General features: G+C 39.3%; 1 protein-coding gene across 1 annotated transcript; it reads left to right on the forward strand.

Moving 5' to 3' along the window:
- The first annotated feature begins 15,962 nt into the window (after window positions 1–15,962).
- On the forward strand, window positions 15,963–51,472 carry ABCB5 (ATP binding cassette subfamily B member 5). Its single transcript, XM_065628615.1, has 28 exons — window positions 15,963–16,020; window positions 17,080–17,167; window positions 17,273–17,321; window positions 18,396–18,549; window positions 18,977–19,043; window positions 19,278–19,469; window positions 21,064–21,235; window positions 22,234–22,358; window positions 24,723–24,900; window positions 25,862–25,975; window positions 26,838–26,948; window positions 29,302–29,427; window positions 30,671–30,874; window positions 32,112–32,282; window positions 35,452–35,613; window positions 36,072–36,311; window positions 38,292–38,438; window positions 38,868–38,972; window positions 39,750–39,827; window positions 40,949–41,032; window positions 42,990–43,193; window positions 44,045–44,145; window positions 45,551–45,691; window positions 46,192–46,348; window positions 48,015–48,212; window positions 49,392–49,598; window positions 50,610–50,756; window positions 51,275–51,472. Exons 1-28 carry the CDS (start codon window positions 15,972–15,974, stop codon window positions 51,470–51,472), a joined length of 3,969 nt encoding a protein of 1,322 aa, XP_065484687.1. The 5' UTR covers window positions 15,963–15,971.
- The last annotated feature ends 20,617 nt before the right edge of the window (window positions 51,473–72,089 follow it).

Raw genomic sequence — 72,089 nt, forward strand, 5'->3', positions numbered from 1 at the left:
GGAAACACAAAACCATTCCAACTTTCCTGGGCATGCTTTTCCCAGGTGCTGGACAAAATGATTGAAAATTCATCTTTATTGTGTTTTTCAGACTCACATTTCTTAAGAACACGCATGTCAGAATATGCAGAAGATTTGATCTTGAAGAAGTAAACAATAATCCTTATCCTTATATATATTAAATTATGCGACAAAGATTCAACTTTTGTGGCAGGTCATTTTATCATGGGTGGCAACTTACCAATACTATATATGACCTCTCTGAAAACAATATGATTTTGGTAAGAAGAAAACCATCATTTTTCACTGGTAGCTCTGAAGTTTTTTTTATTAGTATTTTTGAGAAATTATACTAATTTCTAAAATTTATAACAGAAATGTTCATCTCCCCACCTCCCAAAGCACATCCCGGTGCTTGTCCTTGGAAAAGAGCGTGCCTGTGTCAACTAAAACTGTGGCCTACGAGGGACAAAAATTTAGAAAAATGTCTAAAATTTCTTTTTAGAAAGAAAATAACTGAATCAATAGATAAGCTTGTGCTGCTAATTTTTTTACATCCTTTGGTCACCTTTTACATCCTTACATCACTTTGTTGTGATGTTATAGACCCTGGTCTGCTTACAAGGCTGTAAGTATACTTCCCCTGTGCTGACTTACAATACAGCAAAATCCAATGCAATGTGAAGCTTGTTCATTGAGTTCTATGCCTGCTGGTATAGAGCAAACTGCTAAAATACAAGATCTACTGAGCTGTACCTAGTAATGGTCAGCTTCCAAATATTGGTCTTGTGCAACAGAACAACTCTGATCTTCTGCACAGCTAAGCAGCTGTGCATCTTGCCCAGCCCCTCTGCTGGTGATGTTTGTTTGGATTCATTAGTTAACATTACAAAGGGATGTGTCCTACCCATCACAATATCTTGCTATGACTGTTCATTACGCTATGATGTACACAGCAAAAGGTAGCTTTTCTATATTGAAAGGTAAACTGAAATTAACCCCACTCCCTGTTTCTGTCACCTTGTATGAATGTCAGGGGCAGGTTCCTGGTTCATAAACTTTTATCTCTTGAAAATATTAAACATAAACTAACCTCTGATAAGTAGTGATATTGCATTTTACAAGGGAGTTGTAAAACACATAAGGCTGTTAAGAAACCTGACTTAAAGTTTTCTCTCTGGCTCAAGAGAAGTTCCTACTCTGTGCATACAAAACCAGGCTACAGGTGAGAGAATAAAAGTAACCAAATGAAGGCGTGAGGGTACTATGCCTCTTGCATAATAGTTGAAATTTTTAAATCATAAGAAGAAACAGGTGGGTTTTTTTTTATTTTAGCATTTTCTGACTCCTCCAACAAATCAGTAGTGTCCCCCCTGACAATTTATGGCCTGTTTGGTGGAGGAAGGCATTTTATCTCTCCGTTAGTGGCTACATACAGTTATCTACCTACCACTCTATAAACTTCCAGTCTATTTGCTAGTGATTTTTTACCAAAAGTTTTAAGTGTCATTTGATTCTGATAACTGTCACCTTAAATGGAGATCAGATTTAGTAGGAAAGTTCAGACTAAACATTGGTCAAACCAGTCACCAACGGTATCCCATCTGCATATCCCACAGCAGCCTATAACCCTCAAGGTGGTAAAAGGGATGCTTCATATCCCAACATTTCACTTGTCTCTTTCAAATTATATTTTTGCCATCACTTTCCAGGTTTTAATGCTTGATTTTGTAGCTGGAGCTCAACGCTAGGGTTCAGCATGTCTTGGCTAGGTTTACGCTACTGTGATTGACTTAACTGATTGTCTACTCAAATGCTGTTCCCCAGTTTCTTGATATAAAATATGGGAGATAAAAGGTTTTGCTGCTTCACTAGGAAGTTGAACCCCAGTCAATAATGTAATGTTTACAAAACATCTTTAGTCTCATATGACAGTCATTATCAAAATTCAAGATATTACTAATTTAGCAGTGTTTAGTAATAACAAATCAAAGAATAAAATTGTTCCCACTATGAGGGGTTAATGGGTGAATACAAGGTGTGATCAGAGAGAGAAGGAAAACATCTGGATTTTCCTTTGATGCCCAGGGATCTTTTGTTTTGTTCTGCAAGTTCTTACAGGGCCAAAATTTTGGCTCTGACTGCCTTTTCTGGTTGGTGGCACACAGAGCAACAGCAAGGGCACCTGTCCTTGGTGACCCTTGAGAGGCACAAGGTAGGGACAAGCACAGATGAGCCCTGCCAGTAGCTGCCCGAGAAGGCTGGTAAGGCCAGTGGTGGCAGAAAGGAGGAATCATTTGAGGTTGAGGACAAAGGGGAGAAAGAATAGCCCCCGGAGTTAGAGCAGGTGTGATCCTGGTTGCTACAGTGCTGTTTTATAGGGTTGTTTATATAGCATGCAACAGAGGGCACGTCTTTTACAGTGGGAGGTAAACAGGAATGACCTCAGCACAGTATTTCAGTTTTTTAATTAGATTGCCCTTAACATTTTTATCACGTTTCAGCTACAGCGCAGACTGCAAATGCTGACTGCCGCAAAGTCAGGCTGAACGTGCTCATACATGCACGTGTCCCTGCATACTGATAATTCACCAACCTGCTCAGCTTTTCCTTACAGCGTTTCCACTGGTGTATCCTTGCTGTTTTACTGTCATGACAGGGTTGTTACTGAGCTAAAAAACAGCACTGGCTTCGCTACTGAGGTCTTTTCCTCTCTTTTAAATAAATCATTCAACATACGGGAGAGCAAATGAAGGATAGAAGGTGACCTTTTAATAAAATGCAATAGTAACTCTCGCACAGTCCACAGTATAGACAATGCATTACAAAATGTCCAAGCTTTAAACAGAAGGTTTAAAACTGTTGCGTTCCAGATTTGTCAAGGTTTTCCTGACCTGTGCTTTCTTGGGAAAGGTCAGCAGCTTCTTTCACACACCATAATATTCAGCAAAATATGAACAAGTATGATTCATAATAATAAGTTTTCTGCTAAATGGGAAAGTAAACCTTGGTTTTAACATGCCTGCTGACACCATGGAAATGCTAGATTATCTCTTATGGGAACGATTATTCCCAATTAAAAATTTGTATTTCAGAGCTTTAGCCCACACACTTTTCCCTCTCAGAAAAAAATAAAATTTCATCAGACTGGGTTTTTTGCATTTACTGACTGATTTTTACTATCAGGTACACATCCGCCTTTCTATCTGTAGAACCCGGGCATTTCGTCCTTTCTATTGTCACAGCACTTCTGTGGATCTGGAAAGGTGTATTTAATAAATTCTATTTCATAAATAGATAAATATTTAATAACTTTGATTAAATCCTCTTTTTTTCAATAAATAGGAGGGGAAAATTATCTGCCCAAGATCACACAAGTCAGTGGTAGGAGAGCTAAAAAAGCAAACAAATCATAACTTTCCTTGTCTCTCCACTCAACTTGTAACTCTTTCTTGCCAGTTACAGTGCCAGCATTGGTGTAGATAAATTTAATTATTTTATTTTCTTTTATTAAATCTACCCTAATGTGTAGAATAAGTCTTGCCTGTGATGCTGAAGTCTTTCTTCTTCAATGAAAACATTTTGATGAAGACATCAATAACAGGAAATTTTATCCAACACTGTAACATTCCTGGCTTTATATGAAATAGACAGTCAAAGCAGGAGAAAGTACTACATATGGTTTAAAAGCTGTGGATTTTAGCTAGTTTCTTTTCATGTCTATGACCATTGACACAACAAGCCACACAACTTTTCTGCATGAAAATACTCAAATCACTAAATGCAATCCATAATATTTACTAAAGTCACCACTGTTCTTCAGTGTTGTTGGTTACTTTAAACTCATAATATTTTCAAAACACATGTTGGCATGGGAAACAAAAATCATCAGAAGGAAAAAACCACAAGAACATATTTTTATAATGTAAGGTTTAACCGAGTCAGATGTTCTTTGTTTGAAAGAGTGAGCCTTATGTACTGAGTCTCAGACAGCAAGAAACATGACCTTCTTAAACTCAACCTAAATTTTTGGTTTCCATGAGAATGTCAACTACGACTACTGTGATTCATCCAGCGCAACCTTTCAAGAGGATTTTAGAGGTGTATGGATAGTGGATTTGGTTTATTTAAACAAATAGCATGCCTACTGAAAGTTTTGACTGTCCTGAACCATCTTCTTTATAAGCTTTCACCTGGGAAAAAATGGGTTGACATTTGCGAAAATTATGTGCCCCTTACATTCAAGGTGGGATACAATTCGTATGTTCAGACACATCATTTTAGATGTCTGCTTGTAAAGAAGGTGTCCAGCTCCCATTACTGTCAATGAAGAACTAGTCTATAGTGTGAGATATCCAGACTGCAGAAAACTGACCCGCTCATCTTAAAGGAGATATCTGCTTTATTGACTAGACTCCTGTTGACTATAATGGGAATTTGGACATACAGTTCATATGCAGGTATCAACATGTAGTCACATAAATGTAGATATCTGAGTCTGTCAGCTGAATCCCATTCCCAGTGCAGGCTGCAGAAGAGCCAAGTGCAGACGCATAATTTTCTGAAGAGAATTTTAATCTTCTCTCGATAGCAAGCAGAATTTGCTGATGGCCAGGTGTTTAATCTCGCCTGTAAAACTGCTTCATGCTGTGTACATAACTCAGCATTAATTGGACCAAAAGTAGGATTTGAAGTGCCCTGCCAGCTATCATGCATCCCACCAGCATGACTACATCTCCTCCCTCCTGCTGCAGTGGGACCTGTGTCCTGGCACTGGGACACTCTTTTCCTCTGGGACACTCAGAGTAAGACCCACGACCCACATCCAGCAAAGCAGGCATTTCAATGCTGTGTGTCCCACAGTGTTCTGAGCTGCAGGTCGAGAAGGGCTTCTCGCCCTCCCTCTTGTTCATGTTTAGCACTTCAGTAAATCTTGGCTTTGTCCTGTTCCACGGTTGGCCTTTGATGTGCTTTTGGCAAGTGAGGGATTGTTCTCTGTTGGACTCTGGTTAAAGCTATCATAAACTCACGCTGGGGTCTGGGACTGGAAAAGAGACAATAATAACTTTCTTGATTAAAATATAAATAAATCTCCAAGCTCTCAGGAGAAATAACTGGGTTCTGAGCCTAGATTCATTTTTACCAGGTTTACAGGTAGGTGAACATTGCAGAATGCTGCTGTTCCACAGCATTACAATACAAATGGCTTGGAGGTGTAAAAGTGACTTATAGATATTCAGGTTGTGTCTTCTTATTGGTCATAGGATAGTGTCCAACATAAGAGAGTAAAAAAAAAATCAAATGCATTAACAGTGATACAGTTTGAAAGCTCCTCCTGGTTGCTGTCTTCGACATATGGTATGAATTTACTTGTAATTCATTAAAAGCTTTTTTGAATGACATCAAAAAGGGAAACAGTGCATATTGACTTCAAGGGTATTTAGCAATGAGTCGTGCAGCTGGGATCTTCTAATTATTTCCATAAGTATCTGTTCATCAGAATAGTACAACTGAGTTCTAGTGAATGACATAGACTGTTATAAGGAGGAGTAAGAGGAAGAAACCTTTTTTTGCTTTTTCATTGGCCTAAAAATATTGTATCCATTAATACATCTAAGTCATATTTGCATAACAGCCATTTAAAACCTAAATTTCTCCTTTTTCTTTGAGTTTACTTTTTGTGAAACTGATCTCAAACAGCTACTTTTTAGAATGTTTATTTTACTATAATTCTGCAATGAAATTAAAGATCCTCTAAAATGAAGTATTGCTTCTCTGAACATAAGCTATTATATGGGCCCGTGCTACCTGAATTTATTCCTGTACTAAGTCATTCATTAGACAATTAAGAGACCATTCAGAAGCTTGGAAGACATTTTGGTAGCATAGAAGAGATAATTTGACATCCTTTTGAAAAGAATAAAGAAGAATTTAAAAATACATGGCAGCAGTTACAGTTATTTTTTAATGTTCCTACCCTTCCTCTCATAATCACAGACACATAAAGGGAGATCAATATATTTCAAAAGCTATTCTCTGATCGTTTAATGTTTTTGGCAAGCTGTTGCAAACTAGAAAAGCCTAATCATTTCCTGAATCTTTAAGAGCTATTCAGGTATGTTCTTGTGTGTACCTTGGAAGCACCAACTCCTCCTTAAAAGGAAATATCCTTCACCAGACCTTTCTGGTGCCCTTGTTAATTTAGGTCTAACCAGAAGTTCATTAGAATTATTGTAATCTATTTAGAAAGTAGTACAACAGAAGGAAAGTTTAGTGAAAGCCTGAGCATGACTGGGCAGTGATGCATACAGAAATGTAAACTTACATAACTAGTTTAATATTGCAAACAGAGAAATAAGTGTCCAGCACTGCATGAAAACAGTACAGAATGTCCTGATCTAGAGTTTACATCAACAGGAAAAAAACAGGTTCTGTATTTCACTAGTCCCCTTAGTTGCCTGAGCACTCCCCAGTTTGTGTGAAGGGTTTCCTTCAGTCTTGCGAGTGTACATTGTTAAAGGCTAGACAAAATTGTTAAAGATAGGAGAAAACATGCTCCTAAAGTCTGTGTACCTGTCAGATGAAGGAGTGGGTCAGGAAGTTATGGGAAACGGAGGCAGTTTTAGATTCCAATCTACAGAGTATGCAGATACAAATGTCAGTGAATACTGTTAATTCTCAAGTGGAAGGAGGAAGAAGTAGAAAAGAGAGATTGTAGTGATAACTGAGAGTCTACCACATGGTACTGAAAAGGGGAGGATATTTAGAAGATGTCAGCATCTTCCTTTTAAACACCGGGGTTTGACTAAGTCAGCTTTGGGACATGGAGTTCCTACTCTGCATCTGCACATGAGCTATCTGTGTGACAGACAGGTGTATTACTTTGTTCCTCCTCTCAGCCCTGTCAGTCAGTCTTGTTTCCTCCCAGCCAGAAGTCAGTGCCATGGAATCCAACATCAGGACTGGCCACCATAGACACAGCAGTCTGAGGTGCAGGAACCACCAGTTGGCAGAAATCCTACTGCTGTTTTCTGAAGTGCCAAAATATTTTTCCTCAGAAGGGAATATGGACAAGTGTGTGTGAATAGCCTGTCATGGAGAAAAACGAAACAAAACCAACAAACAAACAAAAAAGGCAAAAAAACCCCCAGCTACCCCAAGGGAAAACAGTGTTGTGATGACATAATGCAATTTTATGAGCAGAAATAACACCTTGTCTAACCCAAGAGATTTAAGCCATGTTTACAATTAGGGTGATTTATTTTGCTGATCAGTTTTAGTCTGTGCACAAGTAGTATGAGACAGCTGCCTTCAGAAGTTTGCCCCTTCCCCCCTGTTCCAAAATAATTCCTCATTAATCCTGGGATGCTTTTTCCCATTCATGCCCTCAGTGACCATATAACTTGGAGGCAACCATGAGGTGTAATGTTAGGGGATAGCTAGGATTTTTGACACTCAAAGCATGGGAAAAAAATTGAGAACTTCTAAACAAAGGAAAAATGTGGTTTTGAGGTGAGGGAAATGGTGATACCAGCTGCACAGGCAGGTGCTGCAGCTCTCAGAAGAGAGGACAACCATGGTGTACAGCATTGGGAGAGTGTTGTAGCAGGTGATTTAGGAACAACTGTGCTCCTGAACCACATAGCATCACTTCCAGCCCAGTCCTAGTACAGCTGCCCTCTCCATCAGTCAGGGGATATACATATATGTTATTTAAATATGGAGCCCATTTCTGTTTGTCTTAAGAGTTTTATTTTAGTTAGGGTTAAATGCTTTATACGTCTCTTCAAACACTTGTGTTCTGCCTCTGCTTTTTAAACTATCCTTTTCCTAGATTAAATAGTATCACTGGAAGGTCACTGTCCATGAAAATCTTGGGGGGGTGGGAGGGCAAACAAAACAAACAAACAAACAAAAAGAACAAACAAACAAACAAAAAGGACAACAAACAAACAAACAAAACACACCACTCCATTTTAACCATAGTCTGTCCTGGTAAGGAAAACACTCAGTGGTGTGCTCATAAGAGTCATGCAGTACATGTTTGATGAGCAGGGATGTTTACACTGATTCTTTTAGATGAAAAGGACCACATTCGCTGACCCTTGGGAGTGTATAAACATTTAACCAGAACATCATTCAGTACTAAACACATGATACCTGTGTGAACAACACCTGTTGGATTCTGTCATGTTATTTAAATTATATATATGTACAAAATGCTAGATTATTGGAGGGGGAGAGGCTAGAGCAAAAGAGAGGTCTTTGCCCTCAAGATTTGGCATTGTGTTGAAAAATACAAATACTTAAAGGAAAGTAATTGTCACTTGGTAATCCCCTCTGAGAGTCTGAGACTAAAGAATAAATGAACTGAAATTATCTCTGCTGCCAACACCTCGTCCGGCACTGTGCAGCACATTCAAAATGCTGTTCAGGTCAAAGAAAACAGCTTGGCTGCTGCTACCCTTGTAGTAAAGTCTTCTGATATTTTCTTCACATTTCCTTATATGACCTGTTGATAATTCACCATCACTTAACTTTTTGATGTGAGATGGGACTGAATCCTTGAATAAGATCTTTCAGAAACACAATGTGAAGTCTCTACCCGTACAACATCATTCATCTACACAACTTTCATTCATATGAAATCCTACCAGTGAACAAATCATATCAGTAGTTATGTCTACACTGCTAAAAATGTCTAACTCCTTAAGAGATCTGTGACCTGCCTCTTCATCTGATCTTCCTTTTCATCTCATGTTGTGCACCCAAAACCCGAAGACATACTGATTATTTCTTGTCTTTTAGCCAACCATAGTGCTGTGTATGAGTGCTGAGCAGTGATGTCACACAGAAAGCAAAAACACAGAGAGAGAATTTTTATAATCCAAAATGAAGGATATGCACTGCATGCTCCAGGATATATCGTGACAGTGTGTAGAAATGAGGGCACAAGGACCATGTTCTAGGATTGCAGAAGATGGAAAGGACCAAAACTGCCCTATAAAAATTGGTTCTTGGGAGAAAACTCAGGAATCAACTTTCTCAAAACCAACTCCCCTTTCATCCGAAAGTGAATGAATTGGTTCACTCCAAAAAGAAGCCTGAAATTTAATATATACCCCATGTCAACAACCCATCAGAGGATATGAACTAGGTAGTGAAGTCAGTTTGCCCTTTGTCCAATTTCCCATCTCTCACCATTGACTCAGTTTATACATTACTTCATGTTTTGAACCAAAATACAAGATGTACCACCTTTGTTTACTTTTGCTCTTCATTATGTTTACCAGCACCAGAGAAAATAGAGCCAATGAGGATCTCAGAAAAAAATTTCATCTTTCTACAATCCTCAAGGCAGAATCATCTATATCAAGTCTTTCCTTGTAGGCAATTGCTTGACTTGACCAGTGGGAGGGATTAAAAAAAAAAAAAAAAAAAAAAAAAATCAACAATATAGACACCAATAGCTCCATCGGTAATCTGGCCTAGTGCTTGACTATCCATAGAGTTAATGCCATTTTTCTAATATCTATTTTTTGTCTTACTTACTACTTACTGTAATCCAGTGCTGCAGTAGATATGGAAGACACTGGATTACATTGTTTTTGCAACAGTCTCTCATCTTTTTCTAAAATGAATTGCATGTTTTCTGCTACACCAAGCTCAATTCCATCTCTCTTTCCTCAGAGGTCATGTCTTTTATAGCACTTCAATTTCACTTTCTTCCATAACTCCTATCACCCACATCTTTCCTGAAATAACCAAAATTAGACACAGCACTCCAGCCGAGGACTTAACAGCACTACACATAGAAAACACTGCTCCATGTAGTTCATATATGACTCTTCTGTGCTATTGTGAATTCTGCTTTTTTCCACAGCAGTTTGACATTGTTCATTTCTGTTCAGTTTTCCATCCAGTATATCTCCTAGAAGCTATTCTGCAGAAAAGCTGCCTGCAAAGACATTCCCAATGTCTACTTATTGATGGATTATTCCAACACAAGGATCTTGTGCTTCTGCATGAAAGAATAACCTCTTATTTGTTTTTCCAGTCCATAACAAGTTTGTATTAATTGCCAACTCCTTTTATTCCCTTTGCCTTTAGACTGCCTTTCCATGAATAACAATAATCCTAGAATCAAACATATTTTCTTTATATTGTTCTAATTTTTCACTGTTTCCTAAAAAATCATGAACTTCATAATTTTGCCATCACATTCATGCAAATCTTCTTCCCTGATCGCATTCTTCTTCAGAGGATGAAATGCAGAAGTCCCATCTCCATTTACTTTTCTCACCTCCTGAATGAAAATTTTGTTGCTGGCACTTTCCAAGAACTTAAGAGGCTTTTTTTTTTCCTCTTGCCTGTGTTGTCCAACAGATATGCAAGCATGTAGTAGTCTCTTTAGTCCTTTCCTTTAGCTAGACTAATGAAACATCGTCTTCCTAATACTCCTGATCTGATGGACTAAAACCACTTGGTTTGTCTTTCTGCTGGTGTAGGGAAGGCCCTAGAATAAGTAACTTGTTTACATTAGGCAGTTCCTCCTTCCTTTCCCTTTCTTGCTTCCCTGCCATTCTGAAATATGTGTATATCTTGACATTCAGTCCTATGAATTATCTCTATAGATCCTTATCAGCCGAAGTCACCATTTTGATAATGTATGAAGTTTTCCTGTTTAAGGTATATACAGAATTCAGCAGAATTACTACCTTCTCTTCTTCCCATGATCTTACTACTTATACCACTCTGTTATCCAGAACGAAAACAAATCGTCTTCTTTTATATAAAGCAATGAACCACACTGACCTTTTTTTTTAAAGGCAAAAAGAATTATAGTAACTACTTGAGAAACTGCAAATTCTTCTTCCTTATCAGCTAAGTCTCTATTAAAACAGACGTGGAAATTTCATAGGAGAGAAAAAACGCATTTCCTTTTTTTTGTTCTTTTGCACATGTGTATTACAGAGAACCTGTAAAACAATTTCAGACTCAATAATTCTTCCAAGTTGTTCCAGTTACAAAAACTTACAATTAACTAGCTATCTTTGATGTAAATCTATTTAGTTAAATAATTAGATATGTTCCTGCTCCCCAGTTTCAGGAAAACCACAAATAAATGTTTTGCTTGGTTATAGCACTAGGACTTTTGGACAACATAGTCTTTCTCAGAAAATTCAAGAAGTGTTGTAACCTATTTCTTTACTCAATTTTTAGTTCTTCCAACACTTACCTCCACCCGGGCTTTCTCCATCCATTGCACCAAATCCCTGATGGTTTTACAGTTGCCAATGCTATAGCAGTATACTGATAACTTGGTTTTGGTTTGGAGAATTACATTTAGTTGTCTGCTCCCTTTAAAGAAACTAGAAAAAACTTCTTAACTTCTAGTTTGCAAATGTGATTAATAGCCCCAAATTTTTTACTAGTTTAACCGATGGTGTAATTTAGCTTACCTTAGTCAACAGAATTTACCCTGCTCTTATCACCCAAGCTGGAATTCTGAAATCACGGGCTTTCTAGTTTGTGCTAACTCAGCTAGGTTTAGTGTGGACTGGTGTGACAGAGAATGATGAAAAAACTGTAACCTCTGAAAGACACAGAAGCCCACAGCCACTCAACAAAAGAGTCATCTTCATTCCCTGCAGGTACCCAGTACTGTCGGTTTATATGGCCCAACCTGGATCAGTCAGGAGTGATGGAGAAAATCCTACACTTTCCCTTCCCCCCTCAATGTTAATTAAGCTTGGGCAGGATCTTTCTATTCATTTTTATATTGACAAAAGTTAACTATGTAGGATATATTCATAAGTCCCATATTTGTAACCCAAATGGCCAACATCCATAACCTGTTAGTCAGTAAATTCAGTGAAGAAGTTTGGAGGATAATGAGCCCCTCCTTTTATACTCACTAAAATATGAGCCTATCTCAGATTAAGGCTGCAAGTACTGTGCCATAACTACAGCTACTACCAGTGGTTATTACTAATACCACCACTGAGCTTGAGTACAGTGCCTATGTCCCTGTGCTGCTATAGAAATGTGGGAGTTGATTACAACTAATGGTGACTAGCCCACAAAACTTACATGACCTATAGTATAAATGTTCCATTTTGGTCTGATTTCTAAAAAATAAATAAGAAAAGAGGACTTTTTATTTTTTTTTAAGTGATTCTGGCAAGTCTTTTCTGTCTGAATCGCAGGTACAACAGAGATGCAAAAAATAATTAACACCAAAGAGCAGTAAGTAGAGATAAAGGTCTTTTAAAGCCCCATCCTGTTAATTACAACCCAGCTGCATGGAAAAGGCAGGTGATCAGCTGTGATGAAGGTAACATGTCAAAATACTGGCCATGATTTCTCACATGTGGGCTGTGGGTGTAAGTTAGGTGTTTTACTGGTGCTCTTCTGGTCTGCTACTGAAGTGAAAAGCTAGTATAGAGTTATGATGCTTGTAAAATGCAATACATCTTTTCTATGTTTGACTTATTTTGAGGAGATGTTCCAGTAAAGTCGAGTGTCTGCTACTTTTGCATATCATGTGTGGTATTCTCTTCAGTGTTAGTGCCTTACTGAGGAAATGAGTTCTCATTTCCAGCTTATGTTTTGTTTTCTTTAAATGGGGTTTCTTGTTTGTTTGTTTTTAATAACGTTGTGCTTATGGTTAATGGTTTTTTAAAGTAAATATCTCTTCTAGTTGATTCTGTTATGGCTGATGTTAATTAATAGAAACTTGACTGTGTTTAATTTTGCTGTTCCTGTTACTAACCACTTTTGGACAGAAGAATAAACACATGGAGGCATGGGTGGACGTTGTCTGTATAGAATAGAATACTCTCAGATGCAGTATTTTCTGACATTACACATTTTTTTTAATAAAAGAAGAAATAGTATTTCATCTCCAAATCACATTATGGTATTTTTATTGTAATGCTCCCCCCAAAATTACAAGGGCATTACTGTAAACTACCATTACTTATGTTGCTTCTCTGCATTCTTTTATTGATGGGAGTCCTCTCTGCTTGACATGAGCACATTTTAGTCCAGAACTTTTGCTTCTCTAAAAATGTCAGATTGTGCTAATTTATTTCTTATTTAAGCACAGAGTAGTTAGCTGTAATTAGACTTTGAGTCCATGTTTCCCAGTTGGTTAGATCCAGAATATTTTTCCAGGAGGCTATTTCTTGCTCCTTCTTTTGTTCATTTTCTTTTTTTAGTTTGTTTGTTTATGGTTTTGGTTTAACCCCGTTTGGAGATGTTCATTAACCTGCATAGAGTATAACACTACTCCCAAAGGAAGAAACAGGGGGGAGTGAAGGAAACAACTTTCTCCTCAGCACCCCATGCTTCTCTTTTCTGCACTGTCAGTTGCTTGTCCTGTTCATCTCACATACCCTTTTTGGACTCTATGCAGGAGACCCCGATGCTTTTTCTTGCCAGGCATACAGAACAATGGATCTGAATCATAATTGACACTTTATTGCTACTGTCTGTGAATAATAATGAAGCTTTGAAAATTGAAAGTGTCCGTGTTTCAGAGGTACCAAATGCTCTCTAGCTGCCAGTGATCCCAAGTAAGTTGTGTGGGTACCTAGCAGCTCTGGAAACTGGTCCCAGAGAGCTTTTTGGGTTCATACTACCTTCATTTCTTCACTTTGCTATTGGTATGCTCTGTCAGTCCCACTCCTATAATCAAATCCAGGAATTTGCTTTCTAAGTGGAATGTCCCTGTGTTTAAAATATTATATGTAATGGTAGTTTCTTCTGAAAATAACAGTTAATCCCCTGTTTTAACAAAAACTGAGACATTGCGAGGAGTTGTTCTTGCTCCCATTGAGATGAATAAGAAAAAACCTGTTGCCTTTGAGGAAACACTGCATACAGCTGTGAGACTCGGGACTGGGACAGTGAGGTACTTCAGCTTGCTGTTCTGTCTCTTCTACAAAAATCTGTAAATGCAGATTTTTTTTTATGGCTACAGAAGCCAAAACTTTTCATAAATTTTCTAGAACAGAAAACACAGATCCTATGGTGCCTTATGCAGGCTTAATGCTGAGTCCGTAATAGAAAGCCTGGGTAATGCTAATGAGATAAAGTACTTTAAAAAGTAGTAGGTCTGATATGTAGGCATTTACATATAGGGTCTCAGTGGGCAGGAGATGATGATGCCTAATAATGCCTTTTCTTCTGAGATTCTTTCAGGGCACCATGACCAATATGTAAAACATTATCTGAATCCTGTGGGAAAGGTAGAAAAGGAAAGCTTCAATCAGGCCAAGCCCTAAACTTGTTATTGAGAATAACTTCAGCTAAGTAACTAGTTCAATTGTATGGGACTTGGTTTGGGGATAATGGCATTTAAGTGGATGGGAGTTTAGTTTTCATAAACACTTCTGAAGTGTTTAATAAAGGCATTACTGGAAGCAAATTATACAGATTCCAATACATACGGGTGGCAAAGCTGAAAATCTGCTATTTTTAGGGGTGTGCAGGAAATCTAATTTGTTTAAGTGATGTTTTTCTGAGGAAGAAAAAAAAAAGCACCTCACCACCCTCTGAGCTAATCCAAAACAACAGTCTTACTTTTGCCAAAACAAAACCCCACACAATTTGTGGGGAAGAAGTGGGAATTAAATGAGCAAAATGTGATTCTTAGCTTCTCTAAAAACAATAACTATAGCTTTCATCTCAATGTCATTTAGAGGTGGGAAATGGAAACACTTCTTTTAATAGCATTTATTAGTTCAGATTCACTAGTACATCTTTACTCTTGGCTGAAATTCACCACATGTAGTAAAGCAATTCCCCCAACTCGAGATGACCTTGCAGATACCTTTCACGAGTCTGAATTTTTTCACAGGATACTCTGGTACGGGTTTGCAGGGCTGGAACCCTGCGGGCCGTTGCTGAGGGCAGGAGCCCACAGACCCAAATCTCTCTGCGAGTCCCTCTTTCTTCTCTTCTCCTGCCCGGATGCGGCACCGACCTTCACCTGCAACCCGAACGGCTGGCGGGAGGGAAGGAGGGAGGGGCAAAGGGCGCCCGCTGCTATAAAGCCCAGGGCCGGGGTGCGAGCGGGCCACCCCGCAGGGACCGGGCGGGACCGAGCCGAGCCGGCGGCCGCCGCCGCCGCCGCGGGGCCGGGGGCAGCGGGCAGCGGGCAGCGCACCGCGCACCTGGGCGGCTGTAGTCACCCAAACGTATGGGCACAGATTGGGCTGTTAAAGGTAAGCTGAAATAACGCGGGGCAGGAGGAGGAGGGAAACCACCCAAAAAAAAAAAAAAAAGAAAAAAAAACCCCACCAGCCACACGGTTAGAAATCTATCAAAAATTATGTTTAAAAATAATAATGATATCTTTTTAATGGCAGGTTGGTTATGCCTTTTGTCATCGTTAGTATCCATGTGTGTTTTTTTCACCTTTTTCTCTTTTTTAACTTGTGTATATGACACATCAAGAAGAAAAGCCTAGGGAAACTTGGCACATCAGTCATTTACTGCCTCTAAAGTTGATGTACACCATAACGCCTACGTACATATTTAGTCTTTATAATTATAATAGCGTTGTGACTGTTCAATAAGTTTTAATCAAACCCAAGATAATGTGGGAAATCCTGTTTTCTGTGATAAATCATCCACAATAGTTTGCATATGAATGAGCTACAGATTTAGCCTAAGAGGCTACTGAAATGGCCTACTGATTTAGGTTCTATTGTAGCGCTTAGCACTGTTCTTAATATCTCATTAAAATTAGTTCTTTATCATGCTGTTATGTATCTCACTTAGTCTTTATATTTAAGTAGGACAACATTGAGATCAAAATGTAATGACTCATGGAAAAGCCGACAAATATTTTAATGTGAACTCTTTAAATATCTACTATTTCTAAACGTTTTGTTGGTTTTTTTTTTCAATGTAGATTTTGATTAATGTGACTTTATCTCATAAGCATACAATAAAGAACAATGAAGGACTATTTTGAAAATCCTACAGAAAAGGACCTCTCCGATGCTGGTAAGCAGCATGTATGAAAGCCACGTGTGTTTGAGGAATATATTCCACAGCTCCAAATCTGAAGGGGCATTATAAGATTTTCCCGATTGCCATAGTGGTTTTATAGGAAATACCACAATGAATTTACCGTGAATTAAAGCCACCACCCAGAAAACCTTTGTGCGTGAGTCATTCCACCAAGTTCAATAAAGTTCATTTATGAAGGTAAAACTATTTAGGCTGGCTCCTTGCCTGGGCATGAAAATGCTCCTAAGATAAGCTCAGTAAGGTGAAAGAACAATATTGCATTCAAATGGTTGTTTAAACTGGTCTTTATAGACAACTGTCACCAGAAAGAGCATCTGGAAAATTCTATTCGTAGTGAGTCAGCAGGTAAAGTTAAGGTAAACCTAAACTGGGGATGGCTGGTGTGTGTAGCCCTTTCGTCCCCACGCAATTCACGGCTGGTGCCCTACTGTGATTGCCAATCATTTTCTTTATTGACTTATTATATCCCATTTTAAACATTTAGAATCATAAACTTTCTGGGGTAGAATTCCTCTTTTGTATAGATTGCTAAAGCGCCTAAGACATAGGAGGTGGGTTGTGTGCCAACTACTGCAATACAAAGAAATAACGAGGATGGTTATCACAGGCAAAGACATGATTCTTCAGTTAACTTGCACCTATTCTGTGTTACCTACAGTCATTATAACCTCCACTGTAAGCAATTCCACTGATTTCAGTAGGACTTCTCCTGTCTTGCACTCAGTTGTGTAGGTCTTTGCAGAATTATTGCTTAATTCTTGCTTTTAGTCTTCGATAGTCTTTCTGTATGAATGTATATTTTAATTATAAAAACAAAGTTTGTTTCCATCTTAGAAATGGAGCTGGAAGCTTTTGTCTGGAGAGGAGGAGGTCAACTGAAGAGAAAAGAAGTTTCAAAAAGAATTTAACAGGCTGTTCCAAGAACACAGGGAAAAACTAAGCTTCAAATGCAAAAGAATCAGCAGTGAAAGTTGCAAGAAACTGGTGCAAAATACGGGTTATTATGTTAATGTCTGGTTTTTTGTTTCACAGAATCTGCAAGCAAGGGATACGACAACCCTTCTTTCCAAATCGATGAAAATCTTGAAGAAAGTGACCGGTTAAAGCCCAAGAAAAATAAGTAGGTATTCTTTGAACTTAGCACATTGGCCGCTGGTGTATTGAGTATGTGGTGGTGGGTGGTTTACTAGAAAAACCTTAATTAGTCTTCTACATTTTTCTCTAGGAAGGAAAATGAGAAGATAGACAAGAAGGCGGTTGGCATTTTTGAACTGGTTAGTGTCCAGTTTGATGGTTTGCTTTATATTTCCTTTTATTTATTTGTGATTGTTAGTTGTGTTTTTTATGAATTGCAGTTAATAAGCAATCAAAAACCAGAGAAGCTTGAGACCTATTGATGCTAGACCTCTGTAAAATTTGGCCTGTTAGATTAGATTCCCACCTCAGTGGATTGGTAGCACTTAGAGCAGTTCAACCTTAGTGCTGGAAGAGGATGAAGCTCACCCCTGCTGAGACTGATCTAGGACATATATACAGCACAGGCCCTTGCCTTGGCTCCATTTATAAAGGATTTATCCTGTGTTTGACATCTGAGGGTTCTGCTATCTGAGAGAACCACTGGTATGATTTTCTGTCAGTTTTCTGTACAACAGCTATTCCCAAATAACTCTTACATGAGGACTTGCTTATTCTGGAATTAGAAAGGTTTTATGATTTTATGGCTTATTCCATATCCATTTACACTTTGGAAGAGGGTTAGTACATTCAGGTTTCATTTCTGATTTCAGATTAACCACATCTGGGAATAGCTGTTACAGTTTAAATTCACATCCTTGTTTAAACCAAACAGACATTCAAGGGTAGACAAGCCTTAAGATACATTCTCTGCTGCAAACATTCTCTACTAGTAGAAATAACCCAGGTGCTGGTTGATAACTCACTCTTTTTTACATTTCAAGGGCATTATCTTAGTAAATGTGTAACTTACAGGAACACAAAATATAATATATTGTACAGAGAAGATCATCCCTTAGAAACATGTAGGACATGCATTTTGGTTTTTTGGTTTTTTTGGATTTTTTTCCTGCTGAGTTGAGGAAGAAAAATGTGTCCTGTCAATGTTTCCTTAGCAGCCCTACTGAATACTGATTTAAAGATGTCTGGGACTTACTATGAAACTCTTCTCATGCTCTGAGTTTGCCTTCAGTTGGAAGGTTGTTGCTGCTTAGAATACGCAGGTAGAAATAATGCATGTTCTATAAGTCTGCTATACTGTCACAAATACATGAACTGTCAGGCATAACAACACTCTTTTGCTTTTTTTCTCTTTTCTTTTAATGCTCACATAGTTCCACTATGCTGATTGGGTGGACATCCTTTTGATGGTGGTTGGTTTGATTGCAGCTGCTGCAAGTGGTACTGGATTGCCGATTATGATAATTTTCTTTGGAGATATGACAAACAGCTTTGTGCTAAGTGGTGTGAAACCAAATGTGTTAGAAGGTAAAAAGTTAAAATTAGACTTCTCTATGTACCAGTTATGTTTTGCTACAGGGGCTAAGATATTTCTCCAGACTACACACTGGTGCACATCTGAACAGGTATATAATGAGGAAAATTCATGCTGTGGTGAATGACCAAATTGTTTTAATCAGTCTTTAATGGCTTGAACAGGACAAAAGCAGTGCATTGGCTGTGCTCTTTATGAATGAGCTTCAAATTTGATAAGATAGTATCATCCATTATCAGCCACTTTAATTACTAGAAGTTTAGAAAAAATAGATGTGTATTTGCCAAATGATTTTGTATTTTGCAAAACTCAATTTGCAAAATACAAAACTTTCCCAAACTGGTGACCCTAGATTGCCATGATTTATCTTCAACATATAATACTTTCACAAATATTACTATGACTTTTTTCCCCTCACAGGTACTTCAGTAAATAATACCAGCTGTCCATCAATTCCAAGCATAGATATAGAAGCTGAAATGACCAAGTAAGAGTCTTTGTAGTTATGCTGTTAATGGAGTATTGGGGGGTTTTCTTTTACTGTATTATCTCTTTGAGTAGAAGCCAAATGTTTGACTTTTCAAAACAGTTTCCCAATAATGTATCACAGGCTTCAGTATTTACTTTGATGGGGTAAATGAAGACTAATTGTTGCTTTGTGTGTCTAACTTCTTTCACAAAATGCAGTGGGGTCATGTAGCCTTTTGTTCCCTTATCACAGATTTGCTTACTACTACGTGGGAATTGGATTTGCTGTGTTGGTCCTGAGCATGATCCAAGTGTGGACGTTTTTGATTGCTGCTACGAGGCAGACAGCCAGGATCCGGCAGAAGTTCTTTTTTGCAGTCCTCCATCAGGAGATGGCTTGGTTTGATACTACCCAGATAGGAACCCTGAACACCAGACTGACAGAGTGAGGGCCCTGTTCTTTTTTGACCTCTCCTCCCCGTCTGATCCCCCCCTCCCCCTCCCACAATATGATGTTTAAAAGAAAATTGCCATTTATCTTCTGTGGAATAGCCCACAGAGATTTTTTTTTTTAAGTGTGAAATGTTACATCTCTGAGGGAGAAATTCATTATTCTTTTCAGCTTCATTTGTGCAGTTTGTGTGATATCAATTGGAAGGGTTTGCTGTGAAATCCCCGACTTTATAATGTCCACTAAGTATGTGGCAGACAGTACTAGATAAACAGCTCTGCTGTCTCCAGCTAGTTTACAAACACTGAAAGCTCTGACACTTTGCTGCATGGAAATGAGCTTGCATTTACATCCAGTCAGATCTCAGGCTGGACCCTGTCCAGTCAATTAAACTCTTTGAAGCTTTTGTGCAGGAACAGAACGGACTCAACGACATACCGATATGATCATAGTTGAAGCCACTTTATTGCTCTAACAAAGTTATATTTATACCTATCTTATTTCTGTACACACGACACGCTGTTGTTTTATTGGATAAACAGTTTGTCCATGAGCTGTTCACACACATAGCTACATTGCTAATTGGCTCTTATTACTACATCACGCATCCCCAAATATGGTAGCTGTTTGCATTCTTGCAGTTAACTGCTTCTTGCCAGTTCCTGCTTTTATGCCTGTTCAAGCAGCTTTTGCTGTTTACATCGTGTCCTTGGATCAGGACCTAATCAACAAGGCTCAGTGGATGGTCCGTGAGATTGTTGCAATGTCCTTGTTCAGTCAAGTACACTGCCACACTTTTGCATAGACTTAGGCTGAGGGCTGAGGACTCTGCCCCAAGATGCAATGGGACTGTATGCATGAACACAGAACTTTTTTTCTTTCTTTTTTTTTTTTTTTTTTTTTCCCCTCTGGAAAAATATTGAATAGCTATATTGAATAGCTTTGGACAGAGCTGCATCCTGAAAGGTGTAAAAGCAGCTTAAATGAATCCACTCTCAGCTGTAACATCTGTGTGCTGAGAAGATAAAATGGGGAGGGAAATTTGTATGAAATACAGAGGTTCTTCCAAATAATGTTGGGATGGGAGTTTATTGGTTGGTTGGGGTTTTGATTTGTTTTGGGTTGGGCTGTATTTTTTTTTTTTCTGATAGAATGGAGATAACCCTTGATCTGAGTCTGTAGCCAAAATTAAGGACATGAAATGCATCAGGGAGCTGAGCAGAAGGAATCACATGGTGATGGGGGGCGAGGAGGCTGTTTGGCTCTTTACTTGTATTGCTCCATTTGGATTCTGGATAAGGAAACTAGGTCATTTGTGACCTAGTGACAGGACATAGAAACAGCAGAGAATGATGGAAAATACAGAAAATGAGTCCTAAAAAATAGGAGGTTTCTGCTGTGTTCTGGCCACATAAGAGACTAATGGTACTGTTCAGTAGCTGTGGTTAGAAATTTTGCTGTGCCAGTTAGGAAATGGCAAAGCTTCTGACATTAGGCCACACAGTATGAAACAGAGGTGGGGGGGTGATTAGAAAGAAAGGCATTCAAAGCTAACAAATCTTTTTTCTATTATTATTGTTATTTAAAGTGACATCAACACCATCCACGAAGGCATCGGAGACAAGATCTGTATATTTGTACAGTTTTTTTCCACATTTCTGACAGGGATTATTATAGGATTCATCCACGGGTGGAAGCTGACGCTGGTGATTTTGTCAGTCAGCCCTCTGCTTGCTGTGTCAGCAGCGGTTTGGTCAACTGTAAGTGAGTGGGGATCAATAAACAAAGCAAACCAGAAAAACATGACAACTCTTATGCACAGGAAAGGAGGACAGTATGGGAGAAACCTCATGTGGTTTCTAAGTTGGGAGGTTGGCCCAGTGCTTACTTTGATTTCTGCTCCTCCTGTAGCTTTTCTCTGGGCTCCCAAGCACACACTTGCATGTCATATTCTTTTGGTCTACCTACTCCGTCCTTGTCCCTTGTGATCTGATCTGCATCAGAGCATCTTCCTTGCACAGCAATTTCATAATGCAGAGCACTGGGGAAGCCCAGGCAGAAGCTTGTGACCCTTGTTCTTCCCTCTTAACAAAAATGCCTTTTAAGTTCTTTCCATCCACATACATGTGATACCACATCTGTTGCAAAAAATTTACCAAGTTTCATTCTGTGTACAGAGTAGACCCTAGGAGACATATACAGCTACTGTGAAATATCTAGAGAGATTTCCCTTTCAGATAGGGAAACATTTTCCCCTTGTGATCTGTTGTAACCACATTAATGGGCATGGCTTCTATTCCAGAGTGGTTACTTACATATAATAGTAGGGAGTGTTTTACTACTTGTAGTATTTCGAATAATCTAGGAAGAAGAACATTAGAAACTGTAACGATTACTTTGCTTCCTTCAATGTCCGCTGATGCTCTAGTTTCTAGACACCTCAGGCACCCCTCAGAGCAGCTACAGCACACCTCCCTGACCCCACGCACATCACGGCATAGTCCTTAGGCTGCCCTCAGCTTGGGAGGAAAGTGGGTCAGTCATGAATATCTGATGCTTGTGTAGTCTTTCACTTTAATGAGGACACACTGAGAGAGTGATCTGGATTTAGGGGAAATTTGGGGCACAGAGAGGAGTTGACATCCCCTCTTTCCTAAAACCTCATCTTGTGCCTTGATCTCTGGTCATTCCTATTCACCAATACAGTGTGCGCACCCTTTCGGTAGGCTGCAATAACATCTGTTTTTCAACTTTCCAGCTCCTGGCATCCTTTACTGCCAAAGAGCTGTCTGCTTATGCCAAAGCTGGAGCTGTGGCAGAAGAAATTTTGACAGCGATCAAGACTGTCGTGGCTTTCAATGGACAGCAGAAAGCATTAGCAAAGTAAGTTTTTGAAATAATAATTATATATAAAATATAGAAAAAAAAGTTTGGTTGTGGGTTTAGTTTTTTGTTTGATTTTTCTTTTTGTTTGGAGGGGTAGGGGAATGGAATTCGACTTAGTGTTACTTTATCCTTTTATAAGTGGACAGCTCACTTGAAACTAAAGATGTGCAGATACATCTAGTAGTGAATACAGGCTATTTGGTGTTATCACAGCAGCATAGACTCAAATTTCTCCTCTGATTCAGATCTGGAGTTGAATTTAAAGTGAAAGTGGTGGGGCGGTTGTCTTTACCTACTAGTCAAATGCAGCAAAGCATGTGATTAATTGCTTAACTCCTAGAACATGTGTGCTGCTGTCCTGAGCTTTGATTAATGAGCTTATATTTAAGCTTCACTGGATAACAGCCTTAAGTAAAATCGCATCACTGGCTTTTATTACTTTAATGATTTGCACACAACACTAGTAGCTGACCTAATCCAGTGTTGGTGGTAGTCACATGTAAAAGGTGAGGTGGATATCACTGACCACAAATTTATTCACATATCATAACCAGTAACATTCAGTACAAAAATACAGGGCATTGACAATACCATGCAGTTGGGAAAGGCAAACCAGAAGACCTGATCCATGAATCTCTTCTATCCTTTTCAGCTCTTATGTTTACCCTGATCTTGTGCGAATTTTCTAAGGTAATGCTAGCGGTAGCTAAGGGTCCTACAGCTTGCTCCTGTGTTTGTCTGCTTCCAAGGGCTGAGTTCTGACTATCTTGTAGCACTATATTCTGTTTACTGGGTTTTGCTCTTAAGTTGCAACAATGTTAAGACTCTTTCTGCTTACACAGTAAAGGTTAAAAAGCCCTAAAATTGCCTAGATCAGTTTTTCCTCCTCCCTCCATCTTCTTGTTCCCTGCAACTACAAGTGACTGAAAATCCAGTGGTAGGAGTTGCTTCAAATTACTTTTGGGGAAGGTTGAGGTCTGGAGATGAAATAACTGATACCCAGGTAACTTCATGCCAGTTAAGACCAGTTTTCTTTCTTCTATGGTTGACCAGTCAGCCTCTTCCACAGCTCCACCTCCATTTAATGTAAAAAAACCCCACGGAATTGCTGCCTCTCATAGGAACATCTTCTAGGGAAAAACTGCTATCAGGGACTGACTAGGGCATTTTGCAAACTGTGGATTGTGACTCCTGCACAGCTCTTTGAATGATGGCCTCAGAGTTAGGAAAACCAATCTTTCACTGACCAAAAATGTTTACACTTGCAATGGACCTTCAGTTATCTTCTGTTTCTGGCAGTGGCTTGGCTTTTCCTCTGTATTCGAGTCACCATGTGTACTTGTTACAGTGCTTAAATACAGTTTTCATTTTCATGGAGGACCTGAAGTGCTGCTGACTTGAAAGTAGGGCTTGGTTTTAAGACCACAACCAAGCCAAAACATTTAAATATGTTTGAGTAACAAATACAATGTTGGTAGCATGTGAACAATTTACATGAACAAAATTAATTGTGCAGCTGACTGAATTCCGTGTCTTCCTGCTGCAGGGATGTCTGCATAGAAAATATGTATTAGGAAAAAAGTGCAAGGTGTTGAATGTGTTGCTGACAAGTAAAAAAAATAGTCTATTCCTAGGCTATGATTTCCATGATGAGCCTGAGTAAGTGAAAGCTACTAGCTGGAAACTAAGAAAGAATGAATATGAACTGTCCTTAAAAGAAATAATTCTCTCTCTGAACTTGTCAGTCTTTATAGTGGTCTCATGTGTCCACTTGTTTGCTTTATTACCATGTTAGTAAACCAACCTAAGGGAAAGATTCCTGACTTCCCAAAATGGCCAGTAATGGAACAATTCTGGTGTCAGAGGGAGCTCTGGCTTCTATTCATTTACCTGCCTTCATAATGCCTTTTTTAAACGTGGAAGACTAAACCTTAGCTTTGATAGGTAATACTGATAAAACTTTTTCGAGATTTCTTTTCAGGACTAATGCAAAGAAATGGCTCAAGAGTGGTATCTTGTCTTCCATCATAATAATGAAGTCATGCTACTCAATTGTCTTCTAAATATGCCTTCCATAGCAGTATGAGAGTGTTGTCAGCATATGTCAGAGCAGATTTATTCAAGCAATTACATCCATGCTAGTCCTCGGTTAAAAAAAAAAAAAAAAAAAAAAAAAAAAAAAAAAAAAAAAAAAAAAAACCAAAAAAACCCCACCACTCACATCTGTATTCTCTTTCTCTTTCTGGGACTTTAATTACTTTTATGGCAGAAAGCCTTTCAAATAAAAAAGGACACTGGGAAATATCAATCAGAATGGCATGTGGTACCTATTAAATTAATGGTTGCCTTATCCACTTTCAGATATGATGCTAACTTAGAGATGGCTAGAAGTGTTGGAGTGAAAAAGTCCATTACCACCAATACATCTCTGGGTGTTTCACAATTTCTTATCTTTGGATCCTATGCACTTGCATTTTGGTATGGAACTAAGCTCACTGTCGAGGAGAAAGAAAATTATACCATCGGCAACGTGTTAACTGTAAGTACAGCAATGCAGCTTTGAAAAATGCTCTGTAGTTTCAAGAAATTAGTTATGCAAGCAGTGTATATAGTTATTTCTATTTTCTGCCAAGTTCTTTCTAAATCAGCTGTTAGAGACTCATTTGATATAAAAGAACTGAAAGGGAGGCATTCCTCTTACCTAGATTTTGATATCGCAAGTTTGAACAGGGTGCCTTGAATTCCCGCTCTAATCAACATAGAGGCAAAAGTATCTGCGGACAATCATTTTCTCACTTGCCGAGGACCCTACTGTGGAGCAGGATGAACAACCTAGAGCTGATGGTTAGGGAGCAAAGACAAGTAACCTGGACAAAAAAAATTCTAGCTAGACATTAGGATTAAACGAATCCCACTGGTGTGCTGAATGTGTACAGGGAAGTCCTCAACATCCCATTTAGTTACAATGTCTTCTCTGCGTTTTGTTATTGTTTACTTGTAAGTGTTTACCTCTATGTCTAAGTTGATTATAGTTCGAGGGTATTTAGCTATCTTCTTGCCATCCAAAGTTTGGCTACATGCTTAAATTTCACACTGAAGTGACTTCTAATGTCCTGACTCCTCAGTGTGGTTCCTCACAGCACATCAAGTTACTTGTGTGTTGGTCTTACAGGTGGTATTTCAGTTCAGAAGCCTCTTTCAATCTTCTTAACTTTGGGCATATCTGGGAAGCAACAGAGAAAAATATTTATTCTATTTTTAGATGATAGAAAATGCAAGAGCATTAAAAAAAAAAAAATCACGTCATAAAAGCATGTGTTCATAGTTACCATTCACCCCAGGAAAATGGGGAATGGACAGGAGCAACTGTGAAACACACTTTTTGCTTTTTTGTTTAATTTTCCTGGAAAGGCTGCACCAGAAATTGCTGGGGATTTAACAGCCTGGTACTGGTGACTCTAATCACTGTTAACTGTGATGGTTCCATCTGTCTCTTGCAGGTGTTCTTCTCTGTGATTGTCGGAGCCTTCTCCCTAGGCCAGGCAGCTCCCAACCTGGAGAGTGTGGCTAAAGCACGTGGGGCTGCCTATGAAGTGTATCAGATTATTGACAAGGTAAGTATCTAAGTAGAAAATCCTTTTAACAAGATTTAAGTTTTTCCTTTTTTCCTCAAGAGATGTAACAAAATGACTCAAAAGTCCCTAAACCATCAACTCCATAGATGCCTACTGTTGAAACCCATAATATTTCCACTCCTATTAAAAAGACTGCCCCTTTATTTTTTACAATGAATGCTGGGAAACCTGATGTGTGTATCTGAGATTTATGGATGAGGTCTTTCTCTATATCAGACTTGCAGGTACAGAGGGAAAGTATTATAGTAAGGCGCTATAGTATTTTTTTTTTAAAATACCTCTGTAATATTTCAGCTGAGCTGGGATTTTTGGGGAAGGGAGGAGCTGGTGAAGAGGGGTTTAATAGTGCTGTTGAAAGCTATGGTAATACAAGGCTGCAGTGCCGATGTTGCTATGAAAAAGGGTTTCCACATTGTTATCTTGATCTTGCCGTGTTATGCAGCAATTGGATATCTCTATATAAAATATTTTAAACGAGTAGGACTAGAAAGTTCATGCAGAAATGGCTACATCGTTCTTGATGTGAGTATAAAACCCTCCTATGTAGATAACTGAGGGCCATATTTTGGCTGCAATATAGTACAGCTAATTTCTGCAATTACAGATTTTCTGCTGTGGATTTTGTTGCATTTGAAAATGTGCTATATTTGTCAAAGCAGAATTCACAGTTAGATATTCCCTTACATCCAGCATCTTGTGAGTAAAATGCAGCAGCTCTACAACAGTGTACTTCAGTCTACTTAAGCAGCTAAGAAAATAAAGGAGAGAACAATATATCCAGCTGAAATAGCAGGTCCAAAAGTGTAATAACCAGAAATACATTTTAACAACTTCTCTCTAGAAACGGCTTATAGATAGCAGTTCTAAGGAAGGCTACAAACCAGACAAGCTCATAGGAGAAATTGAATTCAGAAACGTCCATTTCAGTTACCCATCCAGACCTGATGTTAAAGTAAGTGTTCATTTCAGATTAATCTACTCTACTGAAATTCTGAAGCTTATGTCAATGTTATTTCTCTAATCTTGTTTTTGTTGCTGAACGCAAAACGCGTTCCTATCTTGGGAGACTGTGCACTATTGGGATAAGAATAATGTCCAAAGACAAAGATGTAGTTCTACTGGCACTAGCTACCTACTCACCATTCTCCTCTGCCGGACAAAGATAATCAGAATGTGTTGCTCCTAGTCTGAATTTGTGTGAACAAGAGCACTGATAAACCACTTAAGATTTTTCAAGATCTGTCATTAAAACTTCCAGACCTTACACAGTTAAACCAAGAAGTTGCTCTTTCCAGCCCTTTGTTTGTTCTGAGCTGCTGTGATATCCCATGTGAAAAATGACCTGTGAGAGAGGCTTTACAGCAATATGCCATCAAATGGATTGAAACATATCATCCTAAATATACATTTGGAAGTCAAATGTTATTTTGGGCAGACGTTGAAATTGTGGTTCAATAACTAGATGTCCCTCTTTCTTGCCAGTTGAACTTCCCTAAGTAACCGTATTGTGCAGTGCTAAGTACATCATGTCAGGGTGATCTGCTTTTGTGGTGATAAAGTTGGCTTGACCTCTCTAACATATTCAACAGTTTATAATCTCTTGAAGAAACTGAGAAAGTGAAAGGGATTCACTGCTGTTGTTACTTAATGAAGAAAATGCAGAAATACAGATTTCAAATGTCAACAGCTAAAAGCTGGACATGCTAATTAAAGGGTGAGAATGGCGACGTTCATGTCACTGCCCATTTCTTCAGCTGTCTCTTCCCGCCTCAGTCATCTGAGCTCTGTCCCATCATGCATCACATCTGTTTCCAGGATACTGAGACTGCTAAAGAACAGAACCAGAGCTGGGTCTTCTACCTCAATGAAGTTAGTGCAATGCACCTTCTTTGACTCTTGGCTCAGAGGTCAGAAGTGACAGGGCAGAGTTTTCATCCGTCCTGAAAATGCTGGATTATAGGTCTGCAAGACAAATGGCAGGGAAATGAGAAATATTTTGTTGTCCTTCCCAAATCTGAGTCAGCGTCTCTCCATACTAAGAGTATCAATGTTATTTAATAGAGCCAAAAGGAATCAGTAAACATGTGTGGAATTTATCTACAATGTCACAAGCAATTGATGCAACACAGTATAATCTCCCCTTTCCAGGCTAAACCAAATCAAAGAGATCTAAGGAGCCTAGTTATTGTCAGTTTTAATCTTGACAACACCTTACCTGATAAAAGTGAGTTAGAAATAGCCTATTAGGTGGTTGTGACTACTTGCATCTGGAGAAAGTATCCAGAATATAGTTCTTGTTTGATAATGCAGGCACCAGGATATCAGCTTCTTGGAGATAGAAACCGTGCTGGATGCAACACAGGGAGAGGAGAGCAATATTGCAACTATTTTAATCTCTCATTGCAAAAACATGTGTAGGCAAAATTATAAATCAGCCTGGTATAAACAAGAAGAGTTCCCATAGCAGCCAAATATTTTGGCAACTGCACAGCATTATTCATATATGACATGGACATCTTTTGAGGTAAAATTTTCCTTGATGTGAAAATGGCAACAAGGATATCTTTAATTTGCAGCTACTCCTCAGGTTGTTGAGGCTGTTAAAAATATGGATTGGGATTTATTAAGGGCTTCCCAGCAGTTACCTTGTTAAAATAGCCATTTATATTTTAAAACCAGAAGAAAACACTCGTTTCTCAGCAATAATTCTTAGCACATTAGAAATATTTTTCTGTGAGGCTCATAACTAAGTGTTATGCTACTGTCTAAGCACTGTAAAGCAAAGGACAGCAGGAGAACCTAAGACTCCAAGCTTGCTACTAGATCATACAAATACAAATTGGAGAAAACGAGCTATGAAGTTTAGAGTACTGTGGCTGTGTCTATATTAGCTGATTTGAGTGTGCTTTGGAATTTTCCCAGGCACTGGAATGCAATGGTCTATGCAAGAGAACTCTTAAAATGTTTCTTGGCATGAACTTGGCCTGTTCCAGTTGTCAGTCTTCTCAGATAATTCCCAGGCTTGCTTTGGTAGCCAGAAGGATCCAGGGACCATTCCCAAAAGGCAGGTTGTGTGTAGCCATCCTGTTTTGAAGGCCAATACCCTTTGCAAGCATAGATGCAGGCTCTTTCATATCAGTGCCCCAGAATATTCCCAGATACAATTAAATTACTGATATTGCTGTACCTTCAGACGGTATTCCTTACTACTACCTTGATTATTGCTACAGTTACCTTGATAGACTGTTCTCCAACCCAACTTGTGAAACTAGGATAACTTTTTTTTTTTTCCCTCCCTTCCCCAGATCCTCAGAGGTCTAAATTTGAAAGTTCAAGCTGGGAAGACCATTGCTTTAATTGGTGCCAGCGGCTGCGGAAAAAGCACTACTGTTCAGTTGCTGCAGAGATTCTATGATCCTGTCCAGGGAGAAGTGAGTGCCTGCAAGTGAACTGTAAAAAACAGAGAGCTATTAGGATGAGCACAAGATTCCCATATTGACAGAACCTTGATTTTTATTTTTTTTTAATTGAATTTGAGCATATCTCTTCATAGGTCAGCGTTTCCACAGTTTACATTTCTAATTAACTATCTTTTTCTGTTTACTTGACTTCATTATTCTCCTCCTTCTTGCAGTACTATGCCACTATGGTAAATACCACAAATCTTTGAATAGATGCATGATCTGAATTTAAAATTATTTTCATCTACAGTTGGCTTTTCAGGTTCAGTAAAATTTTTAAGCAAACAGTGCTCTGCTGTATTTTGCTTCCTTTTCATTGAATATAAACTAAAACCTGGAGAGAGTTTTCCTATTTTAAATGGTAGTTTTCTTGGCTCATCTTTCTATATCTGCTAACCCACAGCAAATTTTCCATTGTTACATATTGTATGTCTGCTCTACCACTAAACACCAGATCTGGTCAGTGAATGCTAAATGAAACTTCCAAAGGAAAAAAAAAAAAAAGGCAGTAAAATAAACAATATATTTTAAGGAAAATGTTATTTTTATACCTAATAGTTGAAGAATGCTGCATAGTAGTTGTCACTGCTAGTTGGAACTAGATAAACTTTTCAAATATTAAATGCTGAACTATCACTACATGATGTATCAAGGCTGCTGTTATCAACACTGTTTCTTAAACTTAGTGTTTCTGTGGCTGTTTAGTCCTGCCCCCATGTGTCAGTTTGCTGTTCCTGCCCTGTGCTGATGTTAATGTTCATAGGACCATATTGCAAACGATCTAGGTTAAAAATATTTTTCCCTTCCCTTTTAGTCAACTTGGATTATTTCTTTGATGTGGCATAAAGCACAATAAAGCACAAGCACAGAAGCAATTGTGCAGCCACACCTGTGAGGGCAGCAAAGTGGCACAGGGGCATAAGAAAAAGGTAAAAAAATATGCTCAGAAGCTCAAAAACTCTTAAGCCACCTTGGACAGCATGGTTATCGGGAAGGAGGGGGAAAAAAGCACAACAACAACAATAACAAAACAAAACAAAAAACCAATATCTTCAGTTGTAACTTCTCCCCCAACGTAGTTTTTTGCTAAAGACTTTTTTTCTTTTTTTCTTTTCTTGTAGCTGATAACTTAAGTCACGTAATAGTAAATAATTTATTTATTATGAACAGAAAGCATTTTTTCAACTTCTTTGACATACAGTTTTCCTTTCAGATTACCTTAGATGGTCAGGATATTCGGACGCTTAATGTAAAGTGGCTACGAGAAAATATTGGTATTGTGAGCCAGGAGCCTGTTTTGTTTGCAACAACAATAGCCGAAAACATTCGCTATGGCCGAGAAGATATTTCTGATGTTGAAATTGAGCAAGCAGCCAAGGAAGCCAATGCTTTTGACTTTATATCTAAACTGCCTGATGTGAGTTCATGAACTTCTTTTGAGTGTAAGAACGAAAGGTCCAGTTAGGCTGGTGTCCTCTTTCTGAGAGGGATAGCATGGGAATTCAAGTTGTAGTATAACTTCCCAAAATACTCTTACAGCCTCCAGCAGCTTTCAGTTCAGGGACTTTCTGGACTAGATATTGTCTTTGTTTGGCTGCCCTCAGAGGATTTGTGCCTAAGTCTGGAAGAAATGTAAGTGCCTTAACTCAGAAATGAAGCTTCACAACTGTATTATCATCCCTACCCATCTCAGGAGGCATGGGAAGAGTTGGATTTTGGATTTCAGCATCTTCTCTTTAAAAGACCTTTGTCAGGAGCTGCCTGCATATTCAACAGGAAATTGGGAGCAGAACTAAATAAGTATGCCCTGAACCGAGGCCATTTTTAGCATCTGGGAGCTTGAGCTCTCTCTCTGCCTGAGGTTCACAGCTTTGAGCTCTATCCTGGCAGTAGATGCCTTGCTCCTTTCAGGGTGGGAGTGGGAAGTGAGATCAGTCATTCAAAGTATATCCTCAGGAATGGGTGACGTGACATTCCTTTCGGTCCTGCAGTTAAAAAGATGTAGAAAAAGTTCCTGCCTGAGAACCGATTTCAAATTCTACTACCTCAGAGAGTTCGACGCCCATCTCTCAAGCATGTGCTGTTTCTAATGTGTCAGGCTGTTCCAAGGTTCCTTCTTCCCAGGAAGAGTCACTTGATTATATGTACTCTTAAACAGCTATATAAAGAAAAAAATGTATAGTACACTTTGAGACTTGCCACTTTTGAGTGAGTGACACAGTCAGTAGGACCTGAGCAATGGCTCCAAAGGGCAAGTCTCGGGTTCAGAGGAGTAAACGTTAGAGATCCTAGTAGGTCCCTATGATCCCAGCCCTACTGGAAAGGTAGGCAGCCCTCAGCAAATGCAGAGATGCGTTTTACAGGCTTGCCTTGAGAAAGCCCAGGGTTTGGAGCACTATCTGAGCAAGTAGGAAAGATCAACACTTTAAAGAATGCTGAGTTTTGAGTTAGACATGTAAAGTATGTGATGGGGGTAGAAGGGCTTGGCCAAGGGCTAGATGGCTGGGTATCATTGCACGTTTGCCCTGCCCGTGCTCATGTCAGACAGATAAAGCTACCTCTTGTCTAGGAGCTGAGTCCGTATGACTGCACAGAGAAGCAAGGAGTTCATTTGAGTCAATTCACAACTTCTATTTTGTTTTCTGTTTCTTCAGAAATTTAACACAATGGTAGGGGAAAGGGGGGCTCAGCTGAGTGGCGGACAGAAGCAGCGAATAGCTATTGCCCGTGCCCTGGCAAAAAATCCCAAGATTCTTCTTCTGGATGAAGCTACATCTGCACTAGATACTCAGAGTGAATCCATAGTGCAAGCAGCTCTTGACAAGGTAGGAGTCATGTTATTGAAGCTACCATGAAAGGATGCAACAGCAGTTAAGAAAAATTAACGTATGGTTTTCACTGCAGGTTTCTATTGGAATAAAGTACAGTGCAAAATAAAATTTGGATGGACGTTTCAATTTCAGGGTTTTAACAAGGAATTTAAACAATCAAAAATTTGCTTAGTAATCATGTCTCTTTGGATTTTTTTAACATTATTACTAATTACCAAGACACAGTCATGTGTAACTGTAACTCAGATCTCTTGAGCTCCCTTCCTCAAATCATGCTTATTTATTTGCTGGTGAAATATGGATTGCATCTTATCAGGGCAAGGTATGAGGACTGAATGATCTTTTTCAGGTAGAATAACAGAAATATATAATATAGTATAATTAGTATAATACAGTATAATTAATATAATATAATATTCCTAGCATTTATTCTTCATTGAACAGTTGCTTGATAACTTTCAGGAAGCTCTTGGGATTTAAGCATTTTCTTTCTCTACAGAGACTAAACGCAAATCACAGAACAAAAGCAGAGCCAGTTACAAATACTGAGTGTCTGCTACCCTCATGCTTTTTATCAGCCTCACAGCTCTGGGGTGTGCACTACTGCAGAGCAGAGCTGCCTGAGCTTGTAGCTGAGCCTCTGTGCCACCAACTCACGGTCCTTTCCTTGCAGCCCTCCTTCATCAGCAGTTTCTACCAGGACATAGTGCAGCCTGGAGGCTTTGATTAAAAAAGAAGTTCATAGTTGGGCTGGAATGTTGTTTCGTTTGTCTAATATTTAAGCGAAAAATCCTGCCTTTCATTTCAGTAGTTATGAACAGAGAGATGTGAGTTACAAGCATGGCTCAAGAGAAATACAGAATTTACCACCTTCACTGGCAGTTGGTTTAAATCTGAGGTAAAATGTAGCTGCTGGCTAAATTCACACAACTGTACTGATATTATTTTTGCACCCACATCTATATCAATACTATTAATCTAATCGAGTTTGTGTATAGTACTATTGCTGTGAACTTATAGCTGAAGTAGCAATCTTTTAGTGTTTAATTTATCCCTCTTCTGCACCTTCTTTAATTCCATGATCAAATACTAACCTTTTCCAGAAGCTTTTTGCTTCATTTCGTGTATAACATCAAGGGAGATCACTCTGTTAAGGAGTCATCCTTCAGCATGTTCCCAGAACACACCAAAATGAGCCCTGAATCATAACTTATTTGTATTTTCACAGCTTTTTGATGTTCATTAATTTAGTCTCCAAATGGGATTTGCAAATTTATTCTCAGCACCCCTGAGTGGAAAAAGTAGTGCTAATATTGTTTATTTTTACAGGTGAGGAGCAGAGATAATAACTTCACAAATGCACAATGTTTCTGAGCAGTCATATGCAGATGTTTTTCAGAAAACTTTGCATCTTTTAAAGCACTTTGCTTGCTCTGATTGTAGCTCTCAGCTGCAGTCGTGAGGGCTCTCCACATTAGGGCACAGGCACAAAAACAGCAACAAGACAGATCTCCTGTGACAGGCTTTGAGTGATTCCCATCAGTCCCATGAAAACTTGACGGCATGAGTAGGGGAAGAATCCAGATCTCCATGGAATTATTCACTTACTGAAACTGTCCTTGTCTTCTCCATGCCTGTTCCTTTGCCCATATGATGTACAACTTCTGTAGCAAGTAACTTAGAATCATAGAATGATTTTGGTTGGAAGAGACCCTCCTCACAATCACAGAGTCCAGCCATAACCTAACTCTGGCACTAAACCATGTCCCTAAGAACCCCATCTACGTGTCTTTTAAACACCTTCAGGAGTGGCGACTCAACCACTTCCCTGGGCAGCCTGTTCTAATGCCTAACAACCCTTTGCATGAATAAATTTTTCCTAATATTCAATCTAAACCTCCCCTGGCACAACTTGAGGCCATTTCCTCTTGTCCTATCACTTGCTACTGGGGAGAAGAGACCAATGCCCTCCCTAGTATGACCTCCTTTCAGATAGTTGTAGAGGGTAATAAGGTCTCCCCCTCAGCCTCCTTTTGTCCAGGCTAAACAGCCCCAGTTCTATTAGCCATTCCTCATCAGACTTGTTCTCTAGATTCCTCACCAGCTTTGTTGCCATTCTCTGAACACTCTCCAGCACCTCAATGTCTTTCTTGTAGCGAGGGGCCCAAAACTGAACACGGGATTCAAGGTGGGGCCTCACCAGTGCCGAGTACAAGGGGACCATCACTTCCCTAGTCCTGTTGGCCACACTGTTCTTGACACACACCAGGATGCTGTTGGCCTTTTTGGCTAACTTGGCACACTGCAGGTTCCTTGGCTGTAGAATATATTTGTTGCGTGACATCTCCTTGGATTTGTCCCCCTGCCCTCAGGCCACCATCTGCTCCAGGCATCAGGGAGGTGGGAGGCCATTCTCTCCAGCAGCCACGAGCTGGCCTGTGCTCACTTGCTGCATGAGGACTCTGTGTGCCAGTGGTCTGTGTGGGAGCTGGAGAGGGATGGAGCATGCAACCCGCAGGCTTCGGTGGTTCTTACTGCCAAATCCCAGCAAGCCCCTACGGAGAATGTATTAGCTGACAATTTGGGATGTAGCTTATTTCAAAAGACTAGGAGAGAGCTTTATGGAGTAGCTAAAACTCATTTCTGATCCCAGATGTGCTCCATTACTCTATGCTTTCTTGCTAAGTCTTGTCAGAAGTCGTGCTAATGTTATACTTCAAAAATATGCATGGACAGTATTTAAAGAAAATATCATTGCTTTATATATTAGCTATCCTAGCATTATTTTGAGAAAGATCTAACTACATTCTCACTGCGTTTCCCTCCCATGTGTGCACACACATGGAAACACTTTATTGGCAACTTTAACTCAAACAGTTCAAGTTTGGTAGAAAGTCAAGTAACTTTAATTATAGCCTTTAATACTTGCATTAATAAGGTTAATGTGGTATTCTCTGCCTGAATTAGACAAGCAAAAGTGTCCTTAGACTATTAAACAAGAGACATGAAACCAGAGGAAAAGTCTTTGTTTTCAGAAGAAGGAGTTATTTCTAAAATTTAGATTTTAACAAAAATATATATTATAAATGCCTAAAATAACTGGTTTTTTTCTGTGCTGTTTTCATGCATGTCTTAATATAAATTACCTTTGTATTTCTGTAAGGCTCGGACTGGCCGTACGACTATTGTGATTGCTCACAGACTGTCTACCATCAGGACTGCCGACACTATTGCTGGATTTGAGAAAGGTGTCATGGTTGAACAAGGAACACACAGTGAACTCATGTTGCAGAAGGGACTCTACTATTCTCTCGTAACGCAGCAGGTAAGGGCAAATTATTTATTTTCTTTTCACAAAGTTGTGAAATGCTGGTATGTTGGAGCCATTTTCTGTCTGTAAGTCCTGCATGTTGTCCAGCTGGCAGCTGCTCAGTTGCTCTAGTCTGGGCACAGACACAGGCTTGGAATTCTAGGGGTTTTACCTATAAGTGTTTCACATTTATGCAATCCAATATGACAAAAACATAAGTGAGTAGAAGGTACGGACAACATAATTATGGCATAACCACAGAATTGTTAGATTCCAGATAGATTCCATAGACTGCTTAAAGAAAAAAAAATCAGAACCAAATAGTCTACTGCCATTACACACTGAAATATATGTGGCCTATAGGCAACAGGGATCACATGATTGAAACAGCAGTACTCATGACAAACAAATTTTACCCTTCCTCCTTCCCTGCTCAAAATGTCTTGTGACTGTATATCATGAATTCTCACTAGAGTTGTAGCAATAATGTGGAAGATGGTGAGACATCAGAAGAAACTGAAGACGCAGAGGCTGAGGAATATGAGGAAAATAACATGAATGATCTTGTGGAGGAGCTGACCCTTCAAGATCATTTTGAAGAATCGGTGATCCCTGGAAAAGGCAGCATTCGAAGAAGATCCAGCAGATACAAGAGCAAGAGGTGCTCTTCTAAGAAAAAGCCCTCTAGAAAAAAGGAAAAAAAAGAGCTGGAGGTTGGTATTAAAACTATAGTTTCGAATTTTAGTGATAATATGTAAGCATAAACACAAAGCATGTAATTTTAATTATTTCTAGAGAGCTGGCTGCAATGCAACCTTTATTCTAGTGCTATTACAGTCAGTACTCACCAGGCTGAGTATTTGTCCTAGGAATATGGGGATAATCACGCACGTCTTACCAAAAACTTCATTTTAACACTATTGACTTAGTGTGGAGGCGGTTTGTGTTGTTGATTTGTTATGCTTCATAAAATGAAGCATATTACTTTAGTGTTACTGATTATTTAATTCTATCTAATTAACATGAGTTGTGAGCTTTCATTCGCAGAACTCTTTTCCTCCGGATACTCACTGTTGCAAATACTGGTGGATAATGTAATCCCTGGGCTGTGCATACCAAGTTTAAATGCACTTTGGAATATCATATTACCTTTATGTCAAACAAAAAATATCAAAACCTCAACATTTTGAAGTGTATTCTAAGTAAAGTAACCATTACTTTCTCTCTCTGTTTGTCTTAGTATAGGCTTTAAAACATCCTGTTCCGGGTATTTTTATTCAGATAAAACACTTTAGGTGACAAATGTCATATAGAAATAAAAGTCATATAGGAAGTTAAGGTTTTAGAAACAGAACTATATTTTGTCAAAGCAGAGTAAAACTTGCTCAATGGCAATCAATAGGACCAGATTTCTAGTGGACTCTGGATCAGACTTTGGGGAAGCAGCTCAATAGAAACTTGATTCTGTTTTTTCCTGTTTTGTACTGCTTGAACTAAAGCATTTTTTTTGCATGAAATATATTGGAAGAGTTGATTGGCATGTTTTGGTGTTTGTTTGTTTTAACCTGACTTCAAGGCCCTTGAAGTGAAGAAATAAAACGTAAATTCTGAAGTAAAACCATGGATCCTTTTAAATCTATGGAAGTTAGGATCTCCTCTGTAATACAGTATCTTATTGCTTAAAATTACTCTGGAAGCCTTGGTGTAATTCGTATCTATCAATATTTCTTCTCACTGAAATATACCTTCCAGCTAACAGCTATTTCAAATAGTACAAAGGAGCTGGATCCATTGCTATTATCACAAAAAAGTTATGCAATTTCAAAAGATACCTTTTGTCTGTTTCTTAACACTGCTTAAGACCTCAGAGAAAGTAGTGGGTGTTCACATTCAAGACTTCAATATTCATCACATTCACAAAAAATTAAGAAACAAATCATCCAGTTGTTGTCATTATTTCAGAAAGTTCTGCTCACTTTTAGGGTTGAGGCTTAGCCACCCTCATTCAGCATACAAAACCTGGGATAACATAACCAGGAAGCAAAAGCAACTTCTCTTCCTGCTTAATATTTTGTCTCCCTTCCAATGTTTTCATTCTTTTGCTTTTCCAGAATGCCCCCTGTGGAGGTATAGATGCTTGAATGAATTAATAAAGCAGAACAGGCCAATTTTTTGTACTTTCAAAGGAGGTTCAGGCTAACTGACTATCACATATGCCTCTTTCATGCTATTGGTAATGATGCATAGGCTATAGTTTGCAAAAGAGAAAGATGACCTCTCTACCCGGTAGCATTACTGCCAGCCCACTAGCATTTAGCTGAACCAAAGGAATCTTTTCTGTGCTCTGAACAGTGAGTCCTTCTATTCTTTATGAAGATTCAAGTGTTAAAGTTGCTATTCATGGTGAGCATTGAAAGTCCTATCTGACTTTCAAGGAACTGTCCTGGCCTTTCTCCCCTTGATGACTTAGCCTTTTGTTACATTTTTGCCTCCAAACTGTTACAGTGCAGTTGAAGTTCTGGGACATGAAAGAGCAGAGCTGCAGATCTCCAGCATGTTTGCTCACTCCAAGTGCACAGAGAGGGCTTTCAGTAGTTTACCAAGACAGCTCACTACTCAAAGCCTAATGAACACCCACGGTCTGGGGAATTTCATGTTTCCAAGGAAAACTTGCAGCCTTCCCTTTCCTGTAGGAAGAAAATCTCCCTGCTGTGCCTTACTCAAGAATCCTGGCTCTGAACAAGCCTGAGTGGCTGTATGTACTGCTGGGAGTGATTGCTGCTGCCATCTCAGGTGGGGTCCACCCTGCATTTGCTGTTATATTTGGAAAAATCATTGGGGTAAGTTTTTTTGCAAAAGGAAATTGCAGTCCTGAGTCTCCCTGATGCTCAGCCAGTTGTCTCTATGTAAGACTCTGGGTGGGAGTCACTCGTATAAGTGGATCCAAAGAAAAAGGGTTAAATGTTGAAGTGACCCACTAGAGGCAGAACCTGGTAGAACTGTGTGTGACTAGCAGAGGAAAGGAGGAACAATAGCTGGAGCTGGATGAACAAATTAGGGAGACGTAGGTTAAATGGAAAGCTGGATTGCTTTCTGGCTCTCAAAAGAAAGTTGACTGCAGCCTGATTTCAGGATCCAGGATAATTGCTAAGAGAAATTGAAGTAGACAAGTTTCTTGAAACGAAGGCTGGTTTATGTAACTGGCACTCCTTGTCTGTGTACTCATTTTTGTGTGTGTCGTGGTGGTGGTTTTTTTTTTCCTTGCACAGGCTTTTCAAGAAATAGATCCAGAAAAGAGGAGTAAAAACACTTTGGTGCTTTCTTTAATGTTTCTTTTACTTGGAGTGATTACCTTAGCAGCATACATAGCCCAGGTAAGTGTCACTACACTGAAATGTTAGAAGTTCTTAACTCCCCAGCAGGTTGCAGGTATAACTCATGTCAATGCAGTTTGAGAAGCAAAACACCAATCAGAGCTTACAAAAACATGCAGAAATGCCAGGGTTCTTCCTGAGATATGTGGGTTTTATTGATGTGTTTACTTGAAGACATATGTCCATATTTGCTGTTGCTTTAAATGAGCCACTGAAGGCGATGTGGATTCAGCATGATTGAAATCAAAGATGAGGGTCTGGCCTTAAGTCAAAGTTAAGACTGACGTTTCTTACTGACAGTCTGTAGGCTCTTGCCAAAGTATAAAATACACTCTTTCCATAGCAGACATTCTTTTTCATAGCATCAAACTCCATCGTTTGCTATCCTCTTATGACTGCTCCACAACTTGCAGGAAATGTTTACTGCACATTGATGTCCATATCATAAAATCTATTGGTTTGACTGCTGTGAGAGAATGTCTCTGGTAGCAGTCAGAGTAGGGAGACCAATGACTAGATAGGCTGATTTATCTTCTGATGCTGCTGAGGCATACGAATAAGGCATTACAGCAAAGCGCCTGCCTTCTGTGCCATGTTGCTTCCTTTCTGTGGGAAAATAGAGTTTCAGGTTCCAGGAATGTGAATGGCACTTTTCCCAAGACTTACATGTGCACAGGGGCTTGTAGGAGACTTTTGGTGTCATTGCTTTTGTTTTGAGGCTTTATAAACAGAGTTAAAGCATCAGATGAGACAATGTGACTCTCCTTCCTCCCCCAGGGATTCATGTTTGGGAAGTCCGGGGAATTACTAACAATGAGACTTCGCTCTTTGTCCTTCAGAGCATTACTTCAGCAGGTATGAATTATGCAGCTAGTCTATCACGAGAGCCAGATGGCTTTTGCAGACTATTACAAGGTACACATTGGGTTGCAATTGTGTGGTCTATAGGAAAGAAAACTAAAACGTCTCTTCTACTACTAGCTTAGAAAAACGTACACATTTTTCCAAAAGTCTCCTGTCCCATGTACAGTTTAGCTCAGTGCCTCTACTGCAAATAGTCTAATTTTGAAGGAGTGTTGTTGCAAATGTGCACACTTCTGACACACTAATATGAGCAGTTTGCAGCTGTCTGTGTGTGCAAGGATGACCAAAAACATTTACTCTCCCCTGGCTTGAGTAGTCATGATGCAAGTATGTAATATATAGGTTTAAGTCTAATCTGTTTAGTTCTTTAAATTTAAATCTACATACTGCAATCCATAGCAAGCAGACAATCTGATAATTTTTTACTGCAAAAAAATCAAATTGCTCTATTGCCTCGTTACCTATGAGAAGAACAAAGTTACTTGTGTTAAACCCTTCCTATTAATTTGTGCAATTTCGTGTCACTTGCATAGGAGTCCTGAAAATGCATAACTTGACACCTCACACAAGCATTTGGGATCAAGAAGCTGTTTGTCCATAGAAACATCTGAAAGGGACTAGGACAGGGAAAAATTAGTGACTAGAAAAAAAATTGCCGCAGCCTTTGGAGGTAAAAGGGCCTCATTTCCTTTCTGTATGTACAAATATAGATAAACAATTGCTTTTCTATAGTTACTGGAACAGATAATTTATAAAAAGAGAAAAGTTAACCTCTTTAGGCCCAAGGAAGGACTGATTGAATGGGATTTATAATAAAAGTTTCTAAATAGGCACATTAGAACATTACAGCTAATAACACTTTTATTGTGATCAATTAGATGTTCACAACAGAATTGTACTTTCAAGGCTTTTTCTTTTAGTTTACTTGGAAGATGCTGACTGCAGAGGAGAAATATTACAGTTAACCATCATGACTTGTGCTTCCATTTCCCTGTATGCTACCTGAGCAGGAAATGTTTCTTCACTCTATTAGTAATCCTGATAAATCTGAAATATGGTAAGAACATGTAATGTTTTTAAAGAAAAGTTAATAACAGTGTCTTTTCTTGCAGGATATTGGATGGTATGATGATCAGAAAAATGCTGTTGGTGTTCTGCTAACTCGGCTTGCCACAGATGCTTCCCAAGTCAAAGGGGTATGCTGATTTTTTTTTGTTTGTCTTTTAATTTTTTTTTTACTGACAAATATTAATTGTAGTTGCCACAGGATACTGAGATTATTTCAGAACACAAGGAAGTAAATCTGCCCCACAGACTGGCAGGTGTATTTATATAGCATGCTGTTGACACCTTGGAAATGGCTTCCCAGCTGATAATTTATGAGAACTATGAAAAAAATCAAGCAGATGTTCATGTAACTTTCATTTCCCTCCCTTCAAATCTTTAAGCTAAGTATATAATAACTGTAGACCATTTGACCATGCAAAGTGAAATCTGAATGTGCTGGGGACCAGAATCGGTAGACCCTATGTTTTTACTCTCTGTGATGGGTGTCATTTGAGTACTATGAAGAAGTTGCATCTGCATATGATACAAAGCTTTACTGACCTTAATGAAGATAATTCTTCTTCCTATTCCCACCAAATGTGCTTCACACACAAGCAGGCCAAATGGTAAGAAATGGCCCAGCATTAATAAAGTACATCAGGGAGCATGATGACCAAAGGAGGGAATGATTCCAGGTGCTGTTATGGGACAGATGGCCACTGGCAGGAGAATATGGCACATTCTATGTAATTCTTCCTACTGCTCACCTCATCAGTAGTCCCTGATGATCTGCCAAATGTCTCTGTTTCTTCCCTTCTACCTGTAAAAAAAAAAAAAAAAAAAAATGTGGGGAGGGGGAATCACTGCAAGGCTTGTAGGGGAAAAGTTTTCTGGTTTAATGTCCTTCTGTCCTTCAAATTTGTGCATCAAAAACCCTTTAATACCTAGGTTTTTCAGTCTCAGTAGACTTTTGTTTCTCTCTCCTGTTCTCCTTCCTTATGAGCTAGTAGTGAGAAAATAGCCTTTGACAAAACTTAGTCATTTTCATTTCTAAAAGTTCCAGTTTGTTTCAGTGGCATTAAACTATATCACCCTATCAGGGCAGGAGATAAGAGGGGTGCACAGGGTCCCCAACTACAAAAGCCAGTTAAAGGCATGAATTGCTCTCCAAAGCTATCGTGTCCTTTGCAGTACTACAGAGTATCAGTAAATAAGTACTGTGCTTCATGCTGCGCTGGCTGAAGTTTCCAAATCCATCTTTATGTGCAGGCCCTAGAACACATGGCAACAATTCACCTTGGCATTGGTTTAATTATTACTATTTTAAATTTTATTGAACAAGAAAAGTCTTTTCAGGGCAGGAGTCTGGCAAAAGACAGAAGAATTTTTCTTCCCATCCAAGGATTTTTGTTTTTTCCATCAAGACAAATTTTGGAAGATGAACTATTTCCACAGGGCTGTTTTCAGACCTTTTTTCTGTAGAACAGAGCCCACCCGGATGCTGAGTGCTAATCATCTCTCATTTTAAAAGTTCTTGATGAAAAGGTTACTTAAGCTGCGGGGAGACAGGAGTTCATCTTTCCCACTTGTTAACCCTGCTGAGATAAAGCATTTGTGCAGAGTGGCCAGATTCAGGGTTTTTTTTTTTCTGAGAACACAACCCCAGGTGCAGCAGTGTAAGAACCTGAAGATGAGTAGTTTCCACCACCATTAGTGGGCTGGGTCAATGGATGACTGTTGTTAGAAGCTCCTCTTGCCTAATGCTGGGCATCCACCCGTCAACGTGCTCTACTGTGACAGTCGCCACAGTCTCTTGTTCCTCAGGTAGAGTAAGAAGTCCCAGATATGTATTTCATTAAACAACTGCCATGACCAACTGTTTAGACTCCTTTAACCTCTCTTGAAGGCCTGAATGCTGGCAGGTAAGAGGAGCATCTAGGAACAGTTACGTAAATAGGTGCATAATGTCCACACACATGACCACGTGTGGTTTCATTTTTCCAGCTGAACCACTGGCCTTGACTGTGTAGCAATTTCAAGTGGTGATATAAGTGACAAAAAGAGAATCTAATGACAGATATTTGGGGGTTTCTGGGGTTTTCTTAGGCAACTGGAAGTCGACTTGGACTGATGACTATGACTGTCTGTACCCTTCTGACTGCCATCATTATTGCTTTCATATACGGCTGGCAGTTGACTTTGCTTATCCTGGCCTGCATTCCTTTCATTATTGCTGCAAATGCTGCAAGTGTTAGCGCTGTGTCTGGTCATGCCGCCAAGGATCAAAAAGCTTTGGAAGAAGCTGGAAGAGTAAGTTCTCCAATTTTAACTACATGGTTATGGTGTGAGATCACTTTTAAGGACAACACTGTAGCTGTGTTACAGCTGACTCGATTATCCAAGATAAGTGAAGTGGGGAGAGGAGAGGATAGGACAGGGTGGGGGACGAAGGGAATGTTTATAATATCTCCAAGAAAAGCAAAACATAGATAACACAAAACATCTGTAAATTAGGTTATAAAAATGCATTTGAAAGCCTCCACAGTGAATTTCTGGGCAGAGAGAGTTGTAACAGCAGCAGCCCCGGAGCTGCTGCACCTTGTGCCTGGGGTGAGCAGCGTCACTCTGCACTGCTCTGTGCTGCAGCCAGAGGCATCGCAGGGCTGAGCCACCAAGCCCTGACATTGCTGCTTTTTTATTCCACTATAAAATATAAACCATTAGTGTGCAGAAGTGTTTCAGGCTACTGTCTTCATTCACCAGATAGTGCTCTTCCAGGAGACAGAATAGTACATGTGAAAGTGCCAGCTGTGCCCAGATGATTGGAGTTTGTTCCTATTTTATTGGATAAGGTTTAACTAATTGGAATCACAGCCCAGGGGTTAGGGCAGGGGCTGCTGACGCTTCCTGCATGTGGGCCCAGGGTTCTGAACTCAAATACGTTGTTGGCTTCAGCCTCCCCTTGTCTTGCGATTGTGGGGTGAATAATCTCATTGCTCTGGGCTTTCCGTCACCTGGTAACAAGACCTCAATCTGCTCTCTTAAGCAAACACTTTCTGATCTAAAATAATAAATGCTAGATAAGAGACACTGTTTAGGAGGTATGTTGTAGATTGCAATTGTAAGGGATTACCTCTTATTTGTTTTATCTCCCAATTTAGATTTCAACAGAATCAGTTGAAAACATAAGAACTGTAGCTTCGCTGGCCAAGGAAGAATTATTTTTTGAAAGATATGTTACAAGTTTGAATGGTCCATATAGGTGGGACTTTTTTCTGTAATAATTCTTTCTTTGTACATTTTAGTCTTTCAGATTTATTATAAATACATTTCTTGAAAACTATACAATACCCACAAGATTGGGAAGGATATCAATAACCATTTACATAGTTTTAAAATGTGTTCAAGCGGTATATTTTAACACACATTCTTAAATGCAGAGTGAAAGAATATTTGCAGGATTAGCCTTGTCATTATGCAAACACTTTATAAACTGCACTCTCTGCTTATGTGTTACAGAATATTGTGTTTGCTTGTGTATGCCTAGAATATAGGCGCTATATATATATATATATATCTGCAGTATACCTGATTGATACTAGTTAATGCAGGAACTGACAGTTAACTCTTATACCACACTCTTTATAACATAAACCAGCTTTATTCCCCTCATATGACTTTGAAACCTTGAAACGAACGTCATATGTTTCCCTTGTTTGACCCACCACATCTCACTGTCTTGTTTCCATTAAAACACATTTGAATCATCAGGGATGCCAGATTTTTTCTAACTCCATTTTATTTAAACAAAATAGCCCAAAATCCAATTTGTTTCTTTCCTCCTTCAAGGTAACTAACATAAAAGAAGGAATTGAAAGTAATGCATTATATAACCTGTCCTCAGCCAAAACAGTGTTAAAATTCAGTTTCTAGTGAACTGGTAATACTCCCAGTTGTGGACAGGATGTTCACCTGAACTGTCAAAGATCTCAGATTTACAGCTCAGACTAGAAAGGAGATTTCTGTTTCCTCAGAGAGCATCCTAAACCATGAGGACAGAGAGTACTTCAGATTCTGATTCAGTGTGCATTCAATTAGCTACACAAAATGAAACTTCTCCAGAAGGATGGATTGAGAAATAGAGGCTTAGTCCAAACCCCTGCGGGGATACCCAGCAATACATCCCTATTCCGAGTCAGAATGAGAGGTCTCTGCTCGGTTGGGAAAACCTGGTGGAAAACCACAGGCAGCTCTTAGCCTGGGCTGTAGCCTGCTTGTTTTCTTAATAAAATGGATCACATGTGGTAGTTGGTTGGTTGGTTTGATTTTGCTTTTTTGTTGTTTTGGTTTGGTTTTACTGTGTTCTAGTGACCTGCCCTGATACAGTAAAGCAAAGGAAGAGATTTAAGATAGCACAACTGAGGGTGAAAGATCTCATTTCTCTAACTTTCTGTCCTTAGGGCAGGTCCATGCCACAGTGCAGGATGCTTTTAGAGTCTGGCAGTGGTTGTTTCTGCATGTGCACATATTCTGAGCTTGTTTGTTGTGTTTTCAGGGGGTGAGTTGTATTGCTTGAAAGCTTTAACTCAGAAATCTGGCCATCCCCCAGCCAGTGTTTGCTGTTTCTGTTTTACAAGTTGTTTACGGAAAATCTCTTCCTTTATCAGAGATTCTCTGACAAAAGCTCCTTTATATGGATTTACCTACGGAGTAGCTCAGAGTGCAAACTACTTTCTTAATGCAGCAGTCTTCAGATTTGGGGCATGGCTCATTGCCCGTTGTCTGACCAACTTTGAAAATGTATTTATGTGAGTATACTTTATAAAATGTAAAACAAAAAAAAAAAATAACACGCACAGTGGTTTCAATGTTTCAATGCATGCAAATTATTTCATCTAATTACAGAGGTAATGGGGTGTAGAAATTCAGGAATTCAGATTGGTTGGGAGTGCAGTTTGGGCAGAAGGGTTGTTTTGGGGAAAGGTGTGTGTTTGGGCAGTGAAGAAGCAAGCGTGTGGCTGTGCTCAGCACACCTACTCTGGAGAAGCCTTTGCTGTTTGACATTCCTTCCAGGCAGAGGGTAGTGCATAGAGAGGTGATGTGACACCACTGCTCATATATAAAGTACTTCTAGGAATAAACAGAACTTCCTAATTCTGGATGACATCTTGGGGGGTGAGGAGCTCTAGAAATGTCATAATCTAAAGATGATTAAAAAGTTTATTTTGAGGGTTTACTTTAAACATGAGGAAAACAACCCATTGTTCTACCTGAAATAAGTGCTGGTGCTTTGTCTCATATTTTTTAGAGTCTTCTCTTCCATCATATTTGCAGCTATGAATGTTGGTCAATCTGCTTCCCTAGCACCAGATTATGGCAAGTCTAAAATTTCAGCTCAAAGAATCTTTAAACTTTTGGACAGAAAACCTATAATTGACAGTTACAGCGAAGAAGGTGAAAAATTGGTAGGTATTTTTTCAGAAAAAAACCTTGAAACAAAATAAATTGTTAATGATTTATTGTCTTAAAATTGTATTCATAGTTTGGTGGATTTTTTTAGGATATCACAAAAGACAGACATTATACAAAATAGTGGTACTGCCTTGTTATTTTTAATGGGTCATATTTTTTGGTTTTTGGTCAGAAGTGTATGCTCTTAAATGTAGTATTGTTCTGAATGAGCTAAAAACAAACATTACTTTTCATTGTACTGACCCACCTCTTAGATGGTTTCAGGAAAACGTTAACAATGTCAGTTGCACTCACAGTAGTGTTGCCTTTGTAAGGGTTTACAAGAGAAACGAAATAAAAGTGGATTTTTCTACCATTTAGGTAGATAAGAGAGACTAGCTCCTTCAGAGACAGAACAGTTTTGCTGAAATCCATCCTCCTACAACTTTGGAAACTCTTACAAGTAAAATGTGCTCTTGTGATGTCAAAACTACCTTAATGAATAATCTGGTTTGCTCTAAAGTTGGTGGGGAGGTGAGAAGGTAGGGGGAACAACAAGAAAAACAAAAAATGACAACAGGAAAAAAAATCACACCCAAAAAATCCAAAAAACTCACATCTAAAACAAAATTGTCATTGAGGAAACTGACCTCGGCACTTCTCAAATTTCTGCATGAAATGCTTTCTGTTTACATGATCTGGAAAGATTACATTTGTACATCCATCTAAGTTTAAAATGTACTTCCTGTGTAGGTTTTAGACGGTAGACCCTACTCAGGAAATGATGATCCAGTTTCTATAACATGAAGCTCATACACAGCCTTTAAAGTTGTGAGCGCACTTGTCTATCTTCTTGAACCAGGGCCCTCCAGCACAGACATTGAAAGATTTGGCAGAAGGTATCTGGTAAAATAAAACTTAAATTAAAATATTGCTAATATAGACTGGACTCAAATACCAATGATGCCTGTGACTTCTGCAAAGCAAAGCTTTGAGCCCATTAAATTAGATCATCAGCTGCTATGAGAGCACTGTGCTGGTGGTGCTGATGGTATGGACATAGGGCTGGCTCCTACCCCAAACGATAGGAGAGGTAATAGTCTTGATGTGTGCCCCCTTCTTTCCACTTGTGCTTAGAAGTTAACCTGGCTAGAATGGCTAATTAACAACTATAATTGCTGTTTAAAACACAGCTTGTCCTACAGTCTGTAAATTACCTCCCAAATAATTTAGCGCTGATATCTAATTAGCTGATCTTGATCTTGTGTTACATTGGTTCAAATTGTGCTATCTGCAATGTGAGATCAGGAAAGCAAATGCCAGAGATTATATCAAGAGTAGAAGTGCCTCAATTACATGTGTCAGAAAGGAAAAATGTTAGCATTGTTTATTTGTCTAAAGATGTTCTTTTCAAATGTGAAGTAAAAAAAATATACAAGAAATGGCATAGAACTCTTTCTGCAGAAGGATCTAGGAATTTACATCTGCAGATCATCCCATAAATAATGATACTACACTCAATCCAATATGTAATATAAAAAAACTTCAAAAGCAGTTTTGAAAATACCCTCCTAAACTTTCTTGCAAGTTCTCTCATTTCAATAATCAAGTCTTACAAATGTTATTATAGTTAAAGCTAATAAACACTAATATGAGCATGTGAACTCTATTACTTTTCAGAGCAATTTCGAAGGCAACATTGAATTCAGAAACATCCATTTTGTATATCCAGCAAGGCCAGAAGTTCAGGTTTTGCAAGGACTCAACGTGAAGGTTAACAAAGGACAGACTCTGGCGTTAGTAGGAGGCAGTGGCTGTGGCAAAAGCACGTCCATTCAGCTCTTGGAGAGATTTTACGACCCAGTGGAAGGACAAGTGGTAAAAATAGACTTGTGTGGCTAGCAATAACAATTAAATCTACAGAACTCTGTCTTCCAAAGTTTCAGAGGCTTTAAATGATTGTAGCAATACCTCTGGAGAAATGCCTTTTTTAAGAGGTGTGGGTTACTGAGGTTGTGGCTCCAGTGGAGCTGTAGGCAACCTCAAGACCCCTGTCATTGCCTGCTCCCTGCGTTAGACACACATGCCAGCATGGCCACCCACGTTGGCACGCTGTGGTGGCTCAGGGCGCTCATCTCAATAGGGAAGAGAATGACGGGGTCACACTGCATTACCTCCCCAAAGCTGCTCACAGCCTGGTCACGTAGGGGCATTGTGTTCATGTCATTTGCTTGTCAAGTATATAAGTCATCTCATTAATATGAATTCACATATTAGGGACATAGATACATACTTCAGATAGTACAAATGTAATCCCACACGGATGCTACTGCATCACCGTTGGAGGATTGCAACGAGCTTTATGATGCAGGCGCCATCCATGGGTATAGAAAGCCCAAGGAAACCTCTTTGGAGGTTTTAACATTGAGTTAAAGGCCTAGAGCTGTGAATCACAGAATGTTAGGGATTGGAAGGGACCTCGAAAGATCATCTAGTCCAATCCCCCTGCCAGAGCAGGAACACCCAGATGAGGTTACACAGGAAGGTGTCCAGGCGGGTTTTGAATGTCTCCAGAGAAGGACACTCCACAACCTCCCTGGGCAGCCTGTTCCAGTGCTCTGGCACCCTCACTATGAAGAGGTTTCTTCTCAAATTTAAGTGGAACCTCTTGAACCCATTACGCCTTGTCTTACTGCTAGTTGTCACCAACAAGCTGTGTTCAGCTTCTTCAAGACAGGCTTTTCCATGAGGTTCCCAGTGCTTTCTGTGGTCTAGTAGGGCTGGAAGGACTGCAGGAACAGCCCGCAATCTACACTGTGTTTCTGTCTGCTGGGAAATGGAGGCAAAAACACAGACAAAATTAAAAACTAATGAAAGGAAATACTTGATCTATACTGCTGGTTCTTTTCCATTTTACATGCAAAATTTGCTTAGTTTCAGCTGGGAATCTAACACGTAACAGGCTTCCTCTTACAATTCATGTTTCCTGTTTACAGTGTGTATCTGTGGTTGAGCTCTGTAGTCAACTTGGCGTAATTTGTCTGTTGCTTTTTCTAGTTAGCAGATGGATTTGATACCAGATCTTTGCATTTACAATGGCTGAGGTCCAGATTTGGCCTGGTGTCACAGGAGCCCATTTTGTTTGACTGCAGCATTGCTGAAAATATTCGCTATGGAGACAACAGTAGGGTGGTTAGTCAGGAGGAAGTTGAAAAAGCAGCTAAAGCAGCTAACATTCATTCCTTCATTGAAAAACTGCCAGAGGTAAGAGATAGTGACCTTCTCTTCACAGTGAGATTAGAGATTTGGAATGATATAGAGAAATTGAGGTAACACTCATGTTATTGAAATAAAAAATAAACATTTCTGTTTCCCTCAGTAGGAAAAAATATAGGATTTATGTTTAAAAATGTCGGTGTATTTCAAGCTATAAATCCTCCTTGTTTTATTCAAATAAAGGCACTGACGTTCCAATGAATATAGGGGTAGACAAAACAGAATATGAGGGGAGGGAAATAAGAGGACACTCTATGTACAAGTAAGTCCTCACAATTTTTTTTATATTTTTTAATTTGACAGCAGAAACTTCTCAAATTACTCTTAGCAAGATTTTTTTTTTTTCTCAAATAATTCAGTACAAGTAAATGCTCTATTTCTAATTGGATGTGCATGCATCCGGAGTGTTTCTTAAAAAATATGAAGGGGCAATAAATCAAAAGAGAATGACACAGCCCTTGACCTTCATGCCTGCCAAGATTTTGGTTCTAACAAGGCAAAATATTTTGATAGTTTGTTTTCACTGTAGTTCTGTGTAACTTGAAAAGGATGCAATGATGCTGCAAATTATTTCATCTTCATTACTACTAATGACATTTGGGATTCTTTATTAACTAGTAATGCAGGATCAAGTTCTTCATGTATATGTCATGAAGCACTAAATCTCTAGTTACTCTTAAAATCATATGCTCCTCAGCAGGTGTTTGTGGACAACTTATCACTATATTGCTGGTGGCACCATTGAACACCTATTCCAGTCTTTAGGGAAGTAAGTTTTCAGACCAGGTATAGATATATGTGACTATAAAGCTGTACATATAACTGTTTATACTAGAGGTCTTTATAAAACCTTAGCTTTATTAAAACCACTTGCACTATTTTTTCTTTTCAAGGTGGAAATACCTAATCATTTTTATAGCCACACATAAAACTTTGCTTTTCTAATCTTCCTTCTCTAACAGTATTCACAGGCCTTCTTTTTTAATTTTTAACATCCAGAAATATAATACCCAAGTGGGTGAGAAAGGAACACAACTTTCTGGAGGTCAAAAACAAAGAATAGCAATTGCCCGTGCTCTGGTTCGTAATCCTGCCGTTCTGCTTCTTGATGAAGCTACTTCTGCTCTTGACACAGAAAGTGAAAAGGTGAGTAATGATTATTGTATGAAATATATATATCTATGTACTTGGCTAGTTGCTTTCTGTAAAATAAAATCAAGGCAAACATGTTGCAAATGCTCAGCTGTGAAACAACGGGGTGTGTGTATCACGGCAGCTTTTCCAGCTGCAGACTCTGAATTGAATGACACTAGGAAGCTGTGCATATCTGCTAAATAAACAAGTAGAAAACCGCAAGATTTTAAGTAGAAAACACCATGAGGAGCTGATACTCTTTAGCTGTATTTGATGCTAAATACTGAATTCATGTTCTGACCCAAACTGGATCCCCAAGAACCCACTTCTCAATGTCTCATGCTTGTTTGATCAGTCCCTCTGACCTCAGTGAGAAACCCTGTTGAGTGAGGGTCTCGTGCATGCACTGCCTTGTATATCTATGGGAAATATCTTCAGGTGATAACAAAGAGTAAGAAATCAAATGTGTTTCCTATGACAAGTGAAGGCTTTCCAGGTGCTAACAGCATTTTCATGACATCTGTGTGCAGATCGTCCAGAAAGCTCTGGATAACGCCCGGCAAGGTCGAACCTGCATCGTCATTGCTCACCGCCTGACGACCATACAGACTGCAGACATCATTGCGGTGATCCAGAACGGCAGGGTGGTTGAGCAGGGCACCCACAGCCAGTTACTGGCAAAGGAAGGACAATACTATGCCCTTGTAAATGCACAAGTCTCTAATTAGCACCATTTGCACATTTTTTTTACTTTTTTTTTTTGGCTGTATCTGTGTTGATGGAGCAGGGACCGTGCATTGCAGCCTGGTTGCTGTAGCCAGTGTAGCCTTTGCCTCACACACCTGTGGGGATGAGCAGTGCATGCCCGGGGAGGGGTCGTGGAAGGTGCATGGGGGAGTCCCAGGGGCTGAATTTGCTGGGCAGTTGGGGGGGTCGTATGATCTGGAGGGAATGAGACGTGAAGTAGTCTCATCCACACCATGGCTGAAGTGGGTCACCGTGTTCTTGTTGCTCCCCCAAACCCTGGCCCATATCATGTGCCGTAGACCAAGGCAGTACCAGAGTATTACAGTGGTTAAGTACCATGAATAAGCAGTGAGTTGGAGCTTGTGCTTGCCCCTTGGATTTCTTCACCAGCCAGATGCAGCCATAAAGTCGTCTTAATTAAAGATGACTGTCATTCTTACTGACTGCTGAGATTCCAAATATAGGCATTTGTATTAAATTTAGAGATAATGGGTTACATGCAAGGGCTTGTTGGGGTTTTTCCCCACTACATTTCTACATTCCCCACTACATTTCTAATATTACTGTGCTTCACACATTTCTTAGAGATCAAATATTCTGTTTCAGACAATAATTGTAATAGGTACAAGCTTTCTATATACGGATAAAGTGACATAAAAGATATTTTATTATTTTATTTAGTATTTTTTTTTAATTGTTGACCTAACAGATTTTAATCACTCTTTGCATCCATCAGGGTAATTTCAAAAGTCCTGCAGGAGAGTTAGAATGGCTTCTTTTGGAGTGGACTCATGTCAGCCATGTAAATAGCTTTTCTTCAAAAAAATAAAAGTGATTTTCAATATGAAATCCTTTATTTTGAATGGATATGGTGTTTAGAGACATAGTTTAGTGGTGGACTTGGTAGTATTAGGTTAATAGTTGGACTTGATGATCTTAAGGGTCTTTTCCAACCTAAGTGATTCTGTGAATAATTTTAAACACTGTTCGAAGTGTTGGTAAAACTTGTTTACACATGCATTTTAATAATTGGTTATTCCTCAGGGTGCTGCAATACATCCTTCAACAGTTGAAGAATATGTACTGTGTAGTCAGAGTGACTCAGCAGCTGGTTGTTTTGGTGGGGTTTTTTTTTTTGGCTGGATAAACCCAATGGCAGCATTTTAATTTTCCAAGGCTTTGCACGTGGCTTTGGGTTAGGATTTATGGCCTGAAGTACTTTATAACTTCCAGATAACTCTGCTCAATTGTAGCAGACGAAACTTACAGTAATGACTATCTCCTTTGCTCATTTCAATTGTTTTCCGGCATCAGGATCCATGAGGGGAATAAAACACACAAAAGAAAACAAATTCTGGTCTTGGCTTTGCCAAAATAAATACAGTTGCTCTCCCTCACAGTTTTTCTCAGGGACTGTTACAAGAGGAGTTATCACTCATTCAACCACCTCTCTTGCATGACCTCTTCACTTTCTCATGATAGGCAGATACTACAGGAGGTGCTGCCCTGATTACATTCCAAATTATCCAATCTAGGCTTCAATTAATTCCATTTCCCTGTTTTTGTTTCTGCACTGGAGCTAAAATTACAAGCAGCAGAGTCTGATTCTCAGTTTTGAAAATAAAATACCTTCCATTTTAATCCAGAAATCTTTTGGGGAAAGAAAGAGTTATTTTGTACTTTTGGGTTAGATTATATATGGTTTTCATTACAATCATGATGAATAATACATGTTTATAATATTACAATTCATTACAATCTATTGAAGTAACAACTAAGACAAAGTAAAAACTAGAAATTAATTTAAATAGAGATGGTTGCTAAGCTAAGGCTCTGTAACATAATGAATCACCTAACATCTGGGGCTAGTTAATGGAGCATCTGTGGAAAACACTCTATTCACATCCATGCAGATAACGGAGAAGAATCCAAAATGTGCTTCCTTGCCACCGGCTTGGAATTATTTACTAGCACAGGGGCAAAAGGGGTGAGGAAATATGCACCATTTGACCTGGAAGGTGCTGAAAGAGCTGCAGCATGGTTAGCCTAGAAAAATAAGTTCTATGACTTGTGTTTCCCCTCATTCGCTCTTTCAGAGGTTAACATTACCTACCATGGAAAGAAAAGTAACTACGCTTGCATCCCTTTTGGCATGTTCCTTACCCTAGTTTACATAGAGCATTGTCATGCTGCAATAGCTGGACAGACTCAGTACCAGCTATGTACATCAAGGATTGTTCCCTGTGGAAAGGTAGGTGTGGATTTTGGCTGGAGCCAGAAGAAGCAGGTGCCAATGTCGTGATGGAGGGAGTGTGTGTGCACTGCTCTGGGCTCTAGCAGCCAAATGGGGAAAGAGCAGTACCAGACAGATGTGCCTCGGGGACATCCTCAGTTCTTACAGGATTATAAAGGGGAAATAAAAGCCACAATTGAAGTAAATAGCATTGATTTATTTAAATTCACAAGTGAGATGTTATGTAACTTAAGAACATACTTTACTGATTTATCTCACTACAAACATACTACTAGCCACATGTAGCACAGCCTTGTTTAAAAGATCAGCTACAGATCTAAGAAAAACACTGGACAAAAACAAATCCTACCCAACACAAAAGAGATGATGAGCAAGCAAATAAATCAAAATGCCAGCCACCTGTGAGAATGACAAAAAAGCACAATACTGCATGCCTGCTGAAAGACAGACTGAGCTGGATGACTTTACTGACTCCATGAGCTATAAATAGATTAATATGCTCAGCTTGTAGGCACTAATAACAAACTCTGATGGTTTATTTCGGACCATCCAAGTCACCTTCCCAGATGGACGTGCCCATACAGCTTGCAGGCTGGCTCTGATTAAAAGCAGACCTAAATTCAGAGACAAATGCATGTTAAAAGCACCTTTTCAGCACCAGACCCTAGACTGATATAGACATCAAAAGAATTAGTCCTGACAGAAAATACTATGAAGACACATCTTAAGAGCAGAGGATTCATCAGCCCCATGGCTCTCTATCCTCTGCTGCCATCTACCCTGACTGTTAGAGTTAAAAGACTTCCCTTATCCCTGCCCAAGCAGAGCTTGTGTTCTCCAAACATGCCCACAATGTGGTGAGTCACTGCTGGTGTCACTGGGGACCTCACCTCCAAGATGAATGCCAAGAGGATAGTGATGAAGGAAACTCATCAGCCCGTGCTTGTCATGGAACACCAAAGGCCTTTTCCATGACTAGATGAGAAGCACTTAGCCCATACACTTGCTTTGTGCCAGCACTGATCTAAGCCTCCAAGGGAATTATTAAGGTATGATGTCCCAAAAAAACAGATTGAAGACTTCAGTAAAGGCACTCATAAAGGCATTTTGGAGAAAGAACTGAGAGTGTCTTAACCACTTGAGCCCACCGTAGTATCATACACAGCTGTTAAAATTGATTAAAACTTTGTAATCATTAGTCTAGTTAAAATGTTAATTACTGATGCAGACTGAAGCCCCAGAGATGGGATAAGTAGTTTACAGAAACGTGTGAACTAGAGGGCACAGGACTTGATTATCCTTATGAGCTCAGAGAGTTAATTGTCCTTTTGTTCATATGATCATTGGAGTGCACCAATCCCAGTGGGTGTGGATGTTTCCCATTCCTGGATGTGTTATTTCAGTCTGAAATACCTGACAGCAATTTGGGAATAACATTGTTTGCAAAACATCAAATGAATAGAATGTTTATCATCACGTGTTTTTTTCCCAGACGTCTACTTTCCTCTGCAGCCTATACAATTTCAATTTATATTCATCTAAAACCTGTAAAGTATGCGTCCTCATAAAGAAGTTATTTAATAATGCTGGTTATGTGGCAAGAAGGAAAGCTTTCCTTAAAATTTCAGTTCACCACCCTTGTACTTTTAGAAACGATTTTTTTTTTTTTGAGAAGTGAGAAGAAAACAATTAGAGTTCTTTTAGGGTGAGCTGAAATACTAAATCAATGTGTCTTTTTTTTTTTCTGGATTAGATGTATAAGTTTAATTAAAATTTGGAGAGTTTGCAAAATTCTACTAAACGATCTGTGACAGGCAATAACCAACCTGTCCTTTCTTGGCTACCATCAACACACATCGTACCACTGACTTTTCACTTATGTGTTTGGAAGTGGGAATGTGTCTGGCTGAGGGAGAGCTCAAAGGGCTCTTGTCATACTGAGCTTTAGGAAAATTCTTGTCACACTTGAGAGCTGGCCTATTTAAATGTTATCAGTCATTTTTTTCAGCTAATTAGGAAGGAAATTGTTAAGAAACCATGCAGGATCGTTAAGGTCCGTTCACCTGACATTGCTGGAGGGTTTGAGGTGAAACTGCTCTCCTGGACTGTTTCTGCTGTAGGAAAATAGCTGCCCTTGTAACACCATTTAAAAAAAATAAATAAATAAAGAGTGGGGGGGGGAACAGATATTGATGATATTGATCTGCTAGATCTGAGATCCTACCATATAGATACCAGTAGGACAGTTGATAACCTAGTGCTGATGGAATTGGGATTTCAAGGGTTAAATATCTTCTCTGGATGAGGTTTGTGCCTCCTCTTCCATGAAGAAGCGTTTTGGTACAGAAATGCTCCAGCTCTGTCTGCATTTAGGGCTCACCTGCTACCAGAGGCAGTCTACCCAGAGAACTCATTTTTCTAAGGAGAAACAACCAAAAGCAGAAAAGTTTGCACAGTTTTTCTGGAGCCATGCTTGTGTCTTGCTGAAGAAGGAAATAAAGTGACAGCTTTTCAAAGGTATTTCCAAGCTCTTCTGTTTGCAAATGGACTTGGATTATACTGGAGAAATGTGGCTTGGCAGTCACTAGAGCTATATTCAAACTGCACATGAACTGGTCAAGACAGTGAGTGAGTCAGTATATTACTTGACCTCTTCTCATGTATCCATACTGCTGCATGTAGGACAAACTTGACTTCCATAAAACACATCTTCTGCTTGTCTGAGACACTACGGTGTTTCTAAGATCTAGGCAACGAGGCCACAACCAGAACATATGTAGTTTCTTCTTGTGAAATATCCTTGAGGGGCTTATTTTTAAAGTCCTGATCCTTAGATACTTGTAAAGGACTGATAGTTTTCCATGCAAAGGTGGAAGAATACAGTTACCTTGCTATTCTTTATCAGCATCCAGCTGACCTACAGATAAGCCTTACCACAGATTGCCCATCACCCTGACGTTTTCCAGGGTTATAGCTCTTTCTGACTGTTCTCTTCCAGTTGCCTGGGCTGTGTTTCCTCCTCAAGCACCTTCCCCATCACACACAGCAGATGCTGCACCATGTGGTCCGATGCATAAAGGCAGACAGAGATGAGAGGGGAAGTGCCAAAAGCAATAGTGATGCAAAAGGATTACTTTCTAAAATTAACAAAAATTTCTCAGCAGAAGACTGGTCGTTGCTCTCAGTAAGTGAATCATTTACACTGGATTGCTTCCATCTGTCTCTGTGCTGTGTTTTGTCATCTAGACTGCAGGCAGCTCTTATCTACCTGAGACCCCAGCAGTCATCTTCTCATTTTAGCATTTATTTCCTACCTGGCTCATCAGCAGTTATGACCAGAAACTATTTTTGAGGCATGTCTTTCCATCTGGAAATAATGATTTGCTGTGCCCTTAGGGAAGCTCACACATCTGCTCGAGTTATTCTCAGCCTGTCCAACAACATCAGCATCACATGCTCCAAAGCAAACTTGCTAAGCCTTCCTGTAATTCTCCTGAAGATGCCATTCTTTATTTTACTGAATGCTTTCACAGAAAGGTGTGTTAGCTCGACAAATAGATTTCATGGACTTGTTTGAATTGACCATTATTATTTTCTTGCTCTGCTGTTTCCATAGGAGTAACACCCTCATTTTTTTTTAAATCATTATGAATGTTGTCTGTGACTACTGCCATCTCCTATGTAGTCCGAAGTCCATCTTGCAGTTAATCACCGCTAGACTAGATCCTTTTGTTATGGTCCTTGAGATCTGAAAGAATGACTTGAATTGCCTATTTTTGTGGAAATAATCGGTCAGGTTCACCCCTGGTTGCAAAAGGACACCCTCAGTATTCAATTCACCACGGACAGCATTGCCAGAGAACACACATAGTATTCTACCAAGAGGGAACCAAGGGGGAAATGGGCACAAACATGGGACACTTACTACTCTACTACAAACTTTTAGGGCTGAAGCAATCAATCCTAAAGCACTTTAAACCACTCTAGGATATGAGTCATCTGTTTCCAAATGTCTGAGCATACAGTGAACTACACCAGGGAAGTGCCTATTTCTTACCATAAATCTGAACAAGGAGTCTCAGTTTTCATTCGGATTATACATTTGCATTAGGTGAAGGGAGGTCCTCTCTGAATATCTGGTCTTTCTTAAAGAAATTGCTAGGTTATCTTATCAGTCTTGCAAATAATTTTGGAGGTCCTGACCAGGCCAGCACTAGGGAGCACACTTGCAGACTTCTTCGAGGAAGAGGAAGGGCCTCTGCTGCATAGGAGGGTGAAGTTTCTTCATCTAGATTTTAACAGTTCCAGAAGGTTGGAGTGAAGAACAAAGGTTCAGGAAACAGGAATTATTTATCCTGAATATGTAAGGTGGAAATTTACAGATTGGAGAAGCATCCAAAATGGCTTGTAATAATGAGTGAATTAGCAGAATCTGGATCTTTTTTCCCTCTTGGTTGGTGTGAGGGGAATTTTAAAAAAGAAGTTAACATTTTCAGGGATCAAAATAAATGGTGTCTCTAACAATCCCTTACATAGCCTGGTTTTTATGAAACTGCACTAAAAATGGTCAGTGGAGTTCCCATTTTCACATCTGCTATTTGTATGAACATACACCTGGCAATGTAGTGTGTGTTGCTTCAGAGGAAACTCAACCAAGCAACTATCACTTCATACAACACTAATGGTCTTGGTTAAAAACCCAGTACATGTGTTTTGTTTACTGTAAATGAAGTGTATATCAGCAGCACTGAATATGAAAATGAAATTTTAATGGATCACTTTTATGATGCTAGAGCAATGTGAAAAGACATCTGTAATGCAATTTACTTTTTAATATTCAGTAATGTAGTTTTAGTTGGAATAAATACAGATCCCAATAAAGACTCACGTGACTATTTTCTTCAGTTTCTTATTTCACAAGTACTTGGAGACCTAGAGCAACTTTTTCCATGAATTCATGCTAATCCTTTTGGGACTTTTCCACTGTTATGTTTTAACGTTTTCTTTCTCTTTTTTTTTTTTTTTTGGTAATATATCTTAGCACCTTGCTGTCATTATTTTACACTTATACATGTAGTTGCACAGTGTGATAACTTGTATTGATTCTGATAAATTCGTCTGCATCCACCATCATTAAATAATCTTTGCATCTATCACTTAATTGTTTCTCACAAATAAAGAGTTATGGATGTGCTTTTTCTGAGCTAAAATGGCTAATCTGCTCCATTTATGGAAAAGAGGAAAGCATGAACTTTGCAATAAATATGAATATACTTAAATGGATATATAATTTTGTATTTATAAAATACATATTTGTACACATTTAAGTACATCAGGGATTTCTTAATGATGAGAAGTTTGGAAAGAATCCAAGCAAAAATTGAAATGAATCATGGGAAAACTCCATTTACTTTCAGCATTTTAGTTCAATCTTGCAGAGTCAAAAGCAGCTTTTTCTTCTGACAGTCATCAAGTTTGATGATGCAATCTGTCTTTTCAGCTTAGTCAGACACTTAAGCCATCACTCTTGACTCACATACTACACTTGCCCACATGATGTTAGTTACTCACGCATATTTATTCCATTTTCAATAGATAAACCTTTGTTAGCTTTTATGTCTAGGCCTTTTAGCCATACCGCCTGGGAAAGCAATTAAACTCCTTGCACTTCAAAAGCCCGGACAGCTCAGGCTTTGAAAGCAGCAGCAGCTCTGTCCAGACCCCAGAAGCTGCCCCCTGGCTTCCATGAGAGATAGTACTATGAAAAGCTACACAACCTAAACCAGCTTCTCTGAAAACATTTCTTAACAGCAAAATTAAACCTCTCCTCATCTCCCTTCTTTGCCAAAGACTTGCTTTCTTCCAGAAAGCATAGCTTTCCTGTGAGGCATTCCTATTTTCATTCTTCCCCCAGCCATTCCACAGTTGCACATCGTCCCAGAAAAACACAGGGGCAGTAGTGCCCTGCTGCTGCTCTGAACCCCAGTCAGTGCTCAGAAAATGCTCAGCACAGAAAGACCCTAGAAGTGCCACCCACCCTGGGCCAACATCCCCACCCTGAGTGTCCTTAAAAACTACCTCAAACCAACAGGAGAAACATCCTATCCTAGTCTTCATTACATAGTTATTACTAAGTACTGGTAAAGAATGATATGATGTGCACGACATTTAAAATGCATTTTGTTAAAGTTCAGCTCTTGCCATGACTTCTTCATCTTGTTTTCATCGTTATGGGGAGTATAGTACATCTAAAAATGTATTTTATCCTCTTTCCTGTTAAGTACACTCAATCATAATGCCATCAGGACTGGCAAATTCACATAAACATTCACATGTGTTTATAATAAACTTATGCTAACACAAGTCATATTTAAGCTGAGTCTCAGGTTTTTTTTAATAAATAAAAAAAGAAAAAGCACAAGCACAGGAAAACAGGCAATGATAAATGTTTTTTAATGTTGCATATAACAGGTTGTGTTATTTGATTATGTGTGATTCGTGACTAACAGCATATTGTTAAAAACTATCTACTGCATAGTATATATACTTTTTTACATTAGTAGTTCTATTTGTTTTCTTCAAAATCTGATGGAATTTCCTTCACCCTCCCTCATTTCTTCTCAGATTGCCCTGTGTATTCGTCAATGTCTCAGCTGCAACCGCTGCCACAGAGTTGAAACTAAATCACCCTGGTAGCTCTATCCTTCACTAAGACTAGCAAGGGCCCACTTGGTGAGACTGTACTACTGGAGATAATGTTTCCCTGGAAAAAGAGGTGCAAAAAAAATGGCTTCATTTACTGGGTGGGGAGATATGGATGGCCAGATCAACTGTTAGAATGGAAATATCTGAGGACTTTATGTACTGAGATGCAGGTACTGCATGTAATCCTGGTTTGATGACAAATCAAAGTCAGAAAGGGCTTTGCTATACTTGTTGCTGTATTTATAATTTAGACAATTACCTCTAAAATGTAGCACCTTCTGTCTGACAAGGCAGAGTGAATCCTGTCCCCAAATGAGAACAGTCTAGGAAAAAATAAAACAGGAAAAAAAACCCAAATCTTAAACAATCGATGTGCGTGTTTAAATGAATATATACAAGCAGAAACATCTCCAAATCTTTCCTCAGGATTCTGCACTATTTTAACCTTCAAAAAAACTTGGCGATGATTAAAGGTTGAATTGAATGATAGTTAGATATGTGTGTTTTCTGGAAATATTTCATGAAGTTCAAGCAGTAAATGATGTTCTACAAGGACATTAGCCATACATCTTTCACGTGGCCTTCCCTCTTTCAGCTGATCACATTCACTTGTCCTGTCTTGCTTCAGATTAAATGGCAAACCTGTCAAGTGAGGGGGAGGTATTTCCCCAAGTTGTTTATGAAATGACCAGCACCATTCGGCTTCAGTCCTGCCTGAATTCTTTCAAGCATATGAAACACAATAATCAAGTGTCTTAAACAAAGAAGTCCTACACATGAAAAGGGTCAAACTCCAGGAGTGGTGAGTAATGATGCTACAGGAAACTAACAACAGACAGAGGATTTCTGTCCCGTATGGTTGTTCTCTGGGTGACTAGTAGTAGAGATTTCAAAAGGTCATATTTTTCTAAGAAGCCTCATTATGCTCAGATCACAAGACAGGGGATTTTCTCCATCCAGCAACAGCCAAGATAAATAATCTGTCCACCCAGTCCCAGGTTTCGAAGCATGAGGGTCTGTCACAGCCCCCCAGGACCACATCAGGCAAGCCCTGAGGAGACAACAGGGAGGCGAGCTATGTCTACAGGACCAGTTACTTTGCTAGATATGCCAGGATCAGTGCTGGGATGTGTATCAGAAGGTTTCCAAAACCGATTGAGGGTCTTACCTGACATCATTAATTCTGCCACAGCATGTTCTCCTCCAGCAAATTGCAATTGCAAAGCCATTGCAAAGACATTCTCCCCCAAATTGTTCTGGGAGAAGGCAGTGAGAGAATGCACTCACTAAAAAATTATTTCAGCTAAGTCAAATATTCTGTACATTTTGTTCAAGCAGGAACTCTAAGTTTTGTTTGTTTTTTAAAAATTCTTTATTAGAAACAATTTCTACAGGGTTTTTGGTTTTTTGTTCTGGAAATGTTGAGATGAAGACCTTCAATTCTCTCAGCAACTTCTTATGGCTAAAACCATTTTCCATCATTATCTGTGAATAGTTTTAGCTAATCTCTGCTGTACTTTTTACTAAATAAAGTATATATCCAAAGCCGATCACCCAGTCCTGTTTCTAACAAACTGGAGATGCAACTCTGGAAGGTGACTCCTGTGACAAGGGGAACCTGATGGGGAAAGGAGGCTGAGGAGAGGAAACCAGATTAATTGAAAAAAGCAAAAGTTGTTCATGTTCTGGTTATGCTCTGCAGCACATCACATAGCCCTTCTGACACCCTGAGTGAGACTGCTCTGTCCCTAGCTGTGCCTGCCTCAGCTGGGGAAATGGGTTTGATTTAATAACCTGGGCTGGGGAAGAAAGGCTTGAAAAGCCCCTTTTGCACTGGGGAGGTTGGGCTGGAGCCACAGCATCTGAAGTTGGCAGCGAGAAGAGCTTGTGCACCTTGCAGAGCCCTTTTCGTCTGGCTGAGCCGCAGAGCACCTGGCACCCTCATTGCCCCACCTACGCTCACCAAGTTGCTGAGGCAGGACTGGAAAGAAAGATTTATGGAAAACTGATGGAGACAAATGTGTGGAAGAGGAAAGGGAGGACAATGACAGGAAGCCACAGCTTCTGCTCCCCTTTGCTTTTTCCAGGGCTAGCCCGACCTCTGGCCATGGAAGCTGACAGCTGCTGCCCATCCTCGCGATGTCTCTCCCAGAGCTCACTCCACAAACATCCATTTCGATGCGATGAGGATTTTGGCGTGATGAGGATGACTGTGCCGCTCTGCACCTGCCCAACATAGCCACCACCTGCACCACCCCAGCAGACTCCTCTGAAGCATGTGTCGCAGGTGGGACACCCCTTCCAGCCCCTTCTCCCAAGGGACAAAGCTGGGGTTCAGGGCTGCTGGCAGTGCCCTGTTTGGGCCTTCTGAGCAAGTCTGGCCCTTCTGACGTTCTCACTCATGGCACAAATTTGGTCTGGAGAAGAAAGCAGAGGTGTCACCTGTTTTCATCCATATTTGGTTTGATTACCTGATTTTAACATTTTTACTATTACAAAAAAAAACCCCAAACTTACTAGTATTAAATAAAAAGACACTCTTCCTCCTTCCCACATGCCCACAAAACTCTCAGTGCTTTTTATTGCTTCAACAGACAGTGAAATATTTTAAAGTCACTATAAATCAATATGTTTTTAGCCAAAATAGGTCTTGAGCAATGTTTTCGTGAGAAATTCTCTGGATCCCCAATTCAGGAAATATCTGAGATTCCTGAGGAGGAGTGTTATTAGCAGGGCAAGGTGATGATACTCAGCCTGTACCTCCAGCTTTTGTTCTTGGGACTACAAAGGTTTCAAGACAGCTTAAGTTTGAGATATTCTGGCTTTTGACATAAATTTAGTAGCTCACACGCTCCACAAATTAAATTCTAATAATTTACCAGAAATGTTTTTTAATTAGGACAAAGTAAAGGGGAATTGGAAATAATATCCCTGACTTAAATTCTCATATATTATATCCCTTTTTTTTTTAGTATATACTTTGCAAGTTCAATATGATATGACATAATTGGGGAATGAGAGAAAATGAAAAAAAAATGCAGGAGGATGAACCAAAACCTTCTCATCAGTTGGACCTTTCTGTGTAGTTTACAAGGCAAATTCCTCAGGTCAGAGTCTCATCTGTGGGGATTTTCCACATCCCCCACTCTTGAGAAGAGCAGAGGCTATTGCACATCAGCACACACTGACACCCACGGAGAACTGAACTGTCTGATAAGGGATTGCTTTTGTTTCCCTCAAGCTCCCACTAAGGTATTCAGTACACAGACCAGTATTTGTATTATGCTGTGAAGGGAAGGATTTAGGCCAAAAGAAGCTGGCAGCCGTGGCTTTTTAATGAGCCATGTGCTGACAGACCTGGTTGTGAGCTGTTACAGATGTGCGCCGGACAGTCTAATGAGAAGCAGGAAGTTCAGGAGGCCAAAAAACCTCTTTGGATTTTCTGGTTACACTGGCAGGATCAAAACCACTTTTGTTCTACCTGGCATCACCAAGCAAGGGATATACTCAATGTGCTTAATAAAAACATTACCATTTGGGGTAAAGGCACTGATGCACGTTGGTTGCCATAAGGGGGAATAAAAGAGGGCCTGAGTCATTAGCCAAGAATGAGAGCACAGGCAGGCAGAATCCTGCACTGGCACATTAATTATAGTAACAATTTCTGTGATTCTCCTGCTACATAACCAGAGATGCAGGAGCACGAGGGGAGGCTGTAGCATGAAAGGAGATGGCCAGGATGATGTGGCAAGTAAGGGAAAGGAAACCCCTGGTGAGAGAAGAAAACCCCCTGAAAAATTCTTCTCCCTATGGAGTGGAGTCTCCAGCTGATGTGTCCGGCACAGAAGAGGCGCCTTTTCCCGGTGCTTTAGCAGAGGAGTATTCTGGTATTTCTCTCGGAGCATGAGTCAGACACAGGGGCTGCCAAAAAGCTGTGCCAAGTCCTGCTTTCCATTACATGTGCCCACAACAACATGGCACGTGAGCGGATATTATCTTGGTGCCAACTGAGGCATTGGAATGGCTGTGGACTGCTCTGTGTGGCTCTGCAGCTCCTCGTTTTCACCTCCGTTATCTCCATGAAGTCTGATTATCAACTGTATTGCAGATGATATTGCTAATTGCCAGACCTGCAAATTCAAACTAATCAATGGTAAAGGTCTACTTTGTCATTATGTGACAGATAAAACTTATTATTAACAATCTCACTAATGAACTAGTCAGTGGATGCCCCAGTTTACTTGTTCTTTGTCATACAGACAGGCGTGTACATAAAAAAGCATAGACAAGAGTCCATGCAACTAAATAGGAAACATACACAGACCTTTCCCAGCACAGCTAGGTCAGACAGCATTTGCCGAAAATATAAAGCTGCATAAGACATGCAACAGTGACATCTATTGGCACACAAACATCGTGCAGATCCCTACTTGTTTGTTCTGCAATATTTTTAGCTGCATTAGCAATGCCTCGAGTGTGCATCCCACACTGTTGCAATAGCGCATTGCTGCTCACAGGCACAGGCCCTGCAAGCTGACGGGGCTGCTCGGTAAGAGCTTCTTGGATAACTTGCCATTACAACACAAATAAATTTAGTCTCAACTACGAACGGCCCATTCTCTTTGCACAGTATAAACTACAGATAGTTCATGCTTCTGCAAATCCCACTCACAGTGGATTCCCTCTTTTTGGTGTGTTCTTGAGCTTTAAGAAATTCTACTTTTGTAAACCTTTATTTGTAGCAAAAACGTTGTCTTGTGACATATTGGGTTGCTGGAAGAGAAGGAAAAGTCTTCACTACAAAAATGTCTTCTCTCTTGGGAACCCAGTGGCTCTCCAAGGCACAGACAGTTCGAAGCAAGACTGCAAGTAAACCTGTTTCTTCTTTTTGTCTGTAAAGTCCTTGAGGCTGTGTGTCCAGCCCCATGGAACTACAGTGATCTTCAAGCTCCAGATTTGGACGTCCTGGGTTAGTGTTTTTAGATCACTTGACTTGCCAAACCCATCCATTTCAATGTGACAATACTTACACCACAGGAATAACTCTCCTGAGGAAGATGTCTGATTCTCCTCAGAGACCCAGAGAGCTGTTCAGTCAGTTCCTCTGCTGCATCTGTCTGTGTCTGTGCATTGAGAGGGTGAGATGCTGTCAAGGAAATAGTCAACATGTGGGCATTACAGACTTTATCAGCTTCTCCTTGCCTGGCAGTGAACAACAAATGGGAGTTTAATCCCTTTTTTATTCGTCATTACTTGTTGCTTTCATCTTTCCGGATTTGAGGTGGTATGGTTTAAGTGTTTTGAGGTTTGCTTCTCACTAAAGCTGCCTGCTAACTGTGTGGCCAAAATAATGATTCCAGATGAGCATGTGGTTGAATAAATATTATTAACTCTCAGTGATCTTTTCCTGTTTCCATAATTATACCTGAAACTGTGTACTTCAATGCAAGAGGATAAACAGGGTTCCTGGAATACAGGGTGCTCAAATATTTCAGGAGCATTGTTAAGTCAAGTTAAATCTCCAGTTTTGTTAGGTTTGTTGGGTTTTTAAGCCTTCTTTCGGTTAAACTATTTCTGGCTATTTCAGTTGCAAGCAATTTACCTAGCACCATGTGGCTCTGTAGAGATGTACGGAAAAGTTTAAAGGATGAAGTATTTTAACCAAGAGACATTGGTTTACTTTCCTTGCCCCATCAGAGAAGCCTGAGGGAGGAAAAAAAAAATCCTAAAAAATTTATTTTAGAGTGGATTTTAATTTCTATTTTACCTGTTTCTTGTAATAAACTGGTGCCTAGTCAAGTTTTGTTGTATGAGAGAGTTTTGAACTTTCTCAGATCTAAATCAGCTATCTATAAAGAAACCTAAGCTGAGTAAGCTCACACATCATGAACATTACAAAATCTTGCGTAACAAAAGCAAAGGAAGAGCCTGTGAGGAGACGGGATTTCCGTTGCTGTCACAGTCATTGCTGTTGCCCAGGAAGAAGTAGTAGCTGATGTATTCACTGCTAATGACAGAGAAAATAAAGCACAAGCAGAGACAAATACTGCTTCCAAAATAAGAAAGTATCTTTCTTACAGAGCAATGTAAGAAAACCGCCAGTGAGCAGCCGGGTCAGTAAAGCTGTGTCATCAGAGCTATCCTGGGTGAACAGTCTTATGTATGCAGCACGTGATAATACTCCCAGGGTTACAGGATTGTCCCTCTTTTCATGAGTAGTCATCCTGCTAGGTGTCATTCTCACTAAGGAGTCCCTGAAGCCAGAGCTGAAGACAAGGGAAAGCACATTCACAGATGTTTTGACAAAGCTTCATTCCCTTCTTTTTTTTTGTTTTTAATTTTTAAAATTAAAATCTTGGTTTTTTCTGAGTGTTTTCTACAAATCTCATCTATTGGTTGTATTTGTGAATCCAGACATTCAGACTTGAAAGGTATCTCCAAACTGGAGGTACTTGATCCTGATTATAAACTGAGACACTGTTTTAGAAGCTAAAATGATACGTACAGCTTATCTGATCAAACATCATAAAGGCAAGAAGTCAGAGTAAGAAGGGTACATTGCAGATGACTTGTATTTCTGTATAAAATGTCCATCAAATTGCAATATTTTCTTCATTAGTTCTGTAGATAATCTTGGGGGTTTTTTTAAGTCTCTGCAACTGTCTGGCTGCAGAGACAATTTGCTGAGGTTCAGAAAAACACTCTGTGTCTCCTCACTGACTTCTTTCTTATACCTATGTCCTTTCTTGATAAACCTAGACAGCACAGCATTACATGGAAAGCCATCAACCAAAGCATCCAGTCACCAGCATGCAGATTAGGGGTACCAGCCAGTGAGAGAATTGTTAAAGTAATATTAGCATGGAAACAAATCAAGGGGAGGACGAAAAATCAAATCAAATCAAACTACCACAATAAAAGGGTAATTCAACAGCTTTTCTACTTTGCTTCAAACTTAGCTTGGTGTCTTTTCCTGGGGTAACAAATCTGGTTTGACCTTGGACTTGGGAAGAAGTCCTTATCTGTGGTTATGTTGCTAAAACAAAGTCTTGACAGATACTGACATGTCTAATGAATCTGGGGAGCTGGCATGTGCAGTCACGGCTTGAAGATGGACAACATTATTGCAAGGAGAGGCAGTTGTTTGCTTTTTAGGTTTGGTTCAGGTTGGGTTTTTTAGTTCCTTAACTTTTTCCAATATGTTCTGCAAAGAATGTACTTTGATAGGACTGAAACACAAGCTCCCCCCCTAGCAATGCTCATGCATGTGTTTTGAGAAGATCAAACTAAATCGCAGAAGAAATGTCCTAAATAAAAAGCCTATTTCAAAATGCAGCAGATCTTTCCACCATCCAAATACAGCAACTTTCATAATTCTGGAGAGAAAAGGCTTGTCATTTAATAATAAATAATTGTATTGTTTCAGAAAAACATCTTCCTGCTCCAAGCTCCCTGCTGTCCTCAGACACATTTTCCCCATCATCTAAAACTTTTTGTTGAAGTAGGAAGCTGATTTTTATGGTTTATATTTGCTCTTAGCAGTAAGGGAATGTTTATTTACATCAGTATTTTCTTGTAAATTCACTCAGACGTGGTGGGGGGGAAATGTGAATCCAGAAAAGCTTCTGTATAAAATTGAGAAGTTATCCCACTGAACTTATATTTTAGGAAACTATTGATTATATGCTCAGGGCCAAACATCTTGCCAAGAAACACAGATCAGATGTTAATAAGAAAATCCTTTCAACGTATTGATTGGAGAGTTGCCAGAATTTTCAAATCCTGTATGAGTCAAGAGTAATAATATTCAGGAAGGGAAGGGTCTGGGTTGAATACATTCAGAAAAGAAATATAGTTTGTTGGTGTGTTAAAGGAAAATACAAAAAGACAATAATGTTCATAAGCCTAAAGTGCATCTATAAGCATGCAATTACACAACATGGAAAAATTGATCTCAGCTCTCTTTATAAACAAGTTCTGGTCTAAAAGCAAGGAATTTACTAATGCATGAAGAAAATACCATATACCAACAAAAATTTCTGTATTCTTTCTGCAGGAAGGCATATATATACATATCCATCAGGAAGAAAATATTAATTTTATAATACATAACACAGTGTGTAAGTGTATTTCATATGCAATGATGCATGTAATACATTTAATATATTAAATGTTCTGTAAGCATATGCTATATAAATATTTTATGTGTTGTAGTATTTACTTTATTAGAAATATATAGAAGTGTATAAGTAGGTCCATCACTTCAAATTTTTTTTTAATTAATTTACAGAATTTTATCACCTCTGGAAGACTTTGCTCTGTGTAAGGTATTATTAATCCCCATAAAATTGGTAGACATCAGTCTTGAGTTGCCTATAGTTAGTGTATTTGGGGAAAAGGGGAGTTTTTCTTTTTCTCTCAGTTTTCTTGTCTCTTATATATCTTTTTTTGCTGGCAACTTCTCCCACAGCAGAGGATAAAGATTCAGTTGCAAAAGAAATTCATCAGAAAATTCAAGTAAAGGCTGTATTCTACTGCTTTGAATGGATCAAGGTTGCAGGTTGCAGGGCCATTGCGGCTTGTATTTGCTCCTTAGACATCTATATCCTTCCTCTGTGAATACAGAAATTGGCATTTTGCACAAAGCCAGCTCTTATCACTGCTAATTGAAATAAGAGGAGACAGAAACTGTCTTAGCTGGAAGAACCTAAAAAAGTCATACGAAACATATTAACCTTAGAGAGTATTTATAAAACCTATACATTATACCAAATCTGCTGAGTATAAGTAAGTAGAAAGGAAAGTGGAGGGAAAGATATCTGTCAAATAGAAGCATTTTTCAGAAGACTGTTAATGTAACCATGGCTCAATCTTCGCAAATCAGGTTGTATGCTCTGCACCTCATGTGTGTTGTGTCACTTACGATGATGTATTTATATATGTGCAATTTAAAAATTAACAGTCCTAGAAGTGCTCTAATACAATGTAAAAGCACCAATGAAATAATAATTTCTGGTCTGAGCTTCTGGGTTTTATGCAACAGTAATGGCATGAATCACCAACACAAATTTCATATGCTATAATGCACTATCTGAATTAAAAGAGGTACAGATTTGATTCTGAGATGTCTTGTAAATATGCTAGTGGGGATGAGCCTATTACCTTGTATTGCACCAGTTAATATATTATTTTCTGGATTTGCCAGTCATATTCATCCCTGGGGTAATAGGGAAAATTTGCACCAGAAACTTTTAACAAGTCCTCAGTTATGTACTGAAAAGTTATTTTTTTTAACCTGGTCATTTAAAATTCAGTTTTTGTTTATGTGGGAAGAGTTCATTAAATTAAATTACCAATTATCAAACTGAATACAAATTACATGTTTCCATGATTCCTCCTTACATTCCATTGATTCAGTAAAATAAATTTAAGATCTCCTAAACTGTTTACACAAGTATAGAAGATGACAGAGTCATTTCTAATCAGTTTCTTCACATCCAAATTTATTCATAATATCTATTTTCTGCCAAGTAAAGCATGAGACATGCCTCTGATGCATCCAGGATGTCTCAGACTGGCTGTCTCCGGGCAGAGCTGCAGATTCCATTTCCTTTCCAGAACAGAGATTATTCGAGCTAAGCCCACAAGCTCCCTGACTGTGGTCATTTCCATTTCCATGCTGTCTGCTCCCTTTGTCATTCTGCCTTTCCCACATACATGACATCATCAGCTTCCTGCAAAGCTGAGACAAGGTATTGACTTAGCAGTTTAAGTCATGCCTACATTATGCGGTCATGGTGGAGGCAATTATAAAATATGGCCCTGCTGCTTCTTTCATTTTCCATCCATGTGTCTTGAGAACTACTTGATATTAGTCTTAATTTTTTGCAGCATCTCAATTTACTTGATTTGAGGTTGTTCTCACTTCATCCTTATGATCCTGACGTATAAAATATAGCTAAATTTGGTGATAAAAATATTTTTCCCATCTCACAGGTTCTGTGCTCACTCATGGTATCTTTTTTGAGATGAGTATTTGCCCTAAGGCTGTTCAATTCCTGGTAGCTTTTACTCCTCTATAGAAGAACTTTTCAGGTTTCCTCCATATTCAGTCCCTGAGCTCTAGATCTGAATTGACTTCACTGTTTTTCCAATCCAGCTGAATAAAATTCATATTAAACTTCTTCATTTAATATGATGGGTAGTGAACTCAGTGGAAGAATAGACTGTGATGGCTGGTAAAGGGTTTTGTTTGTCTTTCCATTTTAAAAACATATCCCATCTATTGCTAGCTGTGTGTTGTAAATCATTCTAAAATTGGTTCAGTTGAGTTTTTCAAAACTAAAATCTTTGGTCTGTTGTTATGTTTCTGCAGTATTTAGACAGTTAAAGTCATGTGTTAGTTATGCTCACACATTTTTGGAAGTATCTTCAACCACTTTTTAATTTCTGCCTTAGAGATTTCATTCCATTCTCATTTCCCTGCATTATAACTGAAAGCAAATAGGCGTATCAGTTTTTCTTACTCTATATTGCTTGCTATTGTTTCATATTGCTGCTCATTCTCTCTCTCCTACCTCTGACTGCTCTTGTCACCAGTCTGGGAAGCTGTGAAAGCTATGGTTGCTACTGGCATTCATACGGGTGTATCAGCTGGGGCATCACCCCCCCTGGTTTGGATAAATGTACTTTCTAGAACAATGTTATATAGCTGTGTTGTGGTTTAAATTGCTTCCAGAGGGAAAACACAGAGGTAAGAAACTGCAGATCTGAAGGTGTGAGGTCTCAAGAGGTTGGTTGCAGAAGATACTTCAACTCTCCAACTTACAATGTCACAGGAGAGCTTCAGCATGCTCGTGGGACTCTTGACAACTGCCAGTAGCGAAGGCTCAGGGCAGAACAAATAATTATGACAACTGCCTCCTTGTCCACCATGCACAAAGTCAGCGGCTTGTCTGGACAACTTTAGGCCAGGAGTTCCTGAACTGGATAACACAACAGATTGCATCTTCCACAGAAGCTGGCAGGCAGATGGTCTTGCTCTTAGTTTCTCTTACAGGTCCCCGAGACCTTAATTTCATAATGTTTTGCACCAGTACTTTCAGTATATTTTTCGGTATGATTTTTACTTCTAAAATAAAGGGCAGAAGTATTATTTCTGCCTTAACGTACTATCTGAATAAGTCAATATTTCCAAGTTAATGTTTGCTGTAATAAACTGAAAACAGTACTCCAGTAGCTATCACAATGTGATAAAGAAATAATAACCCAAGTTAAAAATAGGCTCACGCGAAATAGTCTCCCATAGCAAAGGGCAGGAAATTGGTTGCAGTTGAACTAATATTTCTCTAGAAATTATCTGTAGCTGCTATTTGCTATGCAGCTTCTGCACACCCTCAGGCAATTCCGGACGCCTTTGGAAAACCCTGTGAAGCTGCGTGTTCCACTGCCTATATATGGAAAGGCTCATACTTGTAGCTTTTTGGTACAGAAGAAATGTTTGTCTTTATAGGAGTGCTGTAGAAAGTGTCTTTTATGTCAGATGACTCATTCATAGCATTTCTCCTTTCTGAGTAGACAATAAAGGAAGTGCATCCCAAAATAGGGAACTTGCATCCAGTCTTGTGAGTTCTTCTGTC

The sequence above is a fragment of the Caloenas nicobarica genome, chromosome 2 (genome assembly GCF_036013445.1).
Source record: "Caloenas nicobarica isolate bCalNic1 chromosome 2, bCalNic1.hap1, whole genome shotgun sequence".
In the NCBI taxonomy this organism is placed as follows: Eukaryota; Metazoa; Chordata; class Aves; order Columbiformes; family Columbidae; genus Caloenas; species Caloenas nicobarica.

What these genes read in the sequence shown, in the direction of transcription:
- ABCB5 (XM_065628615.1), top strand. Translation starts at nt 15,972, where the DNA reads ATGAAGGACTATTTTGAAAATCCTACAGAAAAGGACCTCTCCGATGCT. An exon ending in CTTTGGAAGAAGCTGGAAGA is followed by an intron (nt 43,194 to 44,044) that starts GTAAGTTCTCCA and finishes CTCCCAATTTAG; the next exon opens with ATTTCAACAGAATCAGTTGA. An exon ending in AACTTTGAAAATGTATTTAT is followed by an intron (nt 45,692 to 46,191) that starts GTGAGTATACTT and finishes CATATTTTTTAG; the next exon opens with AGTCTTCTCTTCCATCATAT.